The sequence below is a fragment of the Adiantum capillus-veneris genome, chromosome 24 (assembly GCF_014529385.1).
Source record: "Adiantum capillus-veneris isolate H3 chromosome 24, ASM1452938v2, whole genome shotgun sequence".
Classification (NCBI taxonomy): domain Eukaryota; kingdom Viridiplantae; phylum Streptophyta; class Polypodiopsida; order Polypodiales; family Pteridaceae; genus Adiantum; species Adiantum capillus-veneris.
Window position 1 is genome coordinate 128,753,510 of NC_140954.1, and position 60,948 is coordinate 128,814,457.

Consider the following 60,948-nt stretch of genomic DNA (forward strand, 5'->3'; position numbering starts at 1 on the left):
CAGGCCAAGTAACCAAAAGAAACTCAAGGGGTAGGGAATGGTCATTTAATGACCATTCTCCATAATATTGACGACAGGTGGGAGTCAATATTATGGGACCCGATCGACAAGGTTGTTGGGAGGGGGGCCAGGTACACTATAGAGATTGTGCAGGGTGCACAATGTTGTATCACTGGTTCACCTGCAAAGATTCCTGTTGTTGTCGCTACTTTTCCCATTGCTTACTTGGAATTATGTGTGCTGAGGTGTCAGGTGCACGTGCAATTCTCACTGCTGCTGATTTGGGAGGCTATTACTGAATTGCATGCACTGATTTTCCGTCTGCTGAGCTATCGTCAATCCGTTGACTGCAACAGGGATTCCGCTCAAGAAAGGATAGTAGATGAAGGGTCAGGATCCTTTGCCCTTCGACCAACAACCTTGACTAGAAGGTTCCCACCTAAATGGCCATCTCCATAAGGAGGTAATTTTCGTGAGGAAAAGCAGGGTTGTCCACGTCCGTCGAACGGAACGATCCGTCCATTTCGTCCCGTCCGTTCCCTCCGGGTTCCGTCCGATCGAAAAAAAATGACCATTGGCGAACTTTTTTGACTGTTTTTACAGCCGTTTTGTAGCGCCACGTGTTGGCAGTTTTTGAACGCTAAAACTTGAACGTTGGGGGCCTTGGAGCCTTGGACCTTGGGGCATCATAAGCCAATGTGCCATCCCACCCCCCCCCCCCCCCCCCCCCCCAACATCCACACACACACACACACACAAAGCCACAAGGGCCATGGCCATGGCACATGGAATTTGAATTTTGAAGCATGCTCTCTCTTTAACCCTCTTCTCTCTCTCCTCAAAACCTATATAAGGTTGCCCACCCTCTCTTCTTCTCCATATATCCCTCAAGCTCTCTCATTCATCTCCTTACCTACTCAAGCTCCCTCAAGCTCTCTCCATTCATCAAGGGCCAAGGCTTCAAGCTTTGGCACTCCATCAAGGCTTCAAGCTCCCTCATCTCCTTCAAGCTCTCCATTAATCCTTCAAGCTCTCTTCATCTCCTTCAAGCTCTCCATTATTCCTCAAGCTCCCTTCATCTCCATCCATCTCCTTCAAGCTCTCCATTACTCTAAAGTTCTCTCATCACTCCCCATCCCTCAAGCTCTCCATAATGCCGCCCGCTCTTCATGAAGCCTTCAACAAGCATTGCCGCTACTTTGAAAGGGTGAAGAAAAAGCAAAATGTTTGCAAATGGTATTGCAAATATTGCCCGAAGACCATGACCTCAAGCTCCACCCGCCTTATCATCCACTTGACCAAGATGGGAGGGGAAGCGGGTCCTTGTCCGAATATCCCCGACGACATTCTCCAAGAGTGCAAAGCAAAGTATCTCCCCTTGAAGACGCACAAGGCGGTTGCAAAGGCATTGGAAGAGGTGGTTCCGCCCGACCATGATCTCTCCGATTCGGGAGAGGATGTTTCTCCATCAATGTCCGTTGCATCCGGCGCCGCTACCATGGCCTCCACCGAGGGTGGTAGCGTCTCAAAGAAGAGCAAAAGAAGTCATGGTGTGCGGCCTCCAAAGCAAGCTACTCTTGCACAAACGGTGGGTGGAACTTCCGGTCCATTGTCTTTCCTCAAAGAGAGGCAACGACAAGCGGAGATAGAGATTGCACGCACCATCATTGAGTGCAATATCTCTTTTCATATTCTTCGCACGGATCGTTGGAAACACATGGTGAAGGCTATTGCCGCGGTTGGTCCATGTGAAGGGTGGACGGGAGTGTCATACCATGACATGCGCACCAAAAAGCTTGATGAAGAGAGGGCACGAATCGACAAGTCTCTTGACCCCGTGCGTGCCGGATGGGTAAAGTATGGTTGCTCTATTCTCACCGATGGATGGAGTGACCGCAAGAAGAGGGGAATCATTAATATCCTTGTCTCATGCCCTCTTGGCACCTACTTCTTGCGAGCGGTTGATGCGGGAGCAAGGGGGAAAAAGGTCACGGGTGCCTTCATTTACTGCCACATTCGTCAAGCCATAAAAGAGGTAAAAATTTTGATTCCACTCTCAAGTATCTACTATTTTCAATTTTGTCTTTTGCCTTGGCTCTTCTCACTTTCCCTTCTTTCTCCATATGTAGATCAGTCCAAGCAACGTCATTCAAGTAATCACCGACAATGCCTCCACTTGTGCTTCCATGGCCAAAAAGCTAGAGGCGGAGTATCCACACATAGTATGGACTCCATGTGCATCACATTGCATTGACCTCCTCTTGGAGGACATTGGAGACCTACCTTGGGTGAAGGACATTCTATCACAAGCCCTCTCCATCGTCAACTTCATCAACAAAAAGGTGAGAGTACTTGCGATATATCGCACTTACTCCGGCTTGGAGTTGAAGAAGCCTTCCGCAACACGCTTTGCCGCTATGTGGCTCCTCCTTGAGCGCCTCTATGATGTGCAAACCAACTTGCAAAAGACAATGGTCTCGGATGAGTTCAAAGCATGGATTGAAGAAGAGACCCAATCATCCCAACAAGATGCAAAGGCCATCCAACGGCTTTGCTTGAAGGAGGAGTTTTGGCAAGAGGTCAAGGGTCTTGTCATGGTGGTATTGCCATTGTATAAGGTGCTTCGGATGACCGACATGGAAGGGTCTACCATAGGTCTCCTTTACCACTTCATGGAGGAGGCTTACAAGGAGATTGAGAGATCCACCATTCTTGATGGAACACCCGATGGTTCACGGTAAACATATCACCTTATGATTTATGTACATTGTAAGTTGTCTTTTTCTATCTACGGTTCTACCCTTCCATGCTTGACTATCTTTCTCTCTCTCTTTGTAGTGATGTGTTGGAGGACTCTCTAAAGAGAGATGACATTCTCTTCCTTGTTAAAAAGCGGTGGGATTGGATGAGGCGACCAATCCGTGGCTTTGCCGCCCTCTTGTATCCGGCTTTCAAAAAGCCATCCATCTTTGCGGATCAAGCACTTCAAGAGGATCGCGACAAGTATCTTCCAAAGATACTCAATGAAGAACACCATGGAGAGTTTCTCCAAGAGCTCATCAACTATGGAGACCAAAGAGGCACGGCATTCGCTTCCTCGGTGTGTTGGAAGAGGGATTCGTTAGTGAAGCCTCTTTTTTGGTGGGAATGTTTTGGCTATCAATTGCCTCACCTTCAAAGGGTGGCATTGAGGGTTCTTGGACAGGTATATCATATATATTAATAATTATACATAATACCATACTATAAATTATAAATTTATAATCTCAATCATGTCATCATTTGACATTCATCATTCATGTGACATAAGTAACCTCTCAATTGAAAAGTCCCACAATTCAAATCTCATGCCTCTCTTCTATCATCTATGTGCTCTAGAATTGCTCATCGGGTGCATGTGAGTGGAATTGGTCAGCGTATTCTCTTATACACACTAAGATCCGCAACAAGCTTTCTACGAAGCAATTGGAGCGGCTTATCTATTGTCGCTCCAATTTACGCATGTTGAGGTCCATGCATGAGATGCCAATGGCTAGGCAGGTAATTGAGTTGGCTACATCATACTCTTTATTTATGCTTTCACATGTATGATGTAATATGTATGATGTATCATGTGCTCATATTTTTGGAATGCCAAATTGCTAACTCCATTAATCTTCTTGCATGTTGTAAATGACAAATAGGTGAATGTAGATGAATGCAAGCTCTCCATTGAGACTCTTAAGAGTCTCAACAAAGATCGTGATCCAGAGGAGGAGCAAATATTTCGAGACCTCTACTTGGAGTTGGAGGAGATTGATCGCCGTGTCTCTCGCACACGGTCCCGCAAGAAGGTGGTTGAGCGAGCTTTGGAAGCTACAGGTAGAGGAGCTTCCACTTCGGTTGCTCGTGGGAGTGGAAGAGCGTCGACACGGACACTCAGGTCCTATGTGCGACGAGGCTCGGGTAGCGGATCTACTATGGCGGACACCACTTTGGAGAATGTGTCCATTTCTAGGCCTATGGATCCTAGAGAGCCAGAGTTTGATGATGAAGGCAACATCCTTAGTGAGGGAGATTATGGTCTTGCATCTAGTGCATCTGATGCAAGTAGTGATGAGGATGATGCAGCTACCTCTAGCTCAAGCTCGGACCACAACTCCAATGATGAGAGCGATATGAGCACTTAGAACTCTCTCTTTATGCTTTAAAGTTTGCACCCATGGGCCATGAGACTATGAGTTGTGTCACTACTTTTTTGTACTACTTTTTGTCACTTGTATCTCTTGAGCCTCGACTCTCTACTTATGTAATGAATTATGAAATCAAATGCAATCATGATCATCTTTTTTCGAACATTGCCGTTTCCAATGTCCATGGCCAAATCTTTAATGTTCTTACTTGTAAGACATCTCCTTTAAGTTGTATGTACTTAATACTAAGTAGTTACTCATAATAGAGTAAAAGCTCTGAAAAATATATGATTTATTTTTTTGCATCGTACGTTACTTCAACGTACGTCTATTTTTTTTTAGTTCGATTAGTACCGCACGTCTTCGTACGTGTAACCATCGTACGTGACCGTACGAGTCAACTATGAGGAAAAGTCAACCAGAGATAATTGGCAAGGGAACAATTACACCCAAGTTAGCTCCTCAATCCAAGGGGGTATTTCCATGACGAAAAATACAAATAGGACAGAACTCATCCCAAAGCAAGAATACATTCCTATCCATCGAGATAAACCAAAAAAACCGTTATGGTACCTCCTAGCATAGGATGTAGGCTTCAAAACCAAAGAGCAAAACCTACCATTAAGAGTTATGGTTGCAAGAAAACCCCTTATCTACAAGTCGATCAAAGGCACGCTTGTTAAAACTAGCAAGTTTAAAGGGTAACATCAAGCCCAATCCAATGTCAGATTCTTAAAGCTACCATCAGACCCCATGGCCTTCAAAGGCAAGTTAAGGTTAGAATTCTATTAAAGGGAGCAACTTTTTTACACACACACACACACACACACACACACACACACGTTACATATGGGCTTTTCTCGAGTGGCTTCAAAGGTTTCCATGGCCCAAGCATGTTTCTCTTGCGTCAATATTTGCAACACATTTATTGTAACATCGCTATAAAAATCAAAGTAACAATTAGATAATAGAGAGGAATCTTGATGTATGTCTGGAAAGCTAAGCAACCAAGTAGTAGTAGCAAGGTATGTGGTGGAAGATGCTGGCTATCCTGCATGAGAAGAGAGACCATTGCACTTCAAACGAGGCTTTCATATGTTTGGATGTGTGCCCTATCATCCTCTAAACCCTAAGCCTAGCTCTCTTGACTAGGTGGTGAGTCAAATCTACTTTCAAACTTGAACTTCAAGCACTGATGTACGTCCTCTGCCTCGAGCTCTCCTCCATTATATCTAGCTTTCTGTGCAAAAAGGGGAAAAATATATTGTTTATTGACATCTTGAAGAGACCTGAAAAGCCTATGAGAACATCCCATGTAGATACTCCACCATGAGATATAAGGCAGTAGATCAACAATCATATACATCTCTGATTAGCTAGGCATTTAGGTATGCAAAATGGGGGAGTACAACATTATAGGCATCTAGATCCACTGAAAAGAAATTAAAGGCAGCAAGCCTCTCTTCACAATTGTTTGTTCCAATTTCTTATATGCCATTTTCTAATTGCAAATGTTCTACTTAATAAATTGTGAGCTCTTTCATCATCCTCTCTTGCTAATCGCCGAGTTCATGCAACCTGTGCTAATAATGCTTTAGAGAAAACATCTTTCGTAGCGAACTCACTAAGACTTCCTATTAGTACTAGTATGGCTTGGGCCTTCGTCGCTAGCCAGTGTTGTGCAGAGGCTTGCCCCGCACTGCAGGGTTAGTTTGCCGGTAGGAATAAGCGGTGCAGCAAAAAGGAGGTGCATGAATTCAAAAGAACCGGGTGCACAGCTAGTTGGCATCCCTTCCAGGCGACCTAGCAGTTTTTAGGAGATGCTCTGCAGGTTTAACCTGCTACAACAACAAATGTTCAGGCTACATTAGAACTTTCAGGACATTCTGCACATTGACCAGTGAGGAACCACTATGCTGCACTGCCTTTTTTGCGGCAAGGCTTAGCTTTCTTGCTCTCTTGCCCATTTCTTGCCCTTGTTTTCCCTCCATCAGGAGCCTTACCAACCTCTCAACCTCCTCCTTTGTAACCAAACCCTGGTCTGTAGCTTCAAAGCTTTTCCCAACCTTCCACTCTTCTACCATCCACTTTCGGTTCATCATTTGATCTGCAAAATAAGGCCATGCTAAGGTAGGAACCCCCATACTTAGACTCTCCAAGGTGGAGTTCCAGCCACAATGAGTGAGGAAGCCTCCAACACTTTTGTGAGAAAGAACAAGAGACTGTGGTGCCCATGGTGTTATGTAGACAAGACCACCCTCTAGAAACGTCTTTGGAAGCGCCGAAGCAATGCTGTTTTTAACATCCGGGCGGATTGCCCACAAGAGTGGCCTCTCACTAGCTTCTAATCCCAGCACTAGCTCCTTAAATTGCACTTCTGAGAGACTGGCTATGCTTCCAAATGAGATGTAAAGTACTGATGATTCCTTCTGGCTGTCAAGCCAGGGTAGACATTCATGATCCTCTGGCCATAATTGAGCTCCAGTTCGATTGTCCTTGGAGTCCACATTTGCCAGCAGTGCTGGTGGTAGAAACGGCCCCGCTGCAAGTACCTCGAAATCCTCATTCAAAGCTTTCAATACACTTCTCTCCAGATCGTCGAAGGTGTTTATTAGAACACATTTTGCTTCTTGCAAGCGCTGGAAGGGCAAGAGCTTAAACTTGAACATGTAATTGGAAGCATCTGAATCCTTGAAAAAAGAAGGCAAATCTTCAGGTGAGAGAGGAGGATGCCCAGGGATACTTGTAATGAGATCTTTCCTGGACTTAACTACAAAACACAACAGAATTGTTTGAGATAGTTGAAAAGTGAATAATGCAAATCATTTTATACTTAAATGTTCAATACTACTTAAATTACCACTGTTCACAACTAACTGGAAGGCAGAGCCAAACTTTGTATGACTTGGGTACCTATGTTAGTGCATGGCAAATAACAAAAAAAATTAAAACTACACACCTAGAAAGAAGAAAAGAAAAGTAAAAAAAAAACAGCTAACCAGAGGGGCAAAAAAGAACGGAAAGAACAGAACATTATGTAAGGATAGATATGAGGACATCTTGCGCCCTTCAGAATCCATCTTGGAAGGCCAAGAAATGAACATCTCAGCTACAAAACAAACGAAAGATCACCTACTCAACTCCATGATTGTAGGAGGTGGAGATAGTTCACTAGAATATCTGCTGTAAAACATAAAGAAGTGCAACTTGAACTTGAAATAACTAGCCAAGAGAGGTAGGGTAAGGGAATTTCACACTCAGAGCTAGAGTGCTCAATACAGAATTGTCTGTCGGACTGTCTTAGAAAGGTATGAATGCATCTCATCAGCCTGTTATTGTTTAATGTTCAGTTGGAGAAGAATCTGTTCATGTCTTTCCATGAATTGCCAAATAGGCTTCCACGGTCCAACATCTCATTGGGCCACAATCTTTGATCACAAGATAGCAACCTCTCTCTCTCTCTCTCTCTCGTGAGACATCTAACCCTATGTGTACGTGGACAAGCTACTTCATGACAAGGGTTCAGTCAGTCTAGAATAGGAAGTGATCTGGCACTTTTGTGAGTCTGTTCGCAGACCAGAATAGATGCACATCCTCTCGTTGCACACAGCATGATCATCAAATTTCCATCATAACCTATCAGGAGCATTTTTACAATGCATAGACCTATTTTCCTTATTTTTGACATTTTTCACTTATTATTTTTAAGTGACTTTTGTTGGGAACTGGGTAGGGCAATTTGACTAGCCAAGTACATAAGAAAACCCTTGTCACGTGACACGTCCAACCCTATGTGTCCGTAGACAAGCTACAGCACGACAAGGGTTCGGTCAGTCCAGTCAGTCTAGATTAAAAGTGATCTGGCACTTTTTGTGAGTCTATTCGTAGACCCTGCATGCCCAGTCACTTAGCATAGATGCATATCCTCTGGTTGCACACAGCATGATCATCAGAATCCATTAGAATCAGTTAGGGGAATTTTCCAGTGCATTTAGCCTATTTTCCCTATTTTTGGTATTTTTCACTTATTATTTTTAAGTGACTTCCCAACAAAAGTAGGTAGGGCAATTTTGCTAAGTTAATATATAAGCAAACCCAAGTTAGCACTCAATGGCAGAAGAGGCAGCAGGAGCTTCCCGCTCAACAGGCATTCTTCTCAGCAAGAACCCTCAAACGCCAAGCTTCCCATAGCCTAGCGTTTTTGGACATCCTCAGCACTTCCCCATCCCTGGCGTTTTGCAGATTTGCTTGATCGCCACAGATACTCAGCCCTAGCGTTTTGGTCTTCACCAACACTCCCAGATTTCCTAGCGTTTCCAGTTTCCCATGATCGCCAACCTTTCCTCAATCCCTAGCGTTTTTGCTAGCGATAGCAAATCAGTCCAGCGTTTTCACTTTCAGCCTGAATTGAAGCCTCTGCAGCAGCGTTTTCAGCATTCCCCACAGTAGCAGATTCAGCCCTAGAAGCATTGCAGAAGACCCCCATTTTCGGCCCTTGAAAACGCAGCCAAAACAGTCATTTTCAGCCACCGAAACAGCCCCGAAATTCAGTAGATAGAAGACCGCAGATTTCAGCCCTAAAGTCGTCGTCGTCATCAGCATAGTCCCAAGTTGCATCAGTCCATTGCATCCGCATTGTACCACTTTGTGCAATCATAAGTAGAGCACTCTCGTCGGCGAGAGTGGGGCCTTCGGAGAAGGGTTTTACAACGTCTCTGGTGTCGTATCTCTCTTCTCTCTCTATCTCTCAGTCTCATACACTTGCACGCACAATGTCCATTCACTTTGTTTGTGATCATAGCATTCTCTCATTAAGAACGGAAGGCTCTACCTTCCATAAGAACAAAAGGAACCTTGAGCACAGTTCGGAGCACTCATCTTGAGCAAAGCACAAACAATCATTCCGTTGCACCTAACATTGGTATCAGAGCTTTGGTAGTGTTATGTATCACTCAAGGAAAGAACTACAAGAACCACAAGAAATTTTTTTGCTTGTTGAGGTCGCACGAACGTTCGCTTGGGCGTGTCGATTCCTAATCGTGTTTTGTTGAAGAGTGACAAGAATCCTAAGAAAGAAGGGCTTGTCCAGCCTCCCCTTGTGTCTCTTTTCACTCATTGAGAGCGGACCGTGCACTTAGCGGCCGGCCAATCGACGTGAGGTGGGAAAAGCAACCTTGGTGTGAGCGCAAGGCCGCCAAGGGGTGCACCCGCGGAAAGGAGTAGAACTCGGGTGAAGAGAAGATCCTTCCCAATCACAGTTTGCAAGCGAAAGAAAACCTCAAGAACCAAGACCCCCAAGAACCCAAGTTCCTCGTGAAGTTAAGAACCCAAGACCACAAGAACCCACGACTTCAGAAGGATCATATTTGAAGCAGAATGGATACTTCGCTTGGAGGTGATGAGCATGAGAGAGGCGAAGAAGAATTTTCCCCACCCGGAGGTTTTTCCGACCCTCCCCCTTCCCCATCTACGACAAAGATTACACTAACTCCTATGGAGGAGTTGAAGCAGTTGTCTATGGAAAGAAAGTTAGAACGCGAAGCAAGAGAAGCAGACAGAAAGGCCTACGAAGAAGAAATGACAGCCATAGATCGTGAATTTGATGCAAGAATGGAAGCCATAGAGCATCAGTACGACTTGGAAGAAAAAGAAAGTGAAGCCAATCGAGAGAACAAAGCAAGACAAGCAGAATTTGATCGCGAGAACAAAGCCCTCAGAAAAGAGCGACCAACACAACAAAGAGTTATGGCGACTCTTTTCTCAAGTTCAGGCACAGATGCAAGAGATTTGGGGAAAGGAGACTCTCTCAGCCTCTTCTTCTCTAAAGCATGACACACAGGATTTGCATGATTATGAGAAGCATGATGATTTGAATGATAATGATGAGCATGATGATTTGCATGATCAAGATGTGATTTCTCACAAGCATGATGAGTCGCATGAAGATGCTCTGATTGTTCACAAGGATGATGTGTTAGTGGATGCTTTCTCTAGCGAAGCTAACCTCGTTGAAGATTCAATCAATCACGAAGAACCGATCTTGGCTTTCGAGTCGAGGTCCAAAGAACCCCGGCAGGACGATTCAATCATTCAGAAAGAACCGATCTTGGCTCTCGAGCCTAGGTCCAAAGAACCCTCACAGGAAGTATTATGTGTTCGCATGATTAGTACGCACGCATTGTTCGAGTGTTTCATTCGTCATCGTTTCCTGTATTTTAGTCAACGTCGTTATGTGATCCCTTTTCCTAGGCATGACATATTGTACGTTGAGCACATTTCACTCGTAAATGAGCCCAAATGTATGCGGATTTTTCATGAAAAGCTGAAAAGTATGCATTCAAGGACGTCACATTCCATGTCTCTTCCTTGGCATGACACATTCCTAGAACGAGCACATGAAAGTATGAGCACCAAGCATGGGCATTTCCATTGTGAATTGCCACAGTTGATTGCTTTAGATCATAAGAGAAAGATTCGATCTCATTGTTTGCGTATGTTTGATGAACAGGTTGTCACTCCGTCTCTATGTTCAGCTACATTGCATACACAGTCTTTAGAGAAGAGAAGATTTTTTCCACTCACTTTATATGGAATAGGTATGTTCATGTTTTTGTGTTGGAAGTGGTTTCAGGAATTTTCAGCCATGGAGATTCTTGAAGACGAAAGAAACAGAACTCTAGACGAAGTTGAGGCATCGAAGGAACCACAGAAGACTTTGTCGCTTTCTGCGCGGCCCAAAGAAGCAAGCGTTGCAGACCTTTATGAAGTTCAAGTACCGCACAACCCACACATCCGAGTGGGCCAACGAAAAGTCCCTTCCAGGATTCCGGATGCTATTGGCGATCTCCCTCGACGCCATACAGCTCGGTACCAATACCTCACTTTGAAAAAGAGGGGATGTCATGTGACACATCCAACCCTATGTGTCCGTGGACAAGCTACAGCACGACAAGGGTTCAGTCAGTCCAATTAGCCTAGATTAGAAGTGATCTGGCACTTTTTGTGAGTCTATTCGTAGATCGTGCATACCCAGTCACTTAGCATAGATGCATATCCTCTGGTTGCACACAGCATGATCATCAGAATTCCCATCAGAATGCATTAGAATCAGTTAGGGGAATTTTCCAGTGCATTTAGCCTATTTTCCCTATTTTTGGTATTTTTCACTTATTATTTTTAAGTGACTTCCCAACAAAAGTAGGTAGGGCAATTTTGCTAAGTTAATATATAAGCAAACCCAAGTTAGCACTCAATGGCAGAAGAGGCAGGAGGAGCTTCCCGCTCAACAGGCATTCTCTCAGCAAGAACCCTCAAACGCCAAGCTTCCCATAGCCTAGGGTTTTTGGACATCCTCAGTACTTCCCCATCCCTGGCGTTTTGCAGATTTGCTTGATCGCCACAGATACTAAGCCCTAGCATTTTGGTCTTCACCAACAGTCCCAAATTGCCTAGAGTTTCCAGTTTCCCATGATCGCCAGCCTTTCCTCAGTCCCTAGCGTTTTTGCTAGCGATAGTAGATCAGTCCACGTTTTCACTTTCAGCCTGAATTGAAGCCTCTGCAGCAACGTTTTCAGCATTCCCCACAGTGGCAGATTCAGCCCTAGAAGCATTGCAAAAGACCCCCATTTTCGGCCCTCGAAAACGCAGCCAAAACAGTCATTTTCAGCCACCGAAACAGCCCCGAAATTCAGTAGATAGAAGACCGCAGATTTCAGCCCTAAAGTCGTCGTCGTCATCAGCATAGTCCCAAGTTGCATCAGTCCATTGCATCCGCATTGTACCACTTTGTGCAATCATAAGTAGACCACTCTCGCCGACGAGAGAGGGGACTTCGGAGGAGGGTTTTACAACGTCTCTGGTGTCTTATCTCTCTTCTCTCTCTATCTCTCAGTCTCATACGCTTGCACGCACAGTGTCCATTCACTTTGTTTGTGATCATAGCATTCTCTCATTAAGAACGGAAAGCTCTACCTTCCATAAGAACAAAAGGAACCTTGAGCATAGTTCGGAGCACTCATCTTGAGCAAAGCGCAAACAATCATTCCGCTGCACCTAACAACCCTAGCGCTAGCAATTTTGGCAGAAGAGGCAACAGGAGCACTTGCTCAACAGGCACCTTCTCAGCAAGACCCCCAATAGATGAACCCTAGCGTTTTGCAACAAACAAGACCTAGCGTTTTTGACAAACCAGCCCTGGCGTTTTTGCACAGCAAATCAGCCATGGCGACAGCAACACGGCAGATTCCATAGCATGACAGCAGATTAGACCTAGCGTTAGCAGATTTCCACCACAAGCACAAAATTCAGCCTAGCGTTTTTGGATCAGCAAGACCAACCAGCGTTTTTGCAAATCTTCGCGTCAGAACCAACAAGTAGACCAGCGTTTTCAGTTTTCAGCAGTTAGAACCCGCAGTAGAAGTCCCGAACCTCGAAGATCTCACCTTCCCGCAACAGATCCTCACCGCACGATCAAATCCCGCGAAGTTTGCAGTTTCAGCCCGGAAAACGCAGATTTCAGCGTCTGCGTTTTCAGCGTGTCGTCGTCGCCATCGACATAGTCACCGACATAGAGTCAGATCCACAAAGCATTGTCGAGATTTGTGCAATCAAGAGTCGACCGCTCTCGCCATAGAGAGTGGGGCCTTCGGTGGAGGGTTTGAAAACATTCTGGTGTCGTATTCTCTTCTCTCTCTATCTCTCGGTCTCAGCACCATCATTCACAGTGTTCATCCACTTTGTTTGTGTCCATTGCACTCTCTCACTAAAGGAACAGAAGGCTCTCCCTTCCGTAAGTAAAAGGAAACCTTCAGCACAGTTCGGAGCACTCATCTTAAGCAATTTTCAACATTCACTTTCTCTGCACCTTACATTGGTTTCAGAGCTTTGGCAGTGTTCTGTATCACTCAAGGAAAGAACCACAAGAACCACAAGAATTTTTTTTGCTTGTTGCGGTCGCACGTAACTCAAGTCCTCTTGGGCGTGTCAATTCCTAATCGTGTTTTTGAAGAGTGACAGGAAACCCAAGAAAGAAGGGCTTGTCCAACCTCCCCTTGTGCCTCTTTTCACTCATTGAGAGCGGACCGTGCACTTAGCGGCCGGCCACTCGACGTGAGGTGGGAAAAAGCAACCTTGGTGTGAGCACAAGGCTGCCAAGGGGTGCGCCCGCGGAAAAGAGAAGAACTCGGGTGAAGAGAAGATCCTTCTCTAACACAGATTGCAAGCGAAAGAAGAACATCAAGAAGACCCTCAAGAACCTCAAGACCCTCAAGAACCTCAAGAAACTCAAGAACCTCAAGACCCTCAAGAACCAAGACCCACAGGAACCCAAGTTCCTCGTGAACTTAAGAACCCAAGACTTCAGTGGATGGTCATCACCCGAAGCGGACTGGATATTTCGCATAAAGGTGGTGAGCATGGGAGTGGCGAAGAAGAATTTTCCCCACCAGGAGGTTTTTCCAACCCTCCCCCTTCCCCATCTACACAAAGGATTGCACTAACTCTTATGGAGGCTTTCGACAAGATGATAATGGACAGAAAGCTAGAAAGCGACGAAGGAATGGCAGTCATAGAGCGTAAATACAAAAAACGAATGACAGCCATAGCACGTGAACGCGAAGAAAGATTGGCAACCATCGAGTGTAAGTACGAACAAGCACACTTGACAGCCAAAGCAAGCCTAGCCGAATTCGATCGCAAGTGCGAAGAAAGACGCTTAGAGTATGAAGCGCAGAGCGCCCAACAAATACAAGAGTTTTTGCGACCTTTTTCTAATGTGCACACGCAGATTGCAAAGGATTAGGAGAAGAAGGATTAGGAGAAGGAGACTCTCTCAATGTCTTCTTCTCCAAAGCATGACACACATGAAGAATTGCATGATGATTTGTATAATCAAGATGTGATTTTTCACCAGTATGATGATTTGCAAGAAGATGATGTGATTGTTCACAAGGATGATAGTTTAGTTGATACTTTTTCTAGTGAAGCTAACCTCATTGCAGATTCGATCAATTACGAAGAACCGATCTTGGCTCTCGAGTCGAGGTCCACAGAACCCCACAAGAAGATTCGATTGATCACAAAGAACCGATCTTGGCTCTCGAGTCAAGGTCCGAAGAACCCCCACAGGAAGTATTTTGTGTACGAATGATTAGTTAGCACGCATTGTTCGAGTGTTTCATTCGTGATGCTTTCCTATATTTTAGTCACCGTCCTTATGTGATCCCTTTTCATAGGTATGCCATATTGTACGATGAACACGATTCGCTCATGAATGAGCACGGATGTATGTTGATTACTCATGAAAAGACGAAATGTTTGCATTCAAGGGATTCACATTCCATGTCTCTTCCTTGGCATGACACAGTATCTGAAAGAGCACAAGAAGGATTAAGCACCAAGCATAGGCATTTCCATTGTGATTTGCCACAGTTGATTGATTGATCAAAAAGACAAGTTTTGACCCCATCGTATGCGTATGTTTGATGAACGGTTTGGCACTTCGTCACTTTGTTCATCTGCATTGCATGCACAATTTTTTCGAAGAATTAGAATTTTTCCACTCACTTTACATGGAATGTGTAAGGTGCAGCGGAAGTGAATATTGAACTTTGCTAAAGATGAGTGCTCCGAACTATGCTCAAGGATTCCTTTTACTTACGGAAGGGAGAGCCTTCAGTTCCTTTAGTGAGAGAGTACAAATGATCACAAACAAAGTGAATGACACTGTGAATGAAGGTGTTGAGACTGAGAGCTAGAGAGAGAAGAATACGACACCAGAATGTTGTCAAACCCTCCTCCGAATGTCCCACTCTCTATGGCGAGAGCGGTCTACTTATGATTGCACAATTCTTTACAATGTTTGGACTTGCCGACGATGTCGACGACGATGAGGACAACGACTAGATGGGCTGAGCTCAAAAGAGGAGAATTTCTGATGTTTAGATACAATAGAGCTTGGGCCAACACCAATGGAGCAAATAGCTCACACAATATGGGTAAAATGTACCAGATACAATCACAAACTCGAGCAGAAGCTTCGCTAATAGGAGAAACTTACACAGCCAAAACAGCAGAAAAACAGTGAGGAATTTGGCAAAATGGACATCGCCATTGCGTCCGGAACGGCCCAAAACCACAGTCTACAATGTCAAAGTGCTCAAATCCGACCTCGGATGAACAGTTTACGGCCAAAACAGGCTCCAAAATGAGCAAAAACACACCTGCGACTGTTCCTCCTCTCTTCTCCACGTTTTTTCTGGTCTTCTCTCTGTTTTTTCAGTTCCCACACTTAGCTTAATTAGTTGGGCACCCTTGGCCTTTTAGATGACCTCAAACGGACCCCGAACAGGCCAAAAACTGACCTCGCAGTGCATAGTTGTCACCTTTTTGCATCATCCGCACACCTGGCACTCGACTTTTCAATAATGCATCCCGCCACCACGTGAAGTGGCCCCAAAATATGGTCTTCATGATGACCTCTCTGCATAATTATCACAAGAAAACATCCACGTCGTGTCCGTGCTTATCCACGTGCAAGTCTTGACCCCGTTCGGCCTCCTAACGCCACTAGATACCATCTGACGCACCTGTTTACCTCATGTCGTTGGCCCGCGGATAGCTTCCTCGAGAAGTTTTACGCGCTAACAACTCCTCCTTATTGTAGAAAAAACACACTGGTACTGGTGATAGTGAAAATCGATGCACTATGTACATGCTGTCCTACCTGTACACATGTGGGCCCCACATAACCACCTGGCTCTGAAAAATGGGCAATTCTTTATTTGATGCACCATGCATGTATATGTACATATGCGCAATCCCTTGCTCCAAAAAACTCCTGACAGCGTCTTATGCCGATCATACTTCACTTTTTGGCAAACCGATAGAGAAGAGAATACGACACTGGGAAGTTGTCAAACCCTCCTCCGAAGGCTCCACTCTCTATGGCGAGAGCGGTCTACTTATGATTGCACAAATCTCTACAATGCTTGGACTTGCCGACGATGTCGACGACGATGAGCACGACGACGAGATGGGCTGAAATCTGACAATGCTAAGGACTGAAATCTACAAATCTTTATTTGTTGAATTCTAACTCTATGTCGGTGACGACGGCGATGACGACGATGCGACGACGACGCGCTGAAAACACAGATGCTGAAATATGTGTTTTCTGGGCTGAAACTACAAACTTCGCGGGATCTGACCATGCGACGAGGATCTGTTTGCGGGAAGGTGAGATCTACAAGATTTGGGACTTGTTCTACTGTGTCTAAGTGCTGAAAACTGAAAACGTTGGTACTTCTTGGGATTCCGTCACGGTGAATCTGCAAAACGCTATGCTGATGCAAAAACGCTAGGGCTGAAATCTGTCTGTTGCGGCCGGTTGTCTTGCAAATGCAAAACGCTAGGCTTCTTGATTGGTCCTGCTGCTGTGGTACTGTCGCCAAGCTGATGCAGAAGCAAAACGCTGGCTGATCTGAGTTCTCGTCCAAAACGCTAGCAAATCTGCTGTGGAGCAAAAACGCTAGAGGTCCTTGGGGTCCTGCTGAGAAGTTGCCTGTGAGTAATGCTCCTGCTGCCTCTTTTGCCAAAAAGTGCTAGCGCTAGGTTACAAACTTAGCAAACTTGCCCTACCTACTTTTCAACAAAAGTCACTTAAAAATAATAAGTAAAAAATGTCAAAAATAGGGAAAATAAGTCTATGCATTGTAAAAATGCTCCTGATGGGATCTGATTGAAATCAGATGATCATGCTGTGTGCAACCAGAGGATATGCATCTAATCTAAGTGTTCGGACATGCACGGTCTGCGAACAGACTCACAAAAGTACCATATCACTTCCTATTCTAGACTGATTGAACTGAACTGATCCCTGATCATGCTATAGCTTGTCCACAGACACATAGGGTTAGATGTGTCACGTGACAACCGTACAACTGCCGCAAATCACGAAGATCCATACGCTTAGCCACATCAGCCTGTCAGCGGGAAATTCGCCGCAAATCCCGGAATCTACCACGTCAACCTATACAATGGGTTTGCAGCCAGCCGGGGTGTGTGGGTGTGTCCTCTGCTGCCCCCTTGTCCAGGGCCACGACACGTCATCAGTTTGTGACCACTTGCTAGTTCTCTGCTCAAGGACAGCATTTCTTTGGTGGCAACGACTGGTTGCTGATGGTAAACACACACCTTCTTGCGATAAATTCCGACGTGATATTCGCAAGGCGTTGGAACCTGCCAATGCGGATTTTCATGCCCGGTCCTATCTTCGCCGCCTGAGCTAGACAGGTTCCTTGGCCGCGTACATCACAGAGTTCCAAAGGCTAACTCTGGAGATAACTCTAGAGATAGAGACTCTTAGTCCCTCTGATAAACTTTACAGCTTTATCAACGAAATCTGTCACGTGACACATCCCAACCCTATCTGTCCGTGGACAAGCTACACCATAGCAGGGTTCCCGTCAGTCAAGTCGGTTTAGATTAGCAGTAATCTGGCACTTTTGTGAGTCTATTCGTAGACCGTGCATGCCGAGTCACTGAGTATAGATGCATATCCTCCGGTTGCACACAGCATGATCATCAGAATTCCCATCAGAATCCATCAGATTCAGTTAGGGGAATTCTTCAGTGCATTTAGCCTATTTTCCTATTTCTTGTTATTTTCACTTATTAATTTTAAGTGACTTTCCAACAAAAGTAGGTAGGGCAATTTTGCTAAGTTAATATATAAGCAAACCCAAGTTAGCACTAAATGGCAGAAGAGGCAGCAAGAGCTTCCCGCTCAACAGGAAACTTCTCAGCAGTACCCCCCCTCAACAGTAGACCCTCGCCATCCACTCCTTTCCCTTTGGCGTTTCCACCCAGCAAGCCATCGCCTACAAGTCCTCTTGCTTGGCATTTTCCAACCTCAGCAGATACATCCCAGCCAAGGTTTTTCAGCCTTGACAAAAACACAAGCATCACTTGCAGATTCAGCGTTTTTTCAGCCTTGTCAAAAACGCCAGCTCAGCAGTAGAAAAAACGCAGAATTCAGCAGTTGGATTCTCGCAGTTTTCAGCCTATGACACAGTAGCAGATCAACCCCTAGACGGTTGCAGATGTTCCTCCCATTTTCAGCCATAAAAACGCAGCCAAAACAGTCATTTTCAGCCACCGAAACAGTCCAAGAATTCAGCGATTAGAATATCTCAGATTTCAGCCATCAGGTCGCCGTCGTCATCGGCATAGTCCCATTGCATCAGTCCATTGCATACGCATTGTACACCTTTGTGCAATCAAAGTAGGCCACTCTCGCCGACGAGAGTGGGGCCTTCGGAGGAGGGTTTTACAACCTCTCGGTGTCTCTCTCCTTCTCCCAGTCTCATTCACTTGCACGCACAATATCCAGTCACTTTGTTCGTGATCATAGCACTCTCCATTAAGACGGAAGGCTCTCTCCTTCCTAAGAACTAAAAGGAACCTTGAGGAATAAAGATCACTAATCTTGAGAAAATACAACATTCATTCCGCTGCACCTTACATTGCTATCAGAGCTTTGGAAGTGTTCTGCATTACTCAAGGGAAGAACCACAAGATTTATTTTTTTTTCTTGTTGCGATCGCACAAACCCAAGTGCGCTTGAGCGTGTCGATTCCTAATCGTGTTTGGTTGAAGAGTGACAGGAATCCCAAGAAAAAAGGGCTTGTCCAGCCTCCCCTTGTGTCTCTTTTCACTCATTGAGAGCGGACCGTGCACTTAGCGGCCGGCCAATCGACATGAGGTGGAAAAAAGCAACCTTGGTGTGAGTGCAAGGCCGCCAAGGGGTGCGCCCGCAGAAAAGGGTAGAACTCAGGTGAAGAGAAGATCCTTCTCCAACGCGATTTGCAAGCGAATGAAAACCTCAAGAACCCAAGAACCAAGACCGTCAAGTACCCAAGTTCCTCGCAAGCTTAAGAACCCAAGATCATAGTGTATGGTCGTCACCCGAAGCGGAATGGATACTTCGCATACAGGTGATGAGCATGAGAGAGGAGACGAAGACTCGTCTCCACCCGGAGATGATTTCTTCAACCCTCCCTCTTCGCCATCTATGCCACCAAGTGCACCAAACCCTATGGAGGAAATGGTCAAGCAGATGATGGCCATGATGGATAGACAAGAAGCAAATCGCCTTGCTCACGACCGCGAGCACGACGACAGAATTGCAAGAATGGCCGCAGACCAAGCAGCCAAAGACCGTGAGCGCGACGACAGAATTGCAAGAATGGCCGCAGACCAAGCAGCCAAGAACCGCGAGCACGACGAAAGAAACGCAAGATTTGTCGCACAACAAGAAGAAAATCGCATTGCCTTAGAACGCGAATGCGACGCAAGAAAAGAAAGAAAAGAACTACGAAAGGAGGAAGCGGCAGCACGAGCCGCAACCTTGGAGGCCGAGCGTGAAGCTCGACGAGAGCTACGCACTCAAGAATTGCTTGCCCAAGTCCTAACCTCGAAGACCGAACCACCCAAAGATCGTGGGAGTTCGTCAAGTGGCGCAAGCCACGACACGGATTCCAACCATCCAGTCATAGAAAAGTTGACTTTCAGTAACTATGACGGTAAGATGGATGCTACGGTTATTCATTCTTGGTTGCATCAATTTAATGCTTATTTTGCGATAACTAAGAAGACAGGAAATAGCAAAGTTTTGACGGCAGCTATGTACCTTGCCGGTGATGCCATCAATTGGTACCACGCATGGCAAGAGGCACAGCTAGCCGCGCACCTAGAGGCAGCCGACTAATTCACGTCCCTCTCTTTTAGTTGGACTGATTTCCAAGACAAGCTCAAGGAGCGGTTTATGCCACGTCAGTACCTTGAACGATTGAAGGACGATTGGCGCGCTCTCAAGCAAAATGGTATGCTTGTTATGTCTTTTTCTAATCGTGTTTTGCAGCTAGGTACTCAATTACGAAAATCGGATGATGAGCGCAAAGAGGCTTTTCTCTTTGGGTTGGACAAATACATCAAGTTTGATGTTGAAGTCTTTGACCCCGCGGATCTCAACAAGGCGGTAGCAATCGCTCTCGCCCAAGAGATGAAGCACAACAAGGGAAAGCCTACGGAGAACAAGACTTCCACAAGTACCTCGCAGACTTCCCAGAACCCTCAGAACGGTAAGAACGGTAAGAATGGTAAGAATGATAACTCTTCTAACCAATCTTCCAACAGTCTCTCATCAAAGAATTCTTCCAATGAATCTAAGGGTAAGGCTAACACAATTGCTAAACCTAAGCTTACTCCAGATGAGAAGGTAGCACAAGGAATTGTAGGAGGATACATCACGTCGGAAGAACAAAGCACGTATTCTAAGGAAGGTCGTTGTTTTCATTGTCACATTAAGGGTCACATCAAAAGAACATGTCCTAAGCTTGAATCGAATGAATCTAAAGAACCCACAGCACCCACTACATCTGTCAATGCAATGAATCATAACACGATTGTGCCCAAAGTTTCTCAGGATCCTCCCATTGATGTTCTCTCATTAAATGTTATGGTCGTACGTCGGGGCACCGTTTTGTCATATTGTTTGACCCAGGTAGTATGCATGATGTGATCAGTCCCTCTCTTGTTGAGAGAGCCCGCATCGAAGTTAGTCCGAGATCTCCTATGGAGGTCTCTGGCTTTCTTCTCGATCTGGACGCTCTCATCACAAGGGAATGCCTTGATGTGTTGTTTGTAATTCAAAAAGCTGCCTTCAGTAGAAGGTTTGTTGTTTCTCCTCTCTCAGGATGTGATATGATTTTGGGCATTCGATGGTTTCCTGATAATAACCCTCTCATTGATTGGGAGACTAACACCTTCACTCTCAATGCCAAAAGTGATTCTCCTATTGTCATTCAAGGAGAGGACATTGCTCCTTCTCTATCTCTCATTGCTAATATGCAGGACAAGGTTGCAAGAATTCGGGATAAGGAAATTCTCTCAATCTCTTTTTCTCCACGGCATGACACACAGGCTTTGCGTGATTATGAGAAGCATGATGATTTGAAGGATAATGATTTGCATGATGATTTGGATAACAATGACAAACATGAGGATTTGCATGATCAAGATGTGATTTCTCACACGCATGATGAGTTGCATGAAGATGATGTGATTGTTCACACGGATGAGGTATTAGTGAATGCTTGTTCTAGCGAAGCTAACCTCGTTGCAGATTCGATCAATCACGAAGGATCGATCTTGGCTCTCGAGCCTTGGTCCAAAGAACCGTCACGGGAAGTATTATGTGTTCGCATGATTGATACGCACGCATTGTTCGAGTGTTTCATTCGTGAAGGTTTCCTGTATTTTAGTCAGCATCGTTATGTGATCCCTTTTCCTAAGGATGACATATTGTATGTTGGGCACGTTTCTCTCATGGATGAGCACGAATGTATGCGGATTGTTCATGAAAAGCTGAAAAGTTTGTATGTAAGGAAGTCACATTCCATGTCTCTTCCTTGGCATGACACAGTTTCCGAACGAGCACATGATTGTATGAGCACCAAGCATGGGCATTTCCATTGTGATTTGCCACAGTTGATTGATTTCGATCAAACACGAAAGATTCGAGCGCATTGTTTGCATGTGTTTGATGAACGGGTTGTCACTCCGTCTCTATGTTCATCTACATTGCATACACTCTTTAGAGAAGACAAGATTTTTTTCCTTCACTTTACATGGAATAGGTACGTTCATGATTTTGTGTTAGAGATGGTTTCAGGAATTTTCAGCCATGGAGATTCTTGAAGACGAAAGAAGCAGATCTCTAGACGAAGTTGAAGCAAGGAAGGAGATTCAGAAGACTTTGAGTCTCTTTCGGCGCGGCCCAAAGAAGCAAGCGTTGCAGACCTTTATGAAGTTCAAGTACCGCACAACCCACACATCAGAGTGGGCCAACGAAGAGTCCCTTCCAAGATTCCGGATGCTGTTGGCGATCTCCCTCGACACCATACAGTTCGGTACCAGTACCTAAATTTGGAAAGGAGGGGATGTCACGTGATACATCCCAACCTTATGTGTCCGTGGACAAGCTACACCATAGCAGGGTTCCCGTCAGTCAAGTCGGTTTAGATTAGCAGTGATCTGGCACTTTTGTGAGTCTATTGGTAGACTGTCACGGCTAGGGACTTGCTACGCGCCGTGTGCGAGCCACAAAGGCTCCTAGCACACAATCATACAACAGACAAGCTCACAAGGAAGAATGGTGTGTCACTCACCTTCCTGCGTAGTTGCGAATGAAGGATTCCCGCGCCGCGAAGAAGAAGGAGACGCCGCTACGCCGCGCTCAACCGCCTCGCCGCCGTCGTGCCGCCGCAACGCTCGATCACACACACTCACACTCTCTCTCTCTCACACACACGTACACACACACACACACAAGGAGATGGTGAAGGAGAAGGTGGAGATGGAGCAAGAGCGGCTTCTATTGCACAATGAGAGAATGAGTAAAAATTAGGTTTAGTGGCTTTTATATGAGCTCACCCCATTCACACTTGGGCGCCCATACTTAGCCAACTAACTCCTTGAATATTCCAGTTAGAGTGCGTCTGTCATCGGCGATCACCCTTACCCTGTTCCTATTGGTCCGACAGGCCCGGTACCTGACTCTAAATAATACAACGTTTATAGATCATAGGGTGTCCGTGTGCCGTGAGGGTTAACATGCGCCCCTTCCTTATGTAGATTCCGTCCTCGGAAGCTATCCAGTTGAAGCTCGTTCGTCGAGATGGAAGAGCAGTCGACATGGATGTGCATAGCCTTCTTCAATCACTGCAAAATCAAACAACATTGCCACAGTAATTGCATTCTCATATACAATTAAAAATCATATGCAATAGACAGACAAATTGATTGGTAACAGAATTTTAGACAATTTGTCAGCAATAAACATTAAATTGCAATATAATCAAATACATAAACAGATGTAAAGGTAAAAAATTAAACAAGTCTGGAGTCGCTAATTTAACGGTCAAAAGGCACTAGAGCTCAACTATTAATACCATGGGTAACTTCTCAATGTTCTCTGGTCAATTAAGTTGTTTAATCGCGAGAGCCAAGTATTTGATGTTCGAGGGCTGACTAGAGGCTATACCTAGAAGACCTTGTAGTTAAGCTACGATAAAAGGAATTTCTCATGAAATCATCACCTGACTAATTACATTTTCTTTGACCCCCCAAAGTCTTTTCACATTGATTCAATTTTGATGTGTGTTCTTATTTTGTATGCCTTGGGTTTTTTGCTTTTCAAGGAAAAGCGCCCACACTGGGAACCTCTAGGGCTCTAGTACCATAGACGATACATGTGAGTGAAGTACCAATTTAAGCAGGGATTTCTCTTCCAGCTTAAAATTTTACATTGTGGCACTTCGATTTTTTGTTTGTTCATTTTCAGCATTTTAATTTTGTAACTTTGGGGGGTCATATAACACTGTTACCCTCCTCAGGCTCATCACATTAGTAAACTCCCTTTATAATACTTAAGCTAAAGGTCAATAGGGTTAAGCCCACTAGAAAGCCCTAGTACATTTCACACAATGCTGCCTAAATCGGATTAAGAACCTAAGTAACCATTGCGTATTAGGAAGGCATTCCCCATTGTATTAAGAGAAGATTTCTAATACCTAGCTTCGTCAAACTAGCTTAGTCGGACTGCTTGATTTTTAAACCTAGACAAGTGATTGTGACAAAACATTACATTGAATTAAATGTTTGATACTAAGCAAATGCGCTGAATATTATGCTACCAATCACAATCAAAGCAGACAAACATGGATGCAAAAAGATAAGGGCAATGTTAATGGATATAAAACACCTATTTGTGTTGATGGTCGCGCTTGATTTAAAGTGTGAACGAGAGAAAGGTTCCATGAAGGTCCAAATCCTATCAATAGCAACACGCTCCTATACACACTAGGAAACAAAAGGAATACCTCCAAGAGGCACATTAGTGGGAAAAGGTACCAACACTTATTGAACACGACAAAAAACATAAGGAACCCTAACCTAATTATTTGCACTCCCCCTAAAGAGTCAAGGGAATAGGATATTGTAGAGGTTGGGGGAAAACCCTAAGGCTAAACCTCTATCCTCCTCGTCGAGATAAACAAAGTCATCATCCATGAGACCATATGTGTCATCCGTGTAGTCATGTAAATTTTCTTCTTCATCATAGGTACCCATGTTTACTAAGAAGGTCACTAGACGCCTATAGTCATCTTGGTCAAAAGGGTAGGCTTATGCAATGGGAGAAACGCTCTCTACTAAGTATGGATCAGACGTGGTCAAGAGACGTATCAGCCATTCTAACTCCTCAAAATTCCTCTCACATGCTAGCGTACCTATCAAATCCCATTCACACGCAAGCACTGGAAAGACCATGTGAAACATTTGTGAAAAGTAACGAGGGTACCTCTCACCCAAGGCAGGAGTGGATGACTCTAGCGTACTAGCCATATCTGTACACGCAAATAGATGATGGTTAGAGTGCAAATATTACAAGGGTCGTGTTCTTGTGCATAATTTGTTTTTATTATTTTGTGTTATGGCTCTTGCTCTTTTACTTTTTTATCTTGTTTTTGTGAGTATAAGGCTTTATATATACATTCCCTAAGATTGGAGATTGAGAGGTCAGGGAGGAAGGTTAAGAGGGAAGCAAGTGAATGACGGATGTCAGCAAACACTCCCCCCTTCCTTGGGTAGATCATACTTTTTGGAATGATGTCGTCACCTTTTGAAACCAATTGTTCCAAGTTGTTATGGGTAAAGGCTTTAACCAATAGTTTTCGATCACCCTATGTGTTTCATCTAGTTGCAAGGGTCGTAAGGTACTCTCCCATGATTTTATTTGCAACATTGTTGGAGGTGGTGAATCTACAACGGGAGGTGCAAACTCTTTCTTGCTTGTATGGATATGTACAATGGTAGGTGGAGGTTGTGTCGAAGCTTCTATTTCCGTATAGGAACTACATGAAGAGCAAGAAGCTTTATTTGCTTTTCCTGTTCCTAAGTTAGGTGGAACAAATCGTTCTTTCTTTGGTACCCAAACTAGCTCTGGAACAAGTATGTCGCATTCCGTGATTTTTTCCTTTCCACGATTTTCAATTTGTTTTGGAGCCACAGGATTGGGTTTACATGGGCCAGGTGACAGGTAAGAGTACAATTTACATTTGGGCACCCAGATTTGATCATTTCCTTTATAGTATCCTTGGGCTTTTAATAGTCGTTTAGGAATCCAACGCCACGTTTTCTTACATTTCTTGGAGCGAGTGGGACGTTTCTTACGAGGCTTCCGTTTTTTAGCATCGGCCATGGTTACTAAAGAAGCTTTAGGGACCCACTTGTATGCTTTCTTTGTTATATTAGGATGGTTCTTGTGTGTCTCAAGCTTTCTTTCAACTACATCAGTTGAAGATCTAGAGAGTTGGGCTATGGGGACGTATGGTTCAACCTCCTGGACATGCAATGTCTTGGGTTTTATTTCCTTAGGCAATATCTCAGGGACTATGGCTTGAGTGGTAGGGATAAGAGTTGGTTTTTGCGTTGTGACACCCCCAGTCCCCCAATCAATAGTGCATTTGGTGGCTATCATCCACGTACGTCCTAGATTTATATTATCCTCCATAGTTCCAATAGGCATGACCAAAAAGTCTTGAGCTACAATTCCATTGTCATAACTGACAGAAGTGTGTCAGATTCCAAAAACCGTAGTTTTTTTCTTGTTGAAACCCTTGACTTGGATAATACTCTCAGATAGAGGTGGCTTCCCTAACTGACACCACATCCCATAGGATAGCAGATTATATTTAGCACCCGTGTCCAATAAGGCGTTATATAGCACTTTTCCATAGGCACTATTTAACTCAATAGGGTATCGTAGAGGTGTGTCAGAGTCCAACCAATCCTCTTCGATTTCCACGTGGAATGCATTTGTGACTCCAAGGTTAGCCTCTCGTTTTTGTCTTATACGTTGTTGTCGCTCCTTAGCCTCAGCTTGAGCTTGTATCTTCTTTAACTCGGTTTGTGCTTTGGCGGCCTTCTTTTGATGAATGGCCCGTAGTTCTTCTTGGCTTAAAGGATCATAATATCTTTTGAATTTACTCCCATTGAGGAATCCAATGGTTTCAACTGCATCAAGAGTTTCCACACGAAGGGTACCTTGTGGGGTAATTTCACATACTCTATATGGTCCTTTACCAGCATATTTCAACTTTTTCTTCTCTTTACGTAGTCCATACATAAGGACTTTATCACCAACTTTGATGTCCTTGTCCTTCACATTGCGATCAAACCACTTCTTTCTCCTATCCTTTTCCACAAGAGCATTTTGCACAGCCAACTGTCTCTCTTCGTCTAGTTTTCTAAGATATACAAACGCTCGGTTAAGGGGTTACCATTCCATCCTTCCTGTGAAGCTACCCTAAGACTAGGAATGACAAACTCCCAAGGCATAACCGCTTCTTGGCCGTATACCATTTTGAATGGCGTACAATTAATAGCCACTTTATAAGCAGTACGATAAGCCCATAGAGCAGATGTCAACTTCAAATCCCAATCAGTGCGATGAGCTTCTACCGTCTTGGTTAAAATAGAGATAAGAGTCTTGTTGGTGCTCTCGGCTTGTCCATTAGCTTGCGGGTAATAAGGTGTAGACTTATGGTGGGATATTATAAAGGTCGTGGTAAGCTCTCTTATTACATCATTTATAAAATGGGTACCATTATCACTAACAATTTCAAAAAGGCAACCAAATCTGGTGATAATGTTCTCAAAAAGAAACTTAGCTATTGTCCTCGCGTCAGCTTTTTGTGAAGCCTTAGCTTCAGCCCATTTGTTACATAGTCCGTAGCAACTAGAATATATCGAGATTGAGTGTTGCGAGCTGTGGGACTAATTGGACCTACAAAGTCTAAGCCCCATTTTTCAAATGGTTGGGTTACTTTAATAGGATGTAAGGGCATTCTGTCTTTGCGCTGTGTGGTCTTGTAACGTTGGCACTCATCACACCCTTTTGTAAAAAGTGATGCATCCTTAAATAAAGTTGGCCACCAATAGCCTGATTACAGCACCTTTCTAGCAGTCAGGTCTCCTGAAAAATGTCCTCCTGCTATGCCCATATGTGCTTCTTGCAAGATATACAAATATTCATCCTCGCGGGCACAACGCCTAAGAATATCATCCTTGCCTAGTCTATACAGAGTTCCGGCAATCAAACAATACGGTTCACATTCTTTTACTAGCCTTCGAGCGATATCCTTACGAAGTTCCTTGGGTGGAAAACCATTAACTAAAAAGTTAACAATGTTCTCACTCCATTCAGGCATAGTCTCAACTATGAATAGGAAAGTATCAGGTAATTCATCATCAACTCCTGTAGGGGCTTCACCATTGGGTATGCGAGACAAATGATCAGCCATGACGTGCCTTTTATCGGGTCTCACTACAATCGTGAAATCAAACTCCAGAAGAATTAACAACCATCGTGTGATTCTTCTTGTGGAGCATGGCTTGTTTACCAGATACAGCAACGCTTGATGATCCACATAAAATACAAACTTGTTTGCCAAAAGGTAGTAGCGAAATTTCTTTACTGCATAAACCATTGCTAAACCTTCTCGCTCTGTAGTGGTGTAGTTCCTTTCAGCATCGTTCAATTGACGGCTTGCAAAGCTAATGGGATAGTCCAATTTATGTTCTCCTGGTTGAGTGAGAACACACCCAATAGCAAAGTTTGATGCATCAATATGCACATGGAAAATGACATCCCAGTTAGGTGTCCTTAAAATCGGAGCACTTGCTAGTGTTTTCTTCAATTGTTCATAGGCCTGGTCACACTCTTCAGTCCATTTAAATTCAATGAGAAGCTTGTACAAAGGACATGCTATCTCAGCGAAAAATAAAATAAACCGTCGATAATAACCCACGTGTCCCATGAACCTTTGAACTCCCTTGTAATTGGTTGGTGGTGGTAACTCTAGAATCACTTTAATTTTGCTCTCATCGGTTGAGATACCATTCTTAGATACTATATGCCCTAAAATAACTCCATGCTTGACCCAAAATTGGCATTTGAACGGGTTCAATGAGATACGATATAACCTACACTTTTCAAACAACTTCCGCAAACATGATAGATGTTCTTTCCAAGAAGAGTAAACACAAAGGTCGTCTAAGAAAGCTTCACAAAACTCTCTCAAATATTCTTTAAAAGCAGTGTTTATTAATCGTTGGAATGTAGCAGGGGCATTTGTTAAGCCAAAAGCCATCACACGTTATGCAAACACGCCAAATTCTATGATGAAGGCAGTTTTAGCTTGGTCCTCTAGCACTATCGTGATTTGGTTGTAGCCTGAGTACCCATCTAGAAAGCTATAAGCTTCCTTACCTGCAACTCTTTCGAGTACATGTTCGGAATATGGTAGGGGGTAATGGTCTCTTCTAGTAGCTGCATTAACTTTTTTGAGGTCCACGCACACCCTGAGTTTCCCATTCTTTTTTGGCACGATAACTATTGGAGACACCCATTCAGAGTGTTCAATAGGATATATGAGCCCACATTTGATAAGCTTTTCTAGTTCTTCTTGAATGATCTTTGCGTACTTAGGATTCATCGGGTAGGGTCTTTGTTGTACGGGCTTCGCAGTGCTAATCATAGGGATTGTATGTTGGACCACAGAAGGTAGAACACCTTTCATATCATGGTATGTCCAAGCGAATATGTCCTTGAATTCCTTGAGAAGCTCTTTGAGGACCGCCTCTTCAACTTCTGTGAGGTCTTGGGCAATAAAAACAGGTTTTGATTCTTCACAGGGGTCGGCTAATTCTATTTCTTTAACTATTGCCGGACCATCATAGATTCCATTATTCCCATCGATAGGTATTCTTTGGGCTTTTGTGTACACAACCTTTGCTTCCCCTGTGGTGTAAGATTTGAAATGTTCTGGTGCAGGATGCAAGTCTGTGGATTCTGGTTGTGCTTTGGTCTGTGCTTCTATTTCTGCTTTCTTGTGTTGTCGAGCTAACTCTTGGTTTTGACGCCTCCTTGCAGTGCGGCTCAACTTTCGCTTGTCTATGATCTCTAATTGGGCTATGTCATGGGGTCGTGGTCTACACCACATAACATTTTGGAGATATTCGATGAGCATCACATGCTCCTATATAACTGAGCCATTCTGCTGAGGATCTCTTCTTTTTTATCCTAGCACGTACATTGGCTCGATATCGACGCCTCTTAAAGTTTTTCTTTTTCTTATTTGAGACCTGCTTTTGATTTGCATTTAGATCTGGCTCACTAAAGGAGTCCTCGTTGGTGTCCTCTTCACTCTCGGAGGAGCTATCATCGGTTGATGTGCTCGGTCCTTCCGAATGTTTTGACTCTGAACTTGCTCCACTCTCTAATTCATGAGATTCAGAATCCGTTTCACTCTGGGAGTCAATGTCTGAGTCGTGTTGGTCAAAGTCTTCTATTGAGCTATCGTTGTCACTGTCAGATTGGTCTACAATTGCCTTGCCCTTAGAAGATGCATGTATGGCACTTATCATGTTCAGAGGTGCAATTTGCGGTACCTCTTCCCCCTCTGGTGTGACCCAAGTGGTTCCTCTATTTCCCCAGGTATCTATGGTTGCAGCTAGGTGTACCCAGTCTACGTTGTCTGATTCCGTCATACCCGGTAACACATCCATGTAAGGAGAATCTTGGCCAATGTCTGTATCCTTCTTACAAGTGTAACAATATTGTAGTGGGGCCGACTGAACTGTGGTGTCAGAGCGATGATCAATAATGGTTTTACTCCCTAAGGGGTGTACCTTACCAGTCACCAAATCCACTCTAAGGACAGAGTCTTGGAATTGCAAATAGACATGATTTTTAGACCAATCATGAACCATTTGTGCTTCCCTCATGAATGGTCGTCCTAAAATCATTTCATATGACATAAGGTGTTTAGAGAAATCCATTACAATGAACGTATGTCGTACCTTGTGTCCTAGAACTTTGATCTTAAGATCCTTGAGCATCCCCATAGGTTTGGCTATGGTACCATTTGCCATCTTTACCACAATGTTAGTAACACTGAGGCAGGGTTTTCCCATGGATTCCCAACAATCTTTTGTAACGATGCTAACTCCCGCACCACCATCAAGAATTCCCTTTATAGTTAATCCCTTGGTAGTGATGGGTAGGGTCGCATTAGACTCGTGGCCTTCAAAATACTGCCCTAATTCGTTAATGGGTACCTCGATCACAGACTCGTGTCCATCTAAGTCAAGTGATTGCACATGATTTTCCTCATCAATCATAATCGAGTCAGGCCTATTTGTTTGCGCAAACTACGGTAATCCCGTTTGTAGCTCTCCGTTAAGGAATGCTCTAAGTGCAAAGAATAAACTCAGGATCTCCATACAGCTTTGCTATGATCGTGGTTCGGACCTCAGAAGACATGAAGTCCACTAGTTTGGCAACATTCATTGACATTTTGCAGGGTGTAGATCCTTGACTAGGAACTGGTGAGGATGGAATCTCATATTCCTCAATGGGATCAGGTATTCCTTCGTTAAACATCCTTTCCAACAAGAAAGGTGTATGCTCACTTTCTGATGTCCCGTCCTCACTCCCTTCTTGGATGATACTAGGTATGGCTAACGGTCTATGGTTCATGTGGGGTGGATGAACTTGCGTGGGAAACACTGTGTCATGAATTTTGACATGCATGGGTTCTGGTTCTAGTTTCCTTTGAGTCTCCTCCACTAAACCTCTTAGATGTTTCACCTGCTCAATCTCGTCTACTGGGTTTGGGTACGTCCCAATCTTCTTTTTACGATTCTTCCATTTTTGCCCCTACGGTTTATCTTGGGGGTCTTGGATTGGATTTGGAAACACTTGTGGTGTTTTCAGAGGCTCTTTATGGTTTTCTCTTATTCGGTTTTCATGTGGTTCCATGTTACAGTTTTCTTTGTCGGTCTTTCCCTTTGTGGTATTGGTTCTAGTCTCCATTGTCTCGATTGAATCTGAATCATCCTCGAGGTCATTCATATACACGGGGTCATCTCCTGTTCCTATGTTTGTTTTGGAACTTGGCTTTGAATTTCCCGTATTCTACGACCTCTTCCTTCGTGTCTTCTTTTTCTTTGCTTGGATAACTGACGCGGTATCTCTCTCTTCGAGGATATGGCCTGGCCCTTGAAGCATGGACCGTGTAATCGCATAAGCGGGTGCGACGGGTGGTATTGGCGATGTCACACTAGCAATTTCGACCAAATTTAGGGGTGTGATTTTAGGCGCATTTGGGTTATAGGGGCATTGGGCAATCAAGTGATCTATGCCACAACGATTACATGTGAGTATTGGCATTGCAGACGTGCTCCCTTGATTCATTTGCATCTGTGCAGCATTCTTTTGCAGCCTAATAGGGCACTCCGCTGCCTGATGTGGTCCAACACACTCGTAGCATTGAAGAGGTGGCCTCCTAGCCTGGGTGTTGATATTTTGACCTCTGGATGCGAGAGCAGCAGCTTGATAAACCGGCTTGACTTACCCCCAACAATCTTCCATATAGTATATAGGACACTCTTCCAATGTATCAAGTCCGTAGGCAATACTAGTATCTATTTCCTCCTCACAGCCATCTGCATAAGCATTAGATGGCTCGCAACCCACTTGGTTCATAGGGGCGACTCTTGGATGCGGGGGCTGCGGTCCTAGCACAGGAGGTGGTAGCGGTGTAGCTTGTACAACATTTTGAGATCTAGGGACCATGTGTTGCGGTAGTTGCTCAACAGGTGGAGCAGGCATCAATACAGGAGCTCGAGGCGCATCCGTCCAGGCTACAGGTGGTCTATTTGCCATCATACGTTTGATCATTAAACAATCCTTAGCTTGGTGACCATACCTACCACATGCGTTGCAAGTTCCATTAAATTTTACTCTAAACGTAGGACACTCACTAGTGCTATGTGGACCTAAGCAAATGGAACACCATTGTTGCTCCCTTCTTGGATACATGTGACTATTTTGAGGGGGTCGATTATCCTTAAGAGACTCTTGGATTGCCTTGGTGAGGTCTGTCAAGAATGTCTCAAATACCTTTGGCTCATTGGCAATGGGCTTTGCAGTCATGGGTTCATACTCAATGGCTTGTGAGCTAGTGGATCTCGTGTCAGTAGACACCCTCATGCCTGCTATCATCAAGTTGTCCTCTAATTGGATTGCATTGGCAGTGACATCTTCCCAGGTTGTGATACCTCTAATCACTAGTCCATTATAGATTCCTTCATTCCGCAACCCTCGAATGAATCGATCAAGCAGTTGGTTATTGTTGAAGCGCTCATTTACAGGGCAGCGAGAGTTTAAGTGCTTTAGACGACTAATGAAGTCCCTTACTGACTCTCCTTCCTTACGTTCGGCCTTCTGTAGCTGAGATGCTACACCCCAAAGCACACCTTCTCGTATGTACTCCTTTAGAAACAACCTTCGAAGGGTAGGGTAGATTGTTTTCTCGTCCACCCTTAGCGTTCTATACCAATCTCCAGCCTTCCCACTTAATGTCAAGCTTAAGACATTGCACTTATGTAGTTCGTTGCGTTCCCCTAAGGAATCACATACTTGTTCAAACACTTCAATGTGTTTTCTAGCATCTTCGTCCCCATTGAATTTTTGCGTGAGTTTAGCAATTTGTACTGCCTTACTTCTAGGCTCTCTATCAGATGCATGACGCATATTTTCCGCGATAGATCGACCTATGGTTTGAGCAAACGCTGCCAAGTCACCTATGTGAGGAGGCAGGGCCGGTGGAGGTACTCTTGGAATCATATGTACGAGAGGGACGAGTACCGGTCTTGGCATATGTGTGGATGATGCAGGATATGGAACATAATCGGGCATAGGTCCACTCGGATAAGGACTAGGGAGCGGCACTCGAGGAGCATAAACAAGTGGTACAATTGGGGGTGTGGGGTCCACGTACGATGTGAAAGGAGAGTCCACTTCCCCACCCCCTTCGTGTGCTTCATTTGCATCAGGTTCCGAGCGAGTAGCTCTACCTAATGTTTCCATGAAACGGCTAAACATACTAGTACTATGTTGTGGAGCTTCGGGAGGTGCATGGCCTTCTCTCTCAGTGTTTTGGGTAGGGTATGCTTCCATGATTTCTGAGTCGGAGGAGGAATCACTAGCGGCTATTTTAGGGTCTTGGGTGGTGCTACCTTGTGTCCCCGCTGAGGGTCTAGAGCCTATCGTGGATGGGTAATGGGTGTCCATATGAACAGAGGCACCCTCAATATGCTCGTGTTCTAGCACCCGCCCAAAGCGTAAGTGCATGTGCTTTTGATACCCTAAGGTGTCAAAAAGTTGCTCTAAGAGGCCTTGTGACTAGTTTTTTGCGTGTTTTTTGTTTGTTTTTTTGCTAGATTTTTTAGAGCGTGTCGTGGAATGGGTCGTGTGATAGCTCGAAACGAGCGTATCGCTAGGAGGGACGCGCTGTGCTTTACAGCCCACCATTTGGTTCTATTTTGCTCCAGAAAAGCCCGAAACAGTCTTTTCCTAGCTGGGGAACTAGGCTCCAAATACCAAGTCCGAGAGTGTAGGACTTATCCCACATTCCTCACTCCCTCCTTGTGAGTCTAGCCTATATATATAGGAGTGAGCTACCCTATATCATAAGACAGAGACAGAGCCTGAGCCTGGGCTTGGGATTGGGTCAAATGATCCCGATCCCGATCTCACTTTTATACAAACCAACCCGTCCGTTTTAATAACCTCCCCCTAACTCACGTTTTTATTTTTCGATTTTTATTTTTATTTTTTTTATTTTTTTTCCCGATTTTTTTTTTTAGTTTTTTTTTTTTTTTTGATATTATTTGGTACGCGTTTTGGTGCGCGTTGACCTCACCTAACTATTTACTGTCTCACCTACCTACTGACCTGCTAATCAGTGGTTCACCTAATTACTAACCTACTTAATTAACTAACTGTGCGCCTAACTGTGCACAAACCAGAAAACACAGAAAATGCAAAAAATTGAAACTTGACAGAACTGTGCAGTGCAAACCAGAAAATGCAGAAAACGCAGAAACGCAAGAAATGCTAACTGTGTAAGCTGAAATCTGAGCTTAATAGAACTAGCAAAACAGAGCTTAACAGAACACAGAAAACTTGAATGCAGTCAACAACATTGTGTCTTTCTCTACTGTTTTTGCATAACAACAATAATCAAACTTAAGCCGCGCCTTTCCTACATAAAAAATAGCTTCAATACAATTTACAGGTCGCCATTGGAGCTTCACGCGCAGCAGCTCCCCGGCAGCGGCGCCAAAAATGTCACGGCTAGGGACTTGCTACGCGCCGTGTGCGAGCCACAAAGGCTCCTAGCACACAGTCATACAACAGACAAGCTCACAAGGAAGAATGGTGTGTCACTCACCTTCCTGCGTAGTTGCGAATGAAGGATTCCCGCGCCGCGAAGAAGAAGGAGACGCCGCTACGCCGCGCTCAACCGCCTCGCCGCCGTCGTGCCGCCGCAACGTTCGATCACACACACACTCTCACACTCTCTCTCTCACACGTACACACACACACACACACAAGGAGATGGTGAAGGAGAAGGTGGAGATGGAGCAAGAGCGGCTTCTATTGCACAATGAGAGAATGAGTAAAAATTAGGTTTAGTGGCTTTTATATGAGCTCACCCCATTCACACTTGGACGCCCATACTTAGCCAACTAACTCCTTGAATATTCCAGTTAGAGTGCGCCTGTCATCGGCGATCACCCTTACCCTGTTCCTATTGGTCCGACAAGCTCCGTACCTGACTCTAAATAATACAACGTTTATAGATCATAGGCTGTCCGTGTGCCGTGAGGGTTAACATAGACCGTGCATGCCCAGTCACTGAGTATAGATGCATATCCTCCGGCTGCACACAGCATGATCATCAAAATCCATCATATTCAGTTAGGGGAATTTTTCAATGCATTTAGCCTATTTTTCTATTTTTGGTTATTTTCACTTATTAATTTTAAGTGACTTTCCAACAAAAGTAGGTAGGGCAATTTTGCTAAGTTAATACATAAGCAAACCCAAGTTAGCACTAAATGGCAAAAGAGGCAGCAAGAGCTTCCCGCTCAACAGGCAACTTCTCAGCAGTACCCCCCCTCAGCAGTAGACCCTCGCCATCCACTCCTTCCCTTTGGCGTTTCCTCCCAGCAAGCCATCACCTACAAGTCCTCTTGCCTGGCGTTTTCTTACCTCAACAGATACATCCCAGCCAGCGTTTTTCAGCCTTGACAAAAACGCCAGCATCACTTGCAGATTCAGCGTTTTTTCAGCCTTGTCAAAAACGCCAGCTCAGCAGTAGAAAAAACGCAGAATTCAGCAGTTGGATTCTCACAGTTTTCAGCCTATGACACAGTAGCAGATCAGCCCCTAGACGGTTGTAGATGTTCCCCCCATTTTCAGCCATAAAAACGCAGCCAAAACAGTCATTTTCAGCCACCGAAACAGTCCCAGAATTCAGCGATTAGAAGATCTCAGATTTCAGCCATCAAGTCGCCGTCGTCATCACCGTCGTCGTCATCGGCATAGTCCCATTGCATCAGTCCATTGCATACGCATTGTACACCTTTGTGCAATCAAAGTAGACCACTCTCACCGACGAGAGTGGGGCCTTCAGAGGAGGGTTTTACAATCTCTCGGTGTCGTATCTCTTCTCTCTCCTTCTCTCAGTCTCATTCACTTGCACGCACAATATCCACTCACTTTGTTCGTGATCATAGCACTCTCCATTAAGACGGAAGGCTCTCTCCTTCCTAAGAACTAAAAGAAACCTTGAGCAATAAAGATCACTAATCTTGAGAAAATACAACATTCATTCCGTTGCACCTTACAGAATCGAACCCAACCTGAAGGACGATGGGCACAAATACAACCCTACCACCTGCAATTGCCTATGTGGAGCATCTTGGCGATAGTTTGCGCCCTACACAAGATTTTCTTCTTGGTGACAGATCTTCAAATAGCGCTCGCTTTTCACAAGGCTATTGCAAAGAAAGCTATAGCCAAAGTCAACAGCATCAATCTCAGTTCAGTCAGCAAGCAACAGAGCCTTATTCAGCTTCAAGGTTTTATTCTCAAGATCGACAATCTTAAAATAGATCTTCTTCAAATGCTCCACATGATCGTGGTAGAGGACGTGATTTTTCTCAAGATCGGTGTTCAAATACTCAGCAAGACTCTTCGTCAAATGCTTCTTCGACTTCAAAGAAGGATGGTTTATGTTCAATTTGCGATGGTGACTATAGATAGTATCAATGTCCAAAGAGACCAAATCCGTCTAATTTGAAAAGAAATTCCAGTGCGGAAACATTATCGAATTCTGAACAACCAGCTTCTGCTCGAGATAAAGGAAAATTTATGGTCAATACAATTCGTGTCTCAACGGATACGACTATTCTTATGAAGCATATCGTTCCATCAATATTTTGATAGACAGTGGATGCTTGAATAATTTCGTCAGCACTCAGATAGTTCGACAGCTTGGTTTGCCAACTTAGAAGACATCTCACTTATATGATGTGGAATTAGCAGATGGATCAATTTTGACTTGTGATTAGACAGTTCGACAGTTGCAGTTCGATATTATGCAGATCAACTGGATTTCGAGATCATGCCTTTATCTTACCACGACATAATTCTTTGTCAACATTGGTTATTCCAATATGATCCAGCAATTAGCTTTCGAGGACATACTATCAACTTGTTCAAAGATGGACAAGAACTTATTTTTACACGGGCTTTATCATACGGAACGAGTGATTCAAGCCTCTCGTGTACTAGTCAAACAGCATGATACTGTGGATTATGAAGCGAATATGATCTCCGGTGCAGATGCAGATATTCTAATTGATGAATTTTTGAATTCATTAACTTCTCCTGAATCAATTGATGAAGACAAAGATGATTTCAAGCAAGAAGTTTTTCCAAGTGATACTTGGTTACCAGACAAAGATAAGGATATGGTTGTAGATTCCGAGTCAGAAGATGACTATGCTTTCTTTGATTCTTTGTTGGATGATGATATGCCAATTACAAGTCATGAAGTGGCAATTTCTGAAGATGATTCTGAAGAATTTTGGAATTCATATCTCGAGCCAACATCCTCTCCACTGACTCATAAAGTTGAAGTTACCCATCCGAAGAGTACCTTGAGAAGATGTCACGTGACACATCCAACCCTATGTGTCTGTGGACAAGCTACAGCATGATCAGGGTTCAGTTTAGTCAAGTCAGTCTAGAATAGAAAGTGATCTGGAACTTTTGTGAGTCTGTTTGCAAACCATGCATGTCCAAACACTTAGATTAGATGCATATCCTCTGGTTACACACAGCATGACCATCAGATTCCAGTCAGATCCCATCAGTAGCATTTTTACAGTGCATAGACCTATTTTCCCTATTTTTGGCATTTTTCACTTATTATTTTTAAGTGACTTCTGTTGGAAAGCAGGTAGGGCAATTTTGCTAAGTTTGTATATAAGCAAACCTAGCGCTAGCACTTTCTGGCCGAAGAGGCAACAGAAGCACAAGCTCAACAGGCAACTTCTTAGCAGAACCCAAGAGGCCTAGCGTTTTTGCATCATTGCAGCAAAGCTAGCGTTTTTTGGACAAGAACCCGGATCAGCCAGCGTTTTTGCATCTGCATCAACCCGACGACAGAAAGGAACAAATCAACCCTAGCGTTAGCAGTTTCCCACTGCAAAACCCCAGCGTTTTTGCATCAGCACAAAGATCAGCCCTAGCGTTTTTGGATCTGCCAAACAAGCCAACGTTTTTGCAGATCTTCGCGACGGAACATCTTTAAGTACCAGCGTTTTCAGTTTTCAGTAGTCAGACATCGCAGATCAAGTCCCGAACCTCGCAGATCTCACCTTCCCGCAACAGATCTCGCCGCACGGTCAGTTTCCGCGAGGTTTACAGTTTCAACCCGGAAAACGCAAATTTCAGCATCTACGTTTTTAGCGTGTCGTCGTCGCATCGTCGCCATCGACATCGTCACCGACATAGAGTCAGAATTCAGCAAATAAAGATTTGCAGATTTCAGCCCATAGCATTTCAAGATTTCAGCCCATCTCGTCGTCGTCCTCGTCGTCATCGACATCGTCGGCAAGTCCAAGCATTGTAGAGATTTGTGCAATCATAAGTAGACCGCTCTCGCCATAGAGTGGGGCCTTCGGAGGAGGGTTTTGACAACATTCTGGTGTCGTATTCTCTTCTCTATCGCTCAGTCTCATGCACTTCCATTCACAGTGTCCATTCATTTTGTTTGTGTCCATTGCACTCACTCATTAAGAACGGAAGTCTCTCCCTTCCATAAGTAAAAGGAACCTTGAGCACAGTTCGGAGTACTCATCTTGAGCAATGTTCAACATTCATTCCGCTGCACCTTACATTGGTATCGGAGCTTTAGCAGTGTTTTGTATCACTCAAGGAAAGAACCACATAAATTTTTTTTTGCTTGTTGCGGTCACACGTAACCCAAGATTCCTTGGGCCTGTCGAATACTAATCGTGTTTTTGAAGAGTGACAGGAATCCCAAGAAAGAAGGGCTTGTCCAGCCTCCTCAAACACAGATTGCAAGCAAAAGAAGACCCTCAAGAACCTCAAGAACCCCAAGAACAAAGACCCACAAGAACCCAAGTTCCTTGTGAACTTAAGAACCCAAGACCACAAGAACCCACGACTTCAAGATGGTCATCACTCGAAACGGAATGGATACTTCGCTTGGAGGTGATGAGCATGAGAGATGCGAAGAAGAATGTTCCCCACCAAGAGGTTTTTCCGACCCAACCCCTTCCCCATCTACGTCAAGGATTGCACTAACTCCTATGAAGGCTTTCGACAAGATGGTGATGGACATGAAGTTAGACTGAGAAGCACGAAAAGCAGAAAGAGAAGCAGACTGAAAGGCCTACAAAGAAGAAATGGCAGCCATAGAGCATAAGTACGACTTGCAAGAAAAAGAAATATACCTTCATAAGTTTAGAATACTCTGAACTCACGAATTATAAGAGGGAATAAAGCACTCATAAAACTATAAAAGCAAGGGACACAAGAAAAGAAAAGAAAAACAAAAACAAACAAACTAAATCACTTAGCTTGCTACGAAACAAAAGTAGATAAAACAAAACATTATTAACTTAAAAATGTTTTTAGAAAAGGCATGTGTAAAATAGATTGACGCAACTTACTTGGCTTAAAACAAGTACTCAAACTTTAAGCAAAAAAGGATAAGAAATCTTAAAAACTTAATCCTAGAAATCAAACTTCACACAACAACTTCTAAAGGAAGACATTCTTAAGTCCTCAGGTAAGCTAAATACGAAATCGAAAAATGAATACTACTACAAACCTACGAAGAGCAAAGAACCAAACTTGACAATATGTGATCTCAACTTCTCTACTTTTCTTGATCTTCTTGCTTTTTCTCCGCTTCTTTTGCCTTTTCTTATCCTCTCTGGAACTAGAGGACGGCGAATTGTCGGAACTCTCTGAAGATGAAGAAAATCTAATTCATCCTCGAAACGAGCACACTTCTTGGATCTGCCTGCCACCTCGAAACTCGATTTCCGACCCATATTACCAAGGAAAACCACCGATTTCCTTTTCTTTCGAGAGTGCTTTATGCCTTCCAGTATCTGGTTCATCTTCTTTTCAAGAGACTTGTCTAACTCTTTCTGCGAGTACAGCTTCCGCTTTTCTGCACTCATCTGTCCTTTCAACTTTCTTCCCCACTTGAGAGGCCTCATGCCATCCCGAGCGAATCTCATCCATCGGATACATCTTGTGTTTCTCGAATCTCAGGTCTCTGAAGTACTTCATCAGTCACGAGGTTGTGGCAACCACTAACCTTAGTTGTTGGTTTCTTTCCCTTGATTTTTATTTGATTTTTGGGACCCTCTTGTTGAAGTCACAAATGGCCAGACATTGTGTGGCCAGCGTGAAACGGCTGATAGCCGAGAGTTTCACTCGCAATCGAGAAGGGCAAGGCGCGACCATCTTGCCACAAGATGGTCGCACCAGTCGACACCGGAGTTCGAGCAGTAAAAGGTTGGCTAGGCTCAGTTCAAAGTCATTTAGGCCCCACGGGACACTAGTTGGTGGACACTAGGAAATTAACTCAAAAGAGGCAAACTTGACACATGGCAATAGGAGAGTAACCCGCAGGCCACACACTCTCCAAAAGCCTCATCCATGAGGAGGCACCCATTTAGTGAGGGCTGAATTCTGGAGTTCATAAGAGACTACAGTGTGTGTGTGTGTGTCTGAGTAGTGGGTGCATCATATGAGCCCGATGAAGAGATATATGAGCAAAGAAGAGTAGAGTTAAAAGTGGATAAGGAGGCCATAGTTTCCTTCCATGTTTGGAAAGAGTAAACTAAAGCATCTCCAATTAGTATAAACAAACCCAGAGATTCCTATATAATTTTAGGTAGGCAAAAATTATAGATATTTCTCTATAAGCATAATTCACTGTAAAACTTCTCCACTAAGACAGGACTTCAATAGTTTTGGGAGATTATATTGCATTTCCCACTACATGCAAGCATGCTAGTAAAAAGTGGTGGCGGAGAGCAAGAGGGTTAGTAGCCGCTCTCATCTTGTGTGTATGAGAGTAGAAAACAATTCCCAAACCATGGCCATGAAAGTCAAGCCAAATTGGATCGCGAGAACAAAGAAAGAGAAGCACAATTTGATCACGAGAGCAACGAAAGACAAGCAAATTATGACCGCGAGAACAAAGCAAGACAAAAGAAGAGCGACCAACACATGAAAGAGTTCTTGCGACTTTTTTCTCAAGTGCAGGCGCACTTTGCACAGAATCAAGAAAAGGAGACTCTCTCAGTCTCTTCTTCTCCAAAGCATGACACACAGGATTTGCATGATGATTTGAATGATAATGATAAGCATGATGATTTGGATGATAAGGACATGCATGATGATTTGCATGATGAGCAAGATGTGATTTCTCACGAGCATGATGATTTGAATGATAATGACAAGCATGATGATTTGCATGATCAAGATGTGATTTCTCACAAGCATGATGAGTTGCATGAAGATGATGTGATTGTTCACAAGGATGATGAGTTAGTTGATGCTTTTTCTAGCGAAGCTAACCTCGTTGCAGATACGATCAATCACAAAGGATCGATCTTGGCTCTCGAGCCTAGGTCCAAAGCACCCCTTCAGGAAGAACCGATCTTGGCTCTCGAGCCTAGGTCCAAAGAACCTTCACAGGAAGTATTATGTGTTCACATGATTCATATGCACGCATTATACAAGTGTATCATATTCATTCGTGATCGTTTCCTGTATTTTTGTCAGCGTCTTTATGTGATCCCTTTTCCTAGGCATGACATATTGTACGTTGAGCACGTTTCACTCATGAATGAGCACAAATGTATGCAGATTTTTCATGAAAAGCTAAAAAGTATGCATTCAAGGAAGTCAGATTCCATGTCTCTTCCTTGGCACGACACAGTTGTAGAAAGAGTACGTGAAAGTATGATCACCAAGCATGGGCATTCCCGTTGTGAATTGCCACAGTTGATTGCTCTAGATCATAGGAGAAAGATTCGATCTCATTGTTTGCGTGTGTGTGGTGAACGGTTTGGCATTCAGTCTCTTTGTTCATCTACATTGCATGCACAATCTACTAGGACGACAGGATTTTTTCCACTCACTTTACATGGAATAGGTATGTTCATGGTTTTGTGTTGGAAATGGTTTCAGGAATTTTCATCCATGGAGATTCTTGAAGAAGAAAGAAGCACGACTCTAGACGAAGTTGAAGCATGGAAGGAGCCATTAAAGACTGCCGCTTTCGGCGTGGCCCAAAGAAGCAAGCGTTGCATACCTTTATGAAATTCAAGTATCGCACGACCCACACATCAGAGTGGGCCGGCGAAGAGTCCTTTCGAGGATTCCGGATGTTATTGGCGATCTCCCTCGACGCCATACAATTCGGTACCAGTACCTCACTTTGGAAAGGAGGCGATGTCACGTGACACATCCAACCCTATGTGTCCGTGGACAAGCTACAGCATGATCAGGGTTCAATTCAGTCAAGTCAGTCTAGAATAGGAAGTGATGTTGAAAGGTCAATCTTTCAACAACGCTTCCACAAAGATTCCATAAAGATTCCTCAAAGATTCTCTAAAGATTCCAAATAAAGATGTTGATGAAGTGATGAAGATGAAGATGGATGCTGTAATGTGAAGATACAAGCTCATCGACATCATCGAATATCCCGTTATTATTATTTTGAGCCATTACGGCCACTTTTTAATGTTTACGGGAACTTCATATTTTAAGTCGGCAATTGTATTTAGACCAGAGATTCTTGTTGGATGAGCAAAGCCAGCTCACAGTGTTGTAATTAAGCTCTATAGAAGCCTAGGGACAAATCACGTCATTTTGGTCGGACATTAGGTTTTCTAAGGCTTAGTATATAAGCCAAAACCGAAATCTTTGTAAGGAGACTTCTAATAAATCTGATCTTCTGTGTCGTTGGGAGACTGCGAGAGAGTGAGAGAGTGTGTGTGTGTGCTACAAGAGCTACGGTGGTCGGAATCGCAAACGGAGAGCAACAGTGTGTTGCCTACGAGGAGAGCTACGGGTTGATGCTTACATCACGCGCGTTCGTCTGTGTTTTGGCAAATTCACCCGCGAGCTACTTTTGGAGTTTCGGTGAGTATCTGTTGTCCGTTTTTTCATTTCGACATATCCACGCGATCAGAACGAGTAGAGCTACACATTAGGCACTTTAGTTTTCTGAAACGTCGACCTACAAAAACCGGCCAGACATCCTACACGTTTTCTGCACGGAGGGTATTGAGTAGGTTTTTTTGGTCACGGACCTTAGGGAGAGTGGCCTATTGGTGTTGATAGGATATCCCTCAAGTTTCGTAACGTTTCGAGAACGTCTAATGGGCTTTTGGCTTGCGGTAGCATCATAGGAGACTCTCACATTCACAGAACCGATGGCATGTAGATTTGATATCTCTGTAGGAAGTAGTCACTAGTCGGTCGAGTAGAGGTTGACACCCTTTGCTTGCTTCCACGCGCTTGCGGGTCGAGCTTCGTCCTCAGTTGACATTATATGTTAGGTGAGTTCTTGCTATGCTGACGTCCGTCATGGCGTATCCGTCCAACATTGGCGCCGCTGCCGGGGACGAGGGCCCTAAGTAGGTGACCGAGACTAGTCCTTGAGGATAGAGGTCCCTCTGGCTTGCCAGAGTACTATTTTACATTTAGATAGGATCAAAGGGTGGTGGACTCTCTAGGTCTTAGGAGGAGTCTAGGGAGCGTGTGTCTGGCCTGGATCTTCCGTCTTAGGTAGTAGTAGGTAGTAGTAGGTTGTGGTGTAGAGAGTAGGAGTTGGAGTGGTAGATGTGGTGGTAGGTTGACTTGAGAGTCCGTGTGAGGCCACGAAGCAACCAAGACATCAAAATCACCATCTCAAATTGATGAGTAGGAGTAGGGTAAGTATGATATCTTGATTGCTGATCTAGAGTACTTTATGCATGTCTTATTTGCTGTTAGGCTCATCAGAAAAGTGGAAAACGCTAAGTAGGAAAGACGGTAAATTGTGTTTGGAAGTTGATTTGAAGTCCAAAAGTTTCTATGATTATTGCTGAGAGCTCTAGAGAGCATAGGGAATACTACTACCAAAAAAAAATTGCATTTTAAGACAGTAGACATCCTACGCGTAGGATGTCTCCAGGGCACTTTTGGCAGGGAATTTGGGAAAACTGAGATTACCAGTGTGTTCAGAAGGGGGGGTTTACCCTAAGTATACATTGAAACTAAAGTTTTGACCAACTCTTGACACCCAAAAGACCAAAGACGGAGTGTCAAAAACGCGAAAACAAGAAACTTAAGATTCTGAGCACGATTTTGCATAAAAACTGGTACGAATGCTTGAAAAGTAGTGCTCAAGACTTGGGGATGCCTGTGGATGAATTCTGCCACAAATTTCTTCAATAGACATCCTACACGTAGGATGTCTAGAGAGTGATTTTGGAAGCAAAAATCAAGTTTTGGCATCATACCCATATTCTGCATGTTGTGTTGGACACACATACCAAAGCTCATGTCATTTGGACATATAGACTGAGAGTTAAGGGGATGTTACTCTTTCAGAGAAATATTTTCCCAAAAGTGGTGATTCTGAGCAATTTTGACATCCAAAATTTATTGTGATCACATATTCTTGTTATATGCATCAAGAAGCACCTTGGGTAGAAACAGAAGTCCATTCTGAGAAAAAAAAGACATCCTACGCGTAGGATGTCTACAGGGTGATCTGGTGGAAATTTTGAAATTATGAATTGACCAGTGTGTTCAGAAGGTAGGTTTTACCCTATTTTCACCTGGAAGGGAAAACTTGACCATATCTTGACAAGATAAGGCCAGATAGACTGAAATTGCCAGACATCCTACCCAAATTGTGCCAAGGCATTATTCCAAGACCAAAACCATAGGATGGCTACAGGAGCATGATCTGCATGATATATTGAGTGACTGAGAGAGTTTTCATCTCATTTGGGGAACAAAAGGGGGTCCTAAGCAGACTTTAGCACTTTTGACTGAAAAAGACTAGAACAGCTAAAATTGGGATCTTTTGAAATCCAAACCAAAATCTGAGCATAGCATTGGGTTGCTGACATCAAGGGGGAGTTGTGGGACAAGTTTTGGACTCTAAACAAAATTCTGAGCATACCACAGTGATCAGCACCTTAAGGAGAGTCTGTGGTTCAAATTTGGGTTCATTCTGAGCAAAAAGACATACTACGCGTAGGATGTCTACTGCATAATTCTGAGACCAAAATTCTACTATGACCATACCATGCTGTCATATAGCCTTAGATAAGTCTCCTAGGCAAATTTGGTCCAATTTGGAGTTGATTTGACTTGGGAATTCATCAGAACAGACATCAAGCTTTTGGAACAGATTCTTGATCATTTGACCAACCTATAGGTGTCAGAATCAAAAAGTAAAAATAGCTGTGAGTTTAGCACATCAAGGGGAAGCTACAGTGCAAGTTTGAGCTGAAACAAAGCAAAAAGACATCCCACGCGTAGGATGTCTCCAGGGTCATAAAGTGGTCAAAATTCTACTTTGGCCATATAGGGAGTTTCCTAGTGTCTCAAGGATTCCAGAACTTTTTTCAAAAGTGAATTTGGACCTTGTTTGGCCTATCTACCAAGCAAAGACAAGAATTGTCAGACATTGGAGTGCACTAGAAGCTTATGCAGCCCAAATCTTGACCTATTGGCATCCAAATTCAAAATCTAAGCATACCATTGGATTGCTGAGCCCTAGGAGAATCTTGGGATCAAGTTTGGACAAAATCTGAGCAGTTAGACATCCTACGCGTAGTATGTCTCCAGCTTGATTTAGGACTCCAAACCAACCTATGAGCACACCACTGTGATCAGCACATCAAGGAGAAGCTGGGGTGAAAATTTCAAGTCATTCTGAGCAAAAAGACATCCTACGCGTAGGATGTCTCAAGGCCATTTTTAGGTCCAAATGAAATTCTGAGCATACCATTGTGTTGCTGGACTTAAGAGAAGTCTCTGGACCAAATTTTGTTAAATTCTGAGCATATAGACATCCTACGCGTAAGATGTCTCTAGGCCAGTTTTAGGATCCAATTGTACTTTTGACCATACAGAAGTGTTTACAGTCACAGAGATCCCAAATCTTCTTTTAAAATTCAATTTGGACTCATTTTGACCATTCTAAACTGCATTTCACTGTTTTGGCCATAACTTTCACATACGGACTCCGATTCCAAAACTTTTTTTTACCAAAACGTAGCCTGAGAGCGACTCTACAAATCTTAGAGCAAAACTTGAACTAAATGTATGCCTACGGCAACCATTTAGTTCAACTTTGAAAAAAACGTCGTTTAAGGCCTCAAAATGCATCCGGAAGTCAGGAGTGTCTAAAACCAATAGTTCGAAAGAATTGTGAGAAAACGGTCACGGTTTTTGAAGACTACTAAGTTAGCAGAATGAAATTATCTTTTGGAAAAACCATTGGTCACCCGCTGGAAGGTGCTCAAGGAACAAGTGTGGCCGTCAAGGTACACCAAGGATTTTTGCATTCAAAAGTTTGCCAGCTAAATAGAATTTTGCAGATTGTGTGCTAAAGTGAACACGGGTTAGCTCGACTCAAGAATCACTACAAAGGGAGCAGTCGTTGCAATATAGTGGTAAGTCGCATAACTTATCACAGTGCTTCCACTAGATCGAGGCTTGCTAAAAAGCTCTAGGCAAAGCAAGCAGCCAGACAAGTCAGTATCAGTCTTGGCAAGCAAGGGAGCTAAGAAGTTCAAGCAAAGCCCAATTCAGAAAACTCAGAGATTAAGGCATCCACAAAAGCTGAAGGACCTCAAGCGAGAAAGACCGACACAAGGGTGCTAATAATTTTTATTAGCATTAAGGCAAGCAATTAAAGCCATCACTGAACAGGTACAACAAGGGAGTCAAGACAAAAGCAATGGCGTCTCAAAGGAATCAAACCAGTCAGGAAGAAGCTTCAAGTACATCCACAGAAATTACAAGAGAGCAAATTCGGATCTATCTGATTGGATACTACAAAGGACTGCCATGCTATGAGGATGACAATCGGAATTTGTACATCAAGACAAAGAAAGATACAGAGGAAACTCGGACATCTCAATGTGTGGAAGTTGAAACAGCGAAGAATGTACTACACCCACATCGAGATTTCGTGGAAGACTGTCTGGGATCAATTTACATGAGGCACGGAAAATACATCAACAATGAGATAGAAATGTTGTACAAGGATCAACTTACAGAACTCTACGCATATCCTCCAAGTATTTTTCTGTACAAAGCACAAGATGGAAAACGGAAAATTGGTACCCTCTATGGAGACGAAGACGGTCGATACTACAGGGCTGTCACAAGTCAGGAAGTTCCTGTAGAAAACAATCATTACTTTACAGCAGAAGCGTTTGGCTCGAGAGGAGAAGACTACATGTCTAAAGGTGGTAATGTATACCATCTCGTCATGGGTTTACCTCTAACTACGCACCTGGAAGAATTGACACCTACGGCTGTCACTACACAAACGAGTGACACACCACATGACACACAACAAGGCACAACACAAGACACAACATGGAAAGACACAACACAAGTCTCATGCACTGCACCAGCACAAGAGGTACCAGCTATGAAGATAACCCAACTTCAAAAAGAACTAGCTTGGTTTCAAGAGCTACTTAACAAAGACAAGAAGTCATATCATCAGGCATTAAACAAATGCCAACATCAGATATGAAACCCTCTCGGATGGTGGGAGTTCAAACTCAACAAAGAGACCCTATATCTTCAAGAGTGGGATTAAGAAGTCCAGCTTTACAAGAAGTAGTGTCCTTTTCAGGAGTCCAAGTGGAATTTCAAGAAGCATTAGAAGATGCCGAGCCGGAGGAGAGACCACTGGAAATTCACAATGCCCAATGTAAAAGGTCAGGTCAAGATGTCATTGTGCTCGACAAATACGATAGGCACTATGAAATAGCCGATGTGAAAAATATGGATGAGTTTAGCAATTGTGGGCAACCTGTAAGTCACATACTTGGACCCCGTCCAAAAGCACCATCAAGGGAAACGGAAAACAAAGATTCGGTTCGATCTTCACCATCGGTGCAGAACTCGCCAAAATCAACTCGGAAACATAGCCCTAAGGCTATGCAGAAGCCCCACGTCAAAGACCATATACTGATGGAAGAATCAGCATCACAATTGCTAGAAAGCATGGATAGTGATTTGATCTTGTATGCAAGCAATAATGGAAGCTATTTTCAGCTTCTCAAGGACAAGACGATGAAGGATAAAGAGACAAAGCCAGTGGATACACCTAAGTCAGTCGTAATCTACAGGTTCATGCATGCAAAGAAGAGGTCATATTTGTATCTAGATACCACAGGAAACCATTATAAGCAGTATTATGGAAAGCTGCCTCGTCCAAAGGGTGCACATGTTGAGATAACAACATATTGCGACCAATGTGCCATTGGTCATTTAGTGAAGGACTGCCCAGCAAAGCTCTACATGGAAAAGAAGAAGCAACAAGCCAAAAGCAAAGTTCAGACAGTGACAACAAGGGAACGGAAGAAAGAATCCCCAACAAGATCTCCGAAAAAGAAGCAGATCTTGTCGCAGAGCACAAAAGATAGGCTCAAGACACAGTTGCTTGAAGTCAAGGGTGTCAACGACATTATCATAGAGAATCAGGCTTTCAAAAAAGATCAATTGAATCAGCTGATTCAAGATAGTTTAAGGAACCTCAGTGAGGACAAGTCAAAGCATCCACAAGGTGATGAAGATGAAGCTCGTAGTTCAAGGTTCGAGAGCAAAAGAAGCCAAGATTCTGACGTTAGTGAGCCAACACAAGAAGAGGTGGTAGAGGTAACAAAAAATCTTAGTGCCACGTCACAAGTGGAAGACATGCAAATAGAGTCGATGGATGAAGCTGAAAGTCTACCAAATAAATTTTCTATTGTGGACTCTTCATTGGTGATTGAACAAATCAAAGAGTATGAGAAGCTAAAAGAAGATGTAACTGAAGACATACAATGCACACAAGAACAGAAAATGACTGAGTCCAAGATTGACTACCAAGGACAAGCAATACAGGATATGAATGAATATTTTCGAGAAGAGACTCTACAAAAACCCATGGAACAATGGAAACCAAAGGCCACGGCGACCATTGCATCAGAAGAAGAGACTCAACCTCAACATCCTGCTCCAGAAGCTTCAAAACACTTCCAAGAAGAAAAGTCACCATTGAATGACCTTCAAGTGTCAGAAGAAGTAAACACTCATAGAGAGCTTCTGAAATCAAGAATCAAGGTGTCACGGTCAGAAACTAGCAATGAACACCAACAAGCAGCTACAGCAGAAGATAGTAAGCACTTGGGACATGCTACAACCAGTCAAATGACAAAGAAGTTCAACATACAAGAGGATGACAAAGCCTTCAAGGCACAAAAGTCTACGAAAAAGTACCAAAAGCAAAGAGGACATCAGTTACTTGGCAGCCAACAAGAGTATTAAATTCTCGTTGGATGTGCATGAGAAACTGAAATTCAATTTTACAGCAGAGATAGATTGCACTGCCACGACTAATGTCATGTCTTATAAGCTGTGGTTACTTCTAAATAAGCCAGAACTGTATGAAATTCAGGTACAGGTTCCTATATTAAATGGAATAGCCGTCACAAGTTTAGGGATTGCAAAAGCTACCCTTAAACTACGGTCAAAGGTAATCAAAGACAAATTCCTAGTGGTGGATTCATCGAAAATGAGTACACATTTGATTTTGTCCAAGCACTTGGTAAAAACATTGGCGGAAGAACCTGAATTTTCAACAATGGTCATCACGACTAGCTCTCAAGAAATCCAGCCTACTACTGCTCCAAGATTATCCGCTTCCAACAAAGGCAAAGCCAAAATGAGCCCACAAATGTCCTACCATCAGAAGCAACCCATTAAATTAGAGTCTTCAATCCAGCCCCGAAAAGTTCAAGACAGAGCTTCAACATCAACTGACCACATGCTTCCACATGAAAGACAGACTCCAAAGAAAATCTTTCAACCAAAATACCCTACACTGCGAGATCATCATCGACAAAAATCTTCAAAGGTCTACATCAAAGCTGAAGAAATAAAGGTCAAGGACCCAATATGGGTAAATGAGCCTAGCCGATTGACGAAATGTAAACACATGGGATAGATAGCCTCCCACTACAGCTTAGCAGAGCAAGGCTATTATGAGGGTCAAAAGAAACTTTGGTTACCAAAACCACAGACCTCGGCTTATGTGGTGGATAAAGGTTTCAAAAAGCGTCCCCAAAAGCAACAAAGCTCATATTTATATCGCCAAAGGAGACCAACCAACAAGGTTCGCCAAAGGGATGCAAGAAATTTCAAATCCAACTGGCCTTCATACCAGCATAGGACTTCATCGATAAATAATCCCAAAAATGGCACTCTTGTACATCTCAATTCGACATCAAAAACATCATGGGAAGTGCCATCTACAATTCTTCAAGCACAAGGTTATTATCAAGGAAATCGAAGAATCTAGTTACCAAAGATGCCAGGTAAACATTCTTCAAGCAAACGACTTCAGCTTGAAAATAATCGCAATTTCACGGAAGGCAAAATCAAGGACAATGTCACAGTCAAGGCAAAGGATATCTGCAAAGACATGCTAATCACACGATGCAGATACAAATGGGTGCCAAAAGAACAACAAATAACAAAGAAGATTGAAGTCGTCTCTAGCTCTCAAGAAATGTCAAGACATGATAGACAAAGTGTTACGGGGAATGGAGCGAGCCAATCTTCTCAACCAAGGGACCAACAACAACAAAAAGAAATTTTGACAACCAAGGTCACCCAGGTATGGCAAAAGAAACCAATATTGCTAGTATGGTCCTTTACAAATCCTCTCTTCGAGGATGGGAGTTTTGAATTTCAAAGCCTATTCTTGGTTGAAAGCTCCCGAGAGTAAGTCAAGTCGCCATAAAAATCATGGCATAAGAGTCAAGAGTCGGGCAGCTGAGCCACTAAATGAGCAAGCGTTAGACCCAAGCTTCATGTCTTAATATTCTTTGTGGTCTATGAGTCTAAATATTTAGATTATAGCTCAAGCTGGAAGAGTTGAGCATATTGTAAAATTGAGTCGCTCATGCTGGATAGGTGAGCATAAGAGTCGAAGTCTACTATTTTAAATGATGGAGTGGCGGAGTAGTCGAGAAAACACTCACGCACATGAACACAGTGAGGAGAGTGGACAAAACCTCGTCGACAAAAACCCTTCTTGTGAGTAACGGCAGCTCTTGAAGTCAAATATATTTTTGCTTCTCTAGCTACGTTCACTCATGGAAGCACCCATTCAAACTCCTCTCGCACCGCATGTTGTTTCCCATGCATCTATCTGTGCAAGCATATATAATGTCCCATCATTGGACATTTGCATCCGACACGATTTGTGTTCCACCCATGCACTTACACAACAAAATGACGATGACGAAGCGGTAACAGGTTTCATAAGCATTTGCTCAACAACAACGACTCTGACTTCAAACTACTAACACTTATCCAATGTATATCCAATCAATAATAGTAGCCATACGGCTATAAGTACTTTAACTCAACAAAACTCGGTTACATCAAACATAAGTACATATAGCCTCACACTTAATGGTGACTAAAGGCATTTTTTTCCCACTGGGTTTTTTCCTTTAGTCCTATCCAGGTATCCAAGCTACTAACACTTATCCAATGTATATCCAATCAATAATAGTAGCCATACGGCTATAAGTACTTTAACTCAACAAAACTCGGTTACATCAAACATAAGTACATATAGCCTCACACTTAATGGTGACTAAAGGCATTTTTTTCATAAGCATTTGCTCAACAACAACGACTCTGACTTCAAGCTACTAACACTTATCCAATGTATATCCAATCAATAATAGTAGCCATACGGCTATAAGTACTTTACTTTAACAGGTTTCATAAGCATTTGCTCAACAACAACGACTCTGACTTCAAGCTACTAACACTTATCCAATGTATATCCAATCAATAATAGTAGCCATACGGCTATAAGTACTTTAACTCAACAAAACTCGGTTACATCAAACATAAGTACATATAGCCTCACACTTAATGGTGACTAAAGGCATTTTTTTCCCACTGGGTTTTTCCCTTTAGTCCTATCCAGGTATCCAAGACCTTCATTTTGTAATATACGTCACATTTTATTTTTACTATTCTATTTTTCTTATTAAAACACAGAAAAGCAGACCAACGACATCCCCAAACAACTGCATGCTCATCAACTACAAGATCAAAGGGGAGCGGCCTAGAAAAAATTGAAAAAGGCTTCAAGTTTACAGGTACACATGCAGGATGACACCCAAAGAACAAACAATACAGAGCTACCATGATAAAGCCTTGCTACAACAACAAACCTCACTCGACTTATTCACGCTACAACAACCAATCGAAGGGGGAGAGCTATGGCTTCAACTACACTACATGTATAAGAAAAAGGTAACTCTACAACATACAAAGCATCTGGTAGAAGCAACTGCAACAACAAAAGCTTCAACCAACACCACAACATGAAGCACCCGTCAAGGCCACTGCAGACATAGGGTCTTGTCGGGGACGACAAGACTTCGGAGGGGGAGAGTGTTGAAAGGTCAATCTTTCCACAAAGATTCCATAAAGATTCCTCAAAGATTCTCTAAAGATTCCAAATAAAGATGTTGATGAAGTGATGAAGATAAAGATGGATGCTGTAATGTGAAGATACAAAGCTCATGGACATCATCGAATATCCCGTTATTATTATTTTGAGCCATTACGGCCACTTTTTAATGTTTACGGGAACTTCACATTTTAAGTCGGCAATTGTATTTAGACCAGAGATTCTTGTTGGATGAGCAAAGCCAGCTCACAGTGTTGTAATTAAGCTCTATAGAAGCATAGGGACAAATCACGTCATTTTGGTCGGACATTAGGTTTTCTAAGGCTTAGTATATAAGCCAAAACCTAAATCTTTGTAAGGAGACTTCTAATAAATTTGATCTTCTGTGTCGTTGGGAGACTGCGAGAGAGTGAGAGAGTGTGTGTGTGCGCTACAGGAGCTACGGTGGTCGGAATCGCAAACGGAGAGCAGCAGTGTGTTGCCCACGAGGAGAGCTACGCGTTGATGCTTACATCACACGCGTTCGTCTGTGTTTTGGCAAATTCACCCGCGAGCTACTTTTGGAGTTTCGGTGAGTATCTGTTGTCCGTTTTTGCATTTCAGCATATCCACGTGATCAGAGCGAGTAGAGCTACACATTAGGCACTTTAGTTTTCTGAAACGTCGACCTGCAAAAACGGGCCAGACATCCTACGCGTTTTCTGCACGAAGGATATTGAGTAGGTTTTTTTGGTCACGGACCTTAGGGAGAGTGGCCTATTGGTGTTGATAGGATATCCCTCAAGTTTCGTAACGTTTCGAGAACGTCTAATGGGCTTTTGGCTTGCGGTAGCATCATAGGAGACTCACATTCACAGAACCCATGGCATGTAGATTTGATATCTCTATAGGAAGTAGTCACTAGTCGGTCGAGTAGAGGTTGACACCCTTTGCTTGCTTCCACGCGCCTGCGGGTCGAGCTTCGTCCTCAGTTGACATTACATGTTAGGTGAGTTCTCGCTATGCTGACGTCCGTCACGGCGTATCCGTCCAACAAGTGATCTGGCACTGTTGTGAGTCTGTTCGCAGACCGTGCATGTCCAGACACTTAGATTAGATGTCCTTTGGTTGCACACAGCATGACTGTTAGGTGCAGCGGAATGAATGTTTGCGCTTTGCTCAAGATGAATGCTCCGAACTGTGCTCAAGGTTCCTTCTTGTTCTTATGGAAGGTAGAACCTTCCGTTCTTAATAAGAGAATGCTATGATCACAACAAAGTGAATGGACACTGTGCGTGCAAGTGTATGAGACTAAGAGATAGAGAGAGAAGAGAGATACGACACCAGAGACGTAAAACCCTCCTCCGAAGGCCCCACTCTCGTCGGCGAGAGTGGTCTACTTATGATTGCACAATCTGGTAGAAATGGAATGCATGAGACTGATGCAAGTCTCGGCTACGTTGACGACGACGACGGGGATGACGAGGCCGACACTAGGGCTGAAATCTGCAATCTTCCTACTACTGTCCAAAAACGCTATGGGCTGAAATCTACGACTAAGCCAAAAACGCTGATTTGGGGGCTGTTTTCGGTGGGTCTTTGACGCTGAAATTCGGCAGGTTTAAGGCTGAAAATAGAGGTTCCTAAAGGCTGAAAACCGAGGTTCTTACCATGTAAGGTGCAGCGGAATGAATGTTGTATTTTCTCAAGATTAGTGATCTTTATTGCTCAAGGTTCTTTTTAGTTCTTTAGGGAAAGAGAGCTTTCCGTCTTGTAGAGTGTTGTGGTCACGAACAAAGTGAGTGGATATTGTGCGTGCAAGTGAATGAGACTGAGAGGAGAGAGAAGAGATACGATACCCGAGAGTTTGTAAAACCCTCCTCCGAAGGCCCCACTCTCGTCGGCGAGAGTGGTCAAATCTTTGATTGCACAAAGGTGTACAATGCTAATGCAATGGACTGATGCAATGGGACTATGCCGATGACGACGATGGTTGAATACGTCATCTTCTTCAACTGGAATCGTGGACTGTCTTCGGGGCTGAAAATGGACTGTTTTCGGGCATGATCTGTGGCTGAATTTCACTGTCCTGGTCGGGGCTGACTTGATGATTAAAAACGCTGATGTAATCACTCTTCAGGCTGCGATTTATGGTCGCTACTGTATGCTGAAAAACGCTGGTACAGCATATGCTTTTCCTATTGGAAATGGACTGTTTTCTGAGCGTTAGTAGTTGATGGTAAAAACGCTGAAATGCAGGGGGCAAAAACGCCAACAAATAAGGTTGATGGCGATGCTAGGCTGTAGGGGGAAAACGCCAAGAGATGGGTCCTGATGGCGATAGCTGACTGTTGTGGAGGAAACGCCAGATGGGGGAAATGGATGGCGATGGATCTTGATGTTGAGGGGGGTACTGCTGAGAAGTTGCCTGTTGAGCGGGAAGCTCCTGCTGCCTCTTCTGCTAGAAAGTGCTAACTTGGGTTTGCTTATATATTAACTTACCAAAATTGCCCTACCTACTTTTGTTGGAAAGTCACTTAAAAATAATAAGTGAAAATAACCTATAAATAGGAAAATAGGCTAAATGCACTGGAAAATTCCCCTAACTGATGCTAATGGATTCTGATGGGAATTCCGATGATCATGCTGTGTGCAACCGGAGGATAGCATCTATGCTAAGTGACTAGGCATGCACGGTCTACGAATAGACTCACAAAAGTGCCAGATCACTGCTAATCTAGACTTGACTGAACCCTGCCGTGGTGTAGCTTGTCCACGGACACATAGGGTTGGGATGTGTCACGTGACATACCGGGCTGAATCTGCTACACTTTAGGCTGAATCTTGTTGGTCTTTATCTGCTGCTGAATCTCTGCATATGTTGAAATCCAAAAACGCTAGGAAAGCTGTTGGCAAAAACGCTAGGTCAGTTGGTTTCTGCTGCAAGGAGATCTGATGCAAAAACGCTATCTGCTAGTGGAAGGGGTTTTCTGGCGATGGTCTTCTTGCTCGGTGGGGGAAACCGCCAAGGTCCTGTTGAGAAGTTGCCTGCTGAGCTTGGCTCCTGTTGTCTCTTCTGCCAAATAGTGCTAGCTTTGGTTTGCTTATATATTTTCTTACCCAAATTGCCCTACCTACTTTTGTTGGAAAGTCACTTAAATTAATAAGTGAAAAATGCCAAAAATAGGTAAAATAGGCTAAATGCACTGGAAAATTCCCCTGATTGATTCTGATGGATTCTGATGGGAATGCTGATGATCATGCTGTGTGCAACCAGAGGATATGTATCTACACTAAGTGACTGGGCATGCACGGTCTACGAATAGACTCACAAAAGTGTCAGATCACTTCTAATCTAGACTGATTGGACTGACTGAACCCTTGTTGTGCTATAGCTTGTCCACAGACACATAGGGTTGGATGTGTCACGTGACAATGACCATTAGATTCCATTCAAAATCCTATCAGTAGCATTTTTACAGTGCATAGACCTATTTTCCCTATTTTTGACATTTTTCACTTATTATTTTTAAGTGACTTTTGTTGGAAAGTAGGTAGGGCAATTTTGCTAAGTTTGTATATAAGAAAATCTAGCGCTAGCACTTTCTGGCAAAAGAGGCAGCAGGAGCACAAGCTCGATAGACAACTTCTTAGCAAAACCCAAGAGGCCTAGCGTTTTTGCATCACTGCAGCAAAGCTAGCGTTTTTTGGACAAGAACCCGGATCAGCCAGCGTTTTTGCATCTGCATCAACCTGACGACAGCAAGGAACAAATCAGATCTAGCGTTAGCAGTTTCCCACCGCAGAACCCCAACGTTTTACATCAGCACAAAGATCAGCCCTAGCATTTTTGGATCTGCCAGACAAGCCAGCGTTTTTGCAGATCTTCGCGGGAACCTCTTTAAGTACCAGCGTTTTCAGTTTTCAGCAATCAAACATCGCAGATCAAGTCCCGAACCTCACAGATCTCACCTTCCCGCAATAGATCCTCGCCGCACAGTCAGTTTCCGCAAGGTTTACAGTTTCAGCCCGGAAAACGCAGATTTCAGCATCTGCGTTTTAGCGCGTCGTCGTCGCATCGTCGCCATCGACATCATCATTGACATAGAGTCAGAATTCAGCAGATAAAGATTTGCAGATTTCAGCCCTTAGCATTTCCAGATTACAGCCCATCTCGTCGTCGTTCTCATCGTCGTCATCCTCTTGTCGTCGACATCGTCGGCAAGTCCAAGCATTGTAGAGATTTGTGCAATCATAAGTAGGCCGCTCTCGCCATAGAGTGGGGCCTTCGGAGGAGGGTTTTGACAACATTCTGGTGTCGTATTCTCTTCTCTCTCTATCTCTCAGTCGCATTCACTTTCACGCACAGTGTCCATTCACTTTGTTCGTGTCCATTGCACTCTCTCGTTAAGAACGGAAGGCTTTCCCTTCCATAAGAACAAAAGGAACCTTGAGCATAGTTCGGAGCACTCATCTTAAGCAAAGTTCAAACATTCATTCCGGTGCACCTTACAGAAGATTTCCTCTTCCCCAAATATTTCGCAGTTACCGGAAGATTTTGAACCAAAAATCTTACATTGCATGAAGAATTTTGAAGATCAATCTCTTGCTGCAGTCAACCTGATTACGCCAGATTCTTCTAAAAAGTCTTTGAATAATGCAATGACATGGGATTTAGCAGTCAAAGCAAAAACGTTTCACAAGAAGCAAAGGTTCAAGACAAAGGTTTCTGATAACTCAAAGATTGAAGATTTTCGACAATTCAATGCTTTTCCAGAGTTCTACCAACATCAAAAGTTATTTCTTTGACACCGGCTCTCATTTTAAATGCGAGGGAATGTCACAATTGTGACTATGTTGCAGTATTACATCTACTCCTAGTTACAGATACGCGAAGTGCCATGCCAAGGAGAACCCCTACGCTTGGATGGTCGTGACCCTTCGCCCAAAAGACGTGCCCCTTCCCCAAAAGCCACACTCCTTCGACGGGGCTGGTCACACCCTTCGCTCTACGGTTGTGACTCTTCGTCCAATGGTTGTAGCTCTTCGCCAAAAGGATGTGTCTTTACGTCTAAAGTTGCGTCTCTTCACCATGAGACGTGTCTTTCCATTTGTGCCTCTTTCTCTCCAAAATAAGGAGCCTATTGTACTCAGTTTTAAAGCATTCATTCAATCAATCAAACACACATTCAATCTCTTGAGTCTCAGTTTGATCTTAAGTATGAAGTTAAAGTCTTAAATATAGGATTAGCACCACTAATCCGCACACCAGTGGCTAGTTGCACACAAAGCTACGGCAGTTGGGAGCTAGCTAGTACACAGTGGCTTTTTGGCAACCTATGCACCTGCTGGCCATCCTTTGGAGAGTCAACGTCACTGTCTGTGGGACTGCCCCACGGCACAGTGGTTTGGCTTTGGGTTCTTCGGCTGATGCTGGTGCAGTGAGAGAGAGGTGTGTTGGGAGCTCGTCTATGGCCTGACACTCTGGTTTATTTGGCCGGCCCGCTGATTCCGCATCTTTGAGGCTCGCCCTGTCCCAACGGCAAAGACTGTTCGAGACTTTTGGCTACGCAGATTCACACTCTCAGGGGTTCGAGACTTCCGAGCAGCTCCGACCGCATGCAGGAGTGCAGAGAGGCTTTTGTGCAACTCTGGCGCCCAGAGCCTTTCTTCGCCATGGTCCAAGGTGTACCTAGATAGCACTACCAGCCACTTGTGTAGCTTTTTCTCCTCCGATTTGTGATTCAGCCCTCATTGTAGATATTTTGTTTACTCATTGGGAGAGTCTCTCCATGCTTTTGATGTAGCCCACTTTGACAGAGGTGGTTTGTAGCCCTATGGGCAGTTTTATTAACTAATGGAAGGATCTTTTTCTCGGAAAAAAAATGTATAAAATGGATCAGGGCCAGAAAAAGAAGAGCTCTCCATTAGCATGATAAGCAAAAAAAGTTGCCGAATTATTGTTAATGCACAATCTGCCACTGCAGTAGACTATAAAGAGACATTGAATAGTTTTATACACAATGACAGGTCAATCATCCTCTTACCTGAATAATCGAATTAATCCCTAAACACCACAAGACTAGCTATGAAGCCATCAGGCCAGCTTGCAGGGTAAGCATGCTTATCAACAGAAACAACCAACATGGGTTAGCCTCCATGTGATGTCAATCAATTGACTACCACTTCCTTAGTATTTCAAGAACTAAGACACCAATTGAATCGTTTGCTTAAATGTCCTTTTGTTTGATGTAGCAAGGACATGGGCATGCTCACAAATTAGTCAACAATAGTAGGATTTAACAGCAAAGAGAATTTTCACCTAGAGATGACTTCATTCCTTCCTATAGTTAAATAAAAACACGCTTGCCACTTGGTATCAGACCGTGAGAGCGAGAGAGAGAGAGAGAGAGATGCAAGGTGTGAGAAAAGGGGGCAATCAGCCCCATGACTACCAAATACAACGTATGAAATAAGTAACCCTGGCTCCATATATAGTTGCCCAAGGGAGCCCATATTAGGCGGGCGAAGTTCATTTGGAGGGCCTTCTATGAAAATAGAATTTTCGGTATTCTCTCTCTAGAAAATACGAGTGGTAAAAAAAAAGTTGTCTTCAAACAACCATTCAAAAAGTGTACTTCCAAGTGGATTCTTTCGACAGAGTCATAGCGACCGTGATGATTACGGGAATGTTTTGTTTTAGTTACACTTAATGCACATTGTCATCTTGGAGGGAGTTTCAACGTTTCTTGCACTGAGTTGCAATAGCCCTCTAGCACTGAGCTGCATGGCTTTCTCGTCTTCCTTGCACTAAGCACTAATGGCCCTATCCTCCACAACCTCAAACCTCCTCACCAAACAATGCATGCCCTAGACCTGTGAAGCAACAAAGTGATGTAAATCAAACACAAACGAGACACATACCAGATTGCACATACTCTTGTGAGATTGCGTTCAATCCTCCATATAAACCTCATCCAGAAGTTGAAGAACTTGAAGAAAGCCTCAAGACGATACAAATTTTCCTCACAAAAAAGGTGTTTATATATTACACCTTCAAAAGGTCATAAAAGTGTGAATTAATGAATTATCGAGGGGCTTAAACACTTGCACAAAAATGTTTATATATTACACCTTCAAAAGGTCATAAAAGTGTGAACTATAAATTATAAGGAGGGCTAAAACACTTGCACAAAAACATACAAACCAGACACATAGAGAACCTACAATAATTTTTTATTGCAAAAAAAAAAAAAAATCCATAGATTCGGATCAAGATGACTTGAGGTATCATTCGAATTTGCTTTACCATATCTACAAACTTTGAGCTTCAGTACACTATGCTTCAAAGCTTAACATATTCATCAACAATTTCATGACATTGATATGAGAGATCTTCTCCATTCAAACGGGTTCACATCACAATAATCAAAATACATGTTTCCACGTCCAGAAAAGTTTGTCTCTCTTCCCCCCAAAATTGTTTGACAACGCTTATGTTTGCTGTAACAAGAGCCTTAAACTTTCTATTTCCTCCCTGAATTTCAGTTGCGCTACCAATCAGAATGAAATGGGACGGCCCGTACCTGTAAACGGGGCGTAGCCTTGACTGATCAGTGAGGGCATGTGGACATGGATAGCAAAGCTTGCAGCCGATTGGAACCAAACAGCAACACGGGGAAGGCCAAATTTGTTGGCAATGTCCTGGGTGAAGAGCATAAACACATCAGAGACGATGCAGGTGGGGCGTGAATCATCTGAAGAGCAAAGTTGGGTGACAAGGGCTTCGAAAGGGGCGGGCATATGAGTATCAATAGCATGCGACAAAGTGCTGAGGCTCGACATGCGATCGTGATAATGAGGGAGGCCATCTGGTATGTGTGCAAAGCGGATGTTCAAGCCCTCCTCTTGCAGAAGATCTGCCTGTTGGGGTTGTGAGGCAACAATGCGCTCATGGTTATGCTCGGTATTGACGAAGGTAATGGTGTAGTGTTGCAAGGCCAGCTGCTTGGCCAGTTGCATACAAGGGTTAATGTGACCTTGAGCTGGGTAAGGCACCACTACAGCGTGAGGCCGCCTAGCACTAAGGGATGCCATCTTCGGTAGAAGAAGAAGAAGAAGAAGAGAATTTTAATGTCGTAGGAAACTATCCAAGAGACCTTAACGAGGACAGTTGAGCTCAAGACCTGTTATTCAAGAGGGAAATGGCATAACCAATTTACCACACTTTGGTAATAGAAAGCTTATACCATGTTCCTCTTAGAAGAAGAGAATTTTAACATCGAAGGAAACTATCCCAAACCTCCAGCTACTTGGCCAGTTGCATAGAAGGGTTAATGTGACCTTGAGTTGGGTAAGGCACCACTACAGTGTGAGGCCGCATAGCACTAAGAGATACCATCTTTGGTAGCGAGTTGTACTAGATGTGCTTGCGCCATTCAATATTATTCCATTGGAGATCT

General features: G+C 43.6%; 2 protein-coding genes across 2 annotated transcripts; one reads left to right on the forward strand and one right to left on the reverse strand.

The window, feature by feature from the left end:
- The first annotated feature begins 1,153 nt into the window (after positions 1–1,153).
- On the forward strand, positions 1,154–4,169 carry LOC147427121 (uncharacterized). Its single transcript, XM_086498268.1, has 7 exons — positions 1,154–1,837; positions 1,904–2,035; positions 2,130–2,342; positions 2,469–2,709; positions 2,850–3,205; positions 3,379–3,540; positions 3,684–4,169. Exons 1-7 carry the CDS (start codon positions 1,154–1,156, stop codon positions 4,167–4,169), a joined length of 2,274 nt encoding a protein of 757 aa, XP_086354394.1.
- A 1,258-nt stretch (positions 4,170–5,427) lies between these two features.
- LOC147427122 (UDP-glycosyltransferase 85A1-like) lies at positions 5,428–60,674 on the reverse strand. Its single transcript, XM_086499199.1, has 2 exons — positions 60,073–60,674; positions 5,428–6,942 (listed from the first exon to the last, which is right to left on the reverse strand). The coding sequence occupies exons 1-2, from the start codon at positions 60,581–60,583 to the stop codon at positions 6,035–6,037; spliced, it is 1,419 nt and encodes a 472-aa protein (XP_086355325.1). The 5' UTR covers positions 60,584–60,674; the 3' UTR covers positions 5,428–6,034.
- Between the last annotated feature and the right edge of the window lie 274 nt (positions 60,675–60,948).

What these genes read in the sequence shown, in the direction of transcription:
- LOC147427122 (XM_086499199.1), bottom strand. Translation starts at nt 60,583, where the DNA reads ATGGCATCCCTTAGTGCTAGGCGGCCTCACGCTGTAGTGGTGCCTTAC. An exon ending in AGGCTACGCCCCGTTTACAG is followed by an intron (nt 6,943 to 60,072) that starts GTACGGGCCGTC and finishes TGTGTTTTGTAG; the next exon opens with TTAAGTCCAGGAAAGATCTC.
- LOC147427121 (XM_086498268.1), top strand. Translation starts at nt 1,154, where the DNA reads ATGCCGCCCGCTCTTCATGAAGCCTTCAACAAGCATTGCCGCTACTTT. An exon ending in CATTGAGGGTTCTTGGACAG is followed by an intron (nt 3,206 to 3,378) that starts GTATATCATATA and finishes TATGTGCTCTAG; the next exon opens with AATTGCTCATCGGGTGCATG. An exon ending in AGATGCCAATGGCTAGGCAG is followed by an intron (nt 3,541 to 3,683) that starts GTAATTGAGTTG and finishes AATGACAAATAG; the next exon opens with GTGAATGTAGATGAATGCAA.